At 36.1% G+C, this 72089-nt stretch overlaps 3 protein-coding genes across 3 annotated transcripts in view; 1 reads left to right on the top strand and 2 right to left on the bottom strand.

The window, feature by feature from the left end:
* The window catches only part of LOC108772542 (retinal guanylyl cyclase 2), a 20644-nt gene extending 18138 nt beyond the window's left edge, over window positions 1-2506 (bottom strand). Inside the window, exons 1-2 of the mRNA XM_018538087.1 lie at window positions 2236-2506; window positions 769-932 (exon numbers count right to left, since the gene is read on the bottom strand). Of these exons, the coding sequence (XP_018393589.1) occupies window positions 769-932; window positions 2236-2506 (435 nt within the window). The remainder of the gene's footprint in view (window positions 1-768; window positions 933-2235) is intronic.
* Window positions 2507-30159: 27653 nt separating this feature from the next.
* Window positions 30160-36814, top strand: LOC108772548 (kelch-like protein 10). Its single transcript, XM_018538098.1, has 9 exons — window positions 30160-30449; window positions 30979-31313; window positions 31553-31884; window positions 32334-32515; window positions 33021-33232; window positions 33674-34009; window positions 35114-35236; window positions 35748-35915; window positions 36400-36814. Exons 1-9 carry the CDS (start codon window positions 30160-30162, stop codon window positions 36636-36638), a joined length of 2217 nt encoding a protein of 738 aa, XP_018393600.1. The 3' UTR covers window positions 36639-36814.
* Window positions 36815-41523: 4709 nt separating this feature from the next.
* On the bottom strand, window positions 41524-51991 carry LOC108772592 (uncharacterized). Its single transcript, XM_018538149.1, has 16 exons — window positions 51915-51991; window positions 51705-51781; window positions 51035-51248; window positions 50264-50398; window positions 50110-50139; window positions 49489-49573; window positions 49141-49335; window positions 48941-49075; window positions 48557-48797; window positions 47725-48405; window positions 46637-47592; window positions 45734-46530; window positions 44959-45274; window positions 44062-44311; window positions 43747-43974; window positions 41524-43612 (listed from the first exon to the last, which is right to left on the bottom strand). Exons 1-16 carry the CDS (start codon window positions 51989-51991, stop codon window positions 43407-43409), a joined length of 4623 nt encoding a protein of 1540 aa, XP_018393651.1. The 3' UTR covers window positions 41524-43406.
* Between the last annotated feature and the right edge of the window lie 20098 nt (window positions 51992-72089).

Below are 72089 nucleotides of genomic sequence, written 5' to 3'. Positions count from 1 at the left end.
GTAATTATTTACGAGCACACACATTTTCATTATTTTAACTTTTGCTCGTCGAGAAAAATACAACAAGCTAAATAACGTCGCGTTATATTTTATAGTTTGCTACAAACGTGCCCCGCAATAAACATCGCAAATATTTGTAGATATTTGATATTTTCTTTTGTCTATCGCTTTGTAACATAATGTTTATTATTTTATACTTTTATTATTCCATAGAGCGCGATTTAATTTTTTAAATAGTAATAACATTCGCGGTGAAAGTGACATTCTGTCATATGTTGCAATCTATATATGTATGAAATTATTTGCATTGATTTAATCTAAATACAAAACAAAATACGGATCATAAATATTATTCAGATATGAAAATTAAATAAACTATTGTATTTAAATTTTGAAAATAGTCTTACTGGGTTGTATAAAATAATGGAATATTAAAGTACCTATAAAACATTTTTTTTGCACAAATCAGTGATACAAGTCATTAACAGTCAACTATACACGAGGACGGTTTATAATTATTCTGACGCGATTAAAAATTATATCCTTTTTCTCTCTGCAGTTGCTTTTCCAGAAAAAATGTAATATATCTTTGAAGTCTTGGATCAAGATCAAGAATTGTAATATATATCAGGTTTGTCCTATATTAAATATTTTTGAAAGATTAGTCATTCCTGAAAATAGAAAATATCTTAATTGCCGTTGAACGACTCCGATAACTGTATAAGCTACGAAGACCGTCTGCAAGTAAATAAACGCGATAACACTCACCAGCGGACAAGTCCAAGTTAGCAGCAGTTTATTCCCAAGATGCGCGAGTTTGGCGGCGACCTCGCAGATCGAGCTGTCGAGCGCGGCTATCACCGCCTTCGCGTTGCTCTCGCCAAAAGCGTGCATCAGCGCGCCAAGACCTCCAGTTTCCGTCTCACACGTCACTAAAAGTTAATTAATCATGCCATTTAATTCTTGGTGGCGCGGGTGACGATCGAAGAATTCGAGATTGAGCTAGAGGCGATCTTCTACCGCAAGAACTTGTTATCGGTGACTCGTAAGAGAGACGCATTACAGAACGAAAGAGGGTGTGACGTACATTGATTTAATGGTGCAATTTTCAATAGGTTCGTGGGTCAGCTATCGATTCCGATAAGCTCGCTATCCTCTTTCATCTGGGATAATAACGAGACAACTACTGCTCTCGTATTTCCTCGTTACAGTCGGTACTCAACGCAACATCGAACTCGATGTTTGGCTCGTCGCATTGAAACACGATTCTGTTTAGACGCGAGAGTATGTATCTCTCTGCACGAGATACGTACGCGTGTCTATGCGGCCGTTGGCGATTGTGTAAGATACAACGGTGCAAACAATACGATGGAGATGCTATTAGCGGTGCTTTCTGAATGCGAATCTCTCGCAGGAAGATCGGGTTAGCAACGCCTGGGAATCGCCTGCGAGCCGTTCTCGAGCGCGACTTCATGCCACACAAATCGCGTTATAGTCGCGCCGTCGACGATACTCCAATTTCGCTACGTTTCGCGAGATGTATATTATTCACATGGACAAACGTCGCTCGAAAGTTGGGCGCTTTGCGTTTCACCAACCCGACACTTATTACCAAATATATAGGTACGCATAACTGTAACCGAGTTTCAATTTGAATGCGTAATTGGATTATTGGATATCGTGTGACTCATGCGTGCGTAAATTTTAGGGTCGGCTTGATAACACCTAACAGAACCATGCGAATGATTATATTACGCTCTATATATTATGTGAATATATGCGTAATACCATTACTCTCGGTGAGGAAGGCGTGAACGTTTAATTTAATGTTGCGACTCTGGCATGCAGTAAACATATAAGCGAGTGTAATTAATTATTCGGGTGAGAGAAATAACCCTTGAATTAATTAATCTATTCAAGATTACGATCTTATGTGCTGCATGTGCGATATATGCCTTAGATTTCACTGTATATGAATCCTTCTGTATAATTAATTATCGCGTCGTTAAATGTCATCGCGACTATTGGTATAAAATTTTCAATATTCTTTACACGTTCGGACCATGTTCTATATAGTAGCACGTTTCTCACTGTAATTACATAAAATATCCAAACTGCTTTCCAGCTAAATAGGTACCGCGTATAAAATTTGCAATACTTACGCGGCTCTTTTCCCATCGTTATTGAATAAATAGTATCGTCGGATAAAGTCGAACGTAAGTACAGTATACTCACGGGATCTCGGTAACACGCTGATCGAGAGCTCGCTGGTTAGATCGGGCGCGTGCTCCAAGTGATCCTGTATCTCGGTGATGTTGATCTCCCCATCGCATCTCTCGCCCAGAAAGATTATTACGTCCGTGTCGTACCGTTTGTCACGCGATGTCTCCGCGGGATAGGTGGACGTGCACGAAATACCTGCTTCGACTGCCGGTGGGACGAAGCACCCGGATAGGACCGCGATCGGGAGCCACCACCAGAGCCAGCGAAAACAATTCCCGGCCATGGGCCCGTGGACCCCTGCCGACCACGATGTCACTGCTACCAAGGCGGGGAATGACGAGAGAACACCCTGTTCTGCCGATTCACCCTCGCCTGCGGAATACGTAAACGTGGCTCGCTGACCTATTTAGACGTACATAACAAGTCTAACTCTTTTGCATTCGGGACTCAGAGTGTCCTTTAAAGTTGCTTCGTAATGGCGTTAAGTTCAATGCATAATACGCATAAAATCTACATTTTTAAAATACCATTAGTTCTTAAATCCACAATGCATTTATTCAGATCACATTGTAAAACACCTTACATACTGAAATTTGTTGTTAATAATCTTCTTTTTCATATGCTTTTTGTAATAGATAAATATATTATAATGTAATAATTAATGGTTCATGTTCGATTCAGATATTAAATTTATGGTAACTAATCAATAATACCTTGTTATTTCATTTTCTGAAAATATTTGACCTTAGAGACATACTTTACGAAGCAAACCATCGTATGTGAGAAATTGCGTGAAATGATTTCAAGGCAGATATCGTGTGAGTCTCAATGAAATTGGGACAGGTCTTTGTTTACCAAGGAATACGTGATCGTGTTTTCCTTCTCTTCAATGCTGCAAGAACAAGGAGCTACGGCATAATTAGCTCTTTGAGATGCAGCAAATGAATCCAGCAACGAGGTGAGATTTTTCTAACAAGTCGCGATTGACGTCGCGATTGAGTCTGCTCTCTCCTATTGCTTTGAAAGTCAGAGTTTGGTGATGAGATGAATACTGACGTGAAAAATGCGAGCAAAGTTATATAAACTTCCGTAACTTTAAGAGCAACAGGCAAACAGTATTCCGTAGTCAACGAAATATTATTTCTACGACACAGATTTCCTAGTATTTTTATATGCATAAAATGATGAGAGAAAATAACGAATGAAAATACTGAAACGTATAGGTCATTTTTCTAACTCGCCGCTTCTCCTTTCATCTACGATAGTTGAATTAGCTGAGATTTTTTTTCAAAAAAGTAAAAGGGTTTAGAAGGGTTGTAAAAGCGTATATAAAAGAAAAACTTTAGAACATTCATTTATAATTATATCATTTATCGTACTTCACGGAGTATAAAAGTTGAATGTTATTACTGTTTGATGAATGTGAGAATAATTAATTTAACTCTCGTGTGCTACGCTAAACTCATAATTTAACTGTATTGACTCTATCATTGCGACAAAATTTATGGAGCGACTGGAGAACACAAGTCGCGGAAAATTTTGTAAAAACTCATAAATTGAAAAACAGCTGAAAAAAGTCATTTCCTCTTTGTCATACCTGCTCTTCGATCCATCGGCTTTAAACCTTTTTAATACGCGCGAAGTCGAACAACAGAGATGTGCTCTGGTTTCATCGAAAACACACTGTTATAACGTTATCGTGCCGTAAAAAAAAACTCTTTACACTAGCTATGTACAAATTTTACAATGTTAGTACACGATCCGAACTACACGGTGTACAGTACATGGTTTTTACAATATTACTAGGAGAACAGAAATTGCTTACTAACTCTGTTTGCACAGCTATCTTTTTGATGATAACTGGATAACGATTGGTCTATGACACACGCGAGCACGTTAAAAGCCACGTGTGAACGTACGACGTTTATCGACTTAATTCCATTCACGCGTGATTATCGAATAGTTGATTACCGGTTCGATTCCGCATAGAATTATCTCGATGATGAATGAGACACTTTCAAATGCGCGTCTGCTTTCATGACGTTTTCGAATGTCAGATTCCTTTGCGCGTAATTCGGAACTTGAGTTTTACTTAATTAGTTTTCTTTAACGTTATCACTGCAAAATTGAATACCACATAGGATTCCTCTTTCTCTCTTTCTTTTTTTCTCCATAAATTTTCAGAAAAAAGTTTCAAACTGGAAATATGAATATATCATCGATTTAAAATCCCCATTATAATTCGTTCTTAACATTTGCCAAGTCATTCATGTATGTGTGATGTATAAATTGATTATTTCAACTGGAATAACATAATTTAAAAACATAACATATAATTTAAAAAACAAATATATCTTTTATTTCAGATTGATTGATGTGTGTTAATAAAATAGCATATTTATTGATAAAATTGAAACAAAAAGAGAAATATAACATTAATTATTTAATTAATTTGAATTCATACGATATTAAACACATCATGACATATTATAATATCAATGAGTTGTAATTTAGAATATAAATTATAATGATGTCCTCCAAAATAAATAATAATACATAATATACGTATGTATTATACAACCAATTTACATTGTAACCAATTTCTAAATAAAATTCTTGCGGCATAAAATTCTGTGAAAAATAATGCTTATCACGTTCGTATATATTATTGAATATGATAATTACTATCGTTATTCTGTATTGGAAGAAAAGAAAAGCGTTCTTTATCCACTGCGACGGAATATTAAATTGGTTCTCAAACCGGATATCGATGAAGAACTCGTGGCGAATAAATGCGCGGAAATAAATATATGAATTTTTCTAATAGAAAGAATATTCGAGAATACTATTCTTTCGACTGTATTCTTTCTTTAAGGGGACGCAAGCATTCTCGAGTCGCGGTTCTCACGTATTTGAATGGAGGGGCTTTTATCCCGGACTTTAGGAAATCCGACAAGCTGTAAATCCACTTGGAATCTATTTAAAAGTTTCTCAGCCGCGAACGTTAACTTACGTAGTACTTACGTTGCCGTACAAAAAGATTATTTATTTTTACGTAATCCTCTCCTTAGACATATTGGAACACGATCGAACACGTCCTAAAGTTTCGCCTTTCACGAGGTTGTAACCCGAGACATTCAAGACAATCCGATACTAGTTTGTTGCGGGCAACATCAGGTGTTAGTCTCATTTTACTTGGACATTTACGATCGATTACGAGCTTGTTACGCGCTGAGAAAATTACCGTGATGTAATTACAAGACACGTAATGCCGAGTTATAACCGTTCAAGCGCTTGGTATTGATTAAAGAAAATTGTCGTGCTGCGATGCTTAAGATTCGTATTCTTCCTTTAGCACGGTTTAAATGTCAACAACAGTAATATGCTAATTAACTGGGGAAAATTCACCTTAACATTTACGAGGCACTTCGAGAGGATGATTTTCCTGTTTACGTAGCTTGAATAAGCTTCAAGCACATGTCGAGAACCGCCATTGATGAATGCATTGAATCAAATGCATCGGCCCCTGATGGGTACTCATAACGATTTCCGGCGAGCAGCTCGACGGCACCCGGGAGACATGCGGGATAATCATGATTCTACCTTCTAAATTGGAAACGCGAGCAGAGGTAGTAAAACGTACAGAGAAAAGATAGAAAAATGTAAAAGACGTCGAGTGATTTTAAACGAAAATGACCAACTGAATTTTATAGCCACTCGTCAAAATATCGTTTTGTTACTTTATAGAGAGACGATGCTAAGAATTGAGAAGTAAAGATCTTAAAACATTCTTGAACTATTCCACTGTAGAAATGATTCTCTTCGTTCCAGCAGAAACTCATCGCCAAATACATTTCAACTTTTTTTTATATATAGTCTCTATAGACATTCAAAACATTTTTTTATAGATGTAATTGTGAAACTGTTGGGTTAAATAATATTGCCAATTCTTATTAAATAGTAAAATTATTCTTTATAAAGCAATTATAAAAAAAAAGCATTAAAAACGTATTATCACATCTTAATTTAAAATTTTTTTAATATAATATCTACATCGATGCTTTACGTAATTCGATATGTTACTCATTATTTCATAATGGCGCTAAATTGGAATCACATTATATTATATATCGATATAATCGATTCAATTTTATATATACATATACGTATATATTACATGTATTTAACTCCACTTCTTCATTGTGGATGATTCTTAATATTGCATAAGCTAGAATTCACTAATTGAAAATTCCATTACTTCTTTCTGTGCCTTTTAATATCTTTCCATACAGATCAATATATATCATTTGTGTTTATTATTGAGTTTAAATTATTTCGCTATATGTATGAAGTTTAATTGCGTTATGCCTTATGTACAATTTAGCGTAATTATTTCTTATCGATCGTGCGTATCCATTAATGAAATAAATTTGATAACACATTATTGTAATCTTTAATTAATTTTATATATAAATACAATACAATTTTTTATATAAAGAGGTAACAAATTTCTCTGTAAACAAAAATATGACACATTTTTAATGGATTATATTAATAGAAATTACGCGTATGGAAATAATTCGTTATATTAATAATATAATTAATAACAATTAATTATATAATAATTGATATCAATATTATTATTTTAAATGCAATTTTAATATATTATTTCAGTTTATATTTCACTGCACCCATAATTTTGCTTTTCCATATCTTGTTCTTTCCAACGAGAAGTTTTAATCTTTTAAATTTATTTTTAGAAATATCACCATTGCTTACATACGCGGTCTTTACAAGAGAAATTGTTCAATTTCTCAAAAATATAGCGTACTTTTGATCAAAGCTGTACGATAAATAGCAAAGTTCGCCTAAAGCAACGTTTGCACTACTCGATCATTTAATTTCTGTCAGATCGTAAATTCCGAAGACTGACGATAGGTTGGCACATTACATCCAATTCGCGTCAAATACGAAAGAATGGGATCAACAGGTGATGAATCTGCTGTGGCATAGAGTACGCTAAATTAGCGGACTTGAGAAATATAACATCACTGTCGCGTAGCTTACCGATGATTCAGAAATAAATTATTGAGTCGAGTATGGCTCGTTTACGTCTCGACGCAAAAAAATTTATATTTTCTACGAATAAAATTTCCTGCTCTCTCAATAGAGAAATTTCTCGGGAAATGTCAAAGATGATCGAAGAGTTTTAAAACATTAAAGTTCAATTTAAAACTCACACAATTAATCTGTTTATTTTTTATCGATTTATTTTTTTTTTGCATGATATGGTATTCTTTATTTCAACTATTATTCTTAAATTTTCCCTTGCTTCTAAATCTTCGTCTCAAAGATATTGATGCATTCTATACATTTTCCTTCTTTGTACACAGTATATCCTTTCTGAGAAGAGGCTCTAATCCCATGGAATATTAGTCCCGAATGTTATCAAAGAGGCAAGAACAAACAAGGTTCGACGATAGTCGTGATGGCATCGTACATTATAGTGTGAAAACGGGTCAAGTGTATTATATAGTCCTATGTAACTTTGGACTTATAGTATTGACATATCACTAAAATAACAATAAACGCATAGTAATATCAATATTATATCGGTAGAAAACATTAAAATTTAACGGGTGTAATAAATATAATTTTAACGTAGACTTTTGTAATCAAAGCTTAAAAGACTTTACAAAACGATAGAATCGTTTACTGTTAGGATAGCGATATGTAGAAAAATTAAGAATTGATGTTGATGCCATGCTTGTGTACATTTCGCTACTGTTTCCCGTAACTTGTATTTTCTTCTAAAAGTTTCAGCTTTCTAAGGTGTTTTATGTTCTCTTGGAAAATCCGTGTTCTGAGTTGACGGTGAATTTTATTTCGGGACAAAACGCAAGTTCACGTACCTGTAAAGCATTACACGCGGCAGAATTGTCGATTCTTCGGGTTGACATCTTGCGAACTTCTGCTTTTACATAACGGTGGCATCCGCACGTCACGCCTCTTTCTTAATAAAACGTCTCTTCGCGCAAAGTGGTTAAAACGGTTTCTCTCAAAATGGATATCGTGCAAACAACTTTCGCGCTTACACATTTTCGCACAGCCACCGCGGAGAAAAACACTGTGTCACGTCAGTTTTTAGTCCCGTCGAGTTTAAAGCCACGTTAGCGGAGCTTGCACGCGGAGATTGAACAAGAGATTCTGAAACATTGACCTAATTTATAGTAGCAACAGTTGCACCGCTATTTCCATCCGCGATTTTTGTCCGAGGTTTCGTCGTGACTTTCAATATTGTCAATTTATGATATTAAATATTGTCCTCTATTCTATTTGACGTCCACAGGCCGATTATTCGCGATACATTTTAATTTTTCCTTATTATAGAAATAATCAGACATTTATGGAACTATATTGGTCGAGCGTAATAGATAATTCAAATTCTAAAACGTATCCCCTTCTAGTATTTTAAAGTCTATAGTGAATAGAAATAGTTTTGCGATCACAGTGATCTTTTGTGCTCGTTGAATTTACTCGTTGAATTTGGCAAATTTTAAATTCCAACCGATTACACACACCACTTTCTATACTATATTCACTCATAAATGCGATTCCCTGATACTCTCTTCCATGTAGTTAGTTTCTATTCACAGAACGTTCACATTTACATGACAGACGGTCGACCCTTAAATTATACTTCACAATTTCGTCCACTTATATAAATCGTAAACCAAATTCCATTTCCGTTATCTCCATTCCTTCAGAAAGATTGTTGTCTACACGACGTTCACATTACAGTTGCAATATATCTGCCTCAAGTTTCGAAGAAGAGAGAGTGTGGGAGTTAGAACTAAGGCTCGATCTTGGCTCTTGGTTACTGCCAATCAGAGACAATAGCATACGCTCGCTTTAGCCAGGAGCAACATATACCAGAAGACGATATCGAGCGTGCTATTTCCGACTACGTCTGTCCATGATTCAGATATCGGTCTGGCGGAACGGGATAACCGATTCGACCTTGACTCTGATCGCTCGCGCACTTTAATGCGTTGCTATACATATGCATGGGACCCGCGTTCCGGAAGCGTCTATCTGCGGAATATATCGATCCCGCCGGAACGCTGGTGGCACGAGAGCGAGGATCGAGGTCGTTGTTTTTTGGGATGTCCCTCTTGAAAGGGTGAGTAGCGCTGCCACTTCAAGGGGCGAGTGTCCGCGTTCGATCGTTGGCGCAGCTTATTCGTCCCAATTTGAAAGTCCATCCGGTGCCGGCCGTCCGGCCGCCACCTCATCCCGATGTCGCTGATCGCACAGCGCAACATCCAGCTCGATAACGTGCGTCAAATGTCAGTCCTTGCATTTCGCTGCGGGTTATCAGGCCTGGTTGACGATGCTAAATTGGATGAATTAGGGCGGGTTGGTTCAATGCACTTCTCTGTAGCCCCACGAAATCACTGACACGGCTATATTGCACCTGAAGCGATTACGACGTACGAGGTGCGATGATTGGCAGGCGAAAAGGTCGTGCGTGTTTGCAGCGTCATGATCTGTAACAAGGAATGAAAGCTAGTAATTATTGGCTGCCAATAATTTTGGGTTAATCCTATCCTGTCGTGCCCCGAGATGTTATGCGGCGGTGAACAATAAATTCCTTCGGACATTGTGTCTCGATATCAGACGCGCCTTTATCGAATCTATTGTACATGAATTTATGGAAGTCATTTATTATGAAAGTTTAACCATTGATATCGACATACATACATTTGAAGCATTGCATTTTATAATAAAAACCGATAATTGTTAACTGCTAATAATTTTGCTTTAATTCTGTCGGTAGTACCACATGTCTTGAGATATTACGTGGTGAGTAATAATAAATTAATCATTTATCGAAAATATAAATATTTTCTGGATATTATAGATAAATTCATTAAATCTCTTGGAAACGATTTAATAATTTATGAAAGTTACAAACGATCGAATCGACATGGCACGGTCGTTTTTCAAGTATCACGATTTACAGCAATAGATATAAAAAATCAGTCGAGTAAGGTACTTATAAATTATAGAAACATATCACATATTAATTTTGTTGCATCTCACACATCAAGATATCATGTGATGGATAATATATTGTATTAAATTTATTCATGAGGAACATAATTTTGAATTTAATACTAATTTGTTAGGAAAATCGCAAATACGTATTTATGGAAATTATGACTGAAGATTGATATACACATGTAAATGCATATCATGTACCTGGCAACGATTAATGAAAGCCATTTACGAGCTGTTATTACTCTTGGCTTAATCCTACATCGAGTTCTGTACTCGTGGACTAAGAATGAGATTAATTATCGCTCAAAGACATTTCATTAAATATCAAAAGCGGATCGAGTGCCTCGATTTAATACATCTAAATACAGTTACGACATTTGTGAAAATGATAAAGGACTGATTTCACATTCGAAACAGAATCAATAATGCACAGTTCATATCTCGAGGGGCAATTAATTTTGACTACTACAATCGAATAAATGTGACTATTACGACCGAGCTGTGGGAAACCTATTACGTTTGAACTATGAGAGAACGTGCTGATTATTATCTATGTTGATATTATATTAAAAATACTTTATAATTTAAAAAGGGCTTTCAGTTACATCAAATTGTAAATTACGTTGTCAACATCTATTAACATGATAAAACGATACCGTGTATTAATTTTGTGCGATAATTTATATTATATATGTTTCAAAATTTTTAAAAAATTGTATTAAAAGAGAGAGAGAGATTTTCATACATTACAATATCATGCATATAAAGCATTTGTTGAGGATAGCAGAATGACGTTTGATGTAATCCCTTTTATCTGATATACTCATATATGTATAAGTTATCCATATTTAATATTAATGACAGGTATGCGCAAAAAGGTAGGTTACTGGGTCTGAATAAAGAGAGAAAAAACAAAAGATCGAAAATTTGCAAATAAAAACGATTATGGGATTCCCGGTTCGCGATAACGAATAAAGTTTTTCGATTATAACTGAACGATATGCCCATCAGAATCGAGCAATAATAGCCTATCTTTTGCTCCTTTTATCGTGAAATATGCATATACTCCGCAGGTGTATTGCGTTGCGCAGCTGCCATATCGCAAATAAACATGTAATACGTTTCTTTCTTCCGTTATATCGACCGAAACCGCAGAATCGAATTGATCTTCAAAAGCTCGGATATCTTGCGACGGATATCTCGGCTTCTATCCGTACAAATTTGCTTTTCCGATCCAAATGACTCTGCCGTTATTAAACTTCAGAGATAGCTGCAAGGTATATAATAGTGAAGGTGTATTCGTGAGAATTGTGCAAAAGAATGTGCCTGCACATTACGATTTATATGCCGCAGAGAAAATTCTTTAAAAAGAAGTATGGTCGTCCTAAAATTGCGTCTTAATTAATTCAGCGTTGTGAATATAAATTACGTAAAAGAGGAGCAACGCGTAGTTAATCCGCCTTTTAACATAAATTATACTAATGGTGGTACGCGTTGTCCCCACTTGATCTACCTCTTCATCCCAAAGTCAATTAACCCTCTGAGGGATTAGATGATATTTTATTTTCTCATCCAATGAGAAATCAATTTGATTTTAATTTGAAAATTCTTAACGTAAGTCGCATACGGTAGAAAAATATCTCATGTATATTTCTTCTTTTATAAATAATATACTTCTTATTAAAATTGAAGTATCATTTTGAATCGCTGAAACGAAGTCGTTCGAAGTAGAAGCACCGTCAAGAAAAAACTTGGTAGAATTTAAAACACTCCAGGCTTTAAAACACTTCTCTGAACGTCACTTTACGACTGTTTTTTATGTAAAGTTACGTTGCATTTGTGTTTCATCACTTTTTCCCCATCGCGACTCAAAGCGATGGAAAAGGTTTCTGTAATTTTAATACGAAAGATATTGCGTACATTTTCTGCCACAGATTTGAATCGCATAATTCTATTTAAGGATTGACAGCTACATTATAATTTATAGGATCAAACACTATTTCTGTCTCAGAAAATTTAAAGCGTTATATATTTTCATAAAGACCATTAAACCATATATTGATATTTGCTATATTTATTTGATCGCGCGATTATACCGTATAAATTAAATGTTACGGCAAATATAGTAAACTCAACAAATCGAATTTGTATGTAAGTATAATGTTTACTTGAAATCAAACAAGAAAGCGTTCCTCCTTTGATACATAAATAAATCCCTACAATCGTTAAAATTATAGCGATATTCGCGTACACGTGCATATCGATCCAGATAATGAAAATTAGTCAATCACATGTGTTTGCGGGGGATAATCTCTCCATTACGTGGTACACAAGGTGATGCGCAAATTTATCCCATCGAGGTTTCCTGCCCAATTTCCGTTGCCGCTCGTCCGCCGCCGCCCGGTGGTCGAACTTGTTAGCCTATATAACTTGTTAGTGGTCGAACTACCCGGACTAAATGTGGAAAAAGATTGTACGGCCGACATAAAACCGACCAACATAAATAAAAGAAACCTGTTTACCTCGCACATTTTTATGTCGCGCACACTGCTATTTGTATTCGTCTACATCGTCATGAAGATATTACCTACGAGATTCCCCGCCGTATGCATGCGTCACGACAACATAATCATTTAACGAACGCGTTCAAGAAATTCTCATTGTTTAACGAAAGCTGAACACACTATATTGTTACATTTATAATCTTAAATTATACTCCATTTGAGTTATTTTTAAATATTTCTATTGATTGTCACACTGTTTCTCAACGTGTTATTAATATAACTGAAATAATAATTAAACAAATTAACTCAAGAAAAAACACATTAAATTTAATTAATTATTTACTAAGTGTATACATTAATATTATTTAATTAAAATTGGATTATTATTGCTCCTGTGATATCCAACAGTGAAGTCATCAAGTAAACACAAACGCAAGATTTGTGCATGTATATGAGTGCGTCTGACTAATTGCATTTTATGTACTCTCTTATTATAATTAAGAAATTAATAATAACATATTATTATAATTATATATATATTGAGATGGTAATAATCATATTTTTTTACCTTATTGTGATCTTTCGTTTATAAAGCAGCAATGTTATATAATACATGATTATGTAATTATTTTCTTATAAATGTTATTCGTCATTTAATTCCATTAGAATCAATTTTATTTTACTAATTATCGGAATATATCAGAACATGATATCACCTTTGCAATTTATAAAAGTATAAAACGCAATTGTTTACAATAGGAAAAAGTCTTTTACGTATATAACTTGCGAGTTAAAACAGAAATCAATATTTAGCCCAAGGCACGTTACATATATATGATGCTGCAAACCTCGATAGCAATTCCGTCCTCTCGTACCTTTGTGTCCGAGCAATGTCATACGTTTTTCTTCAATGTTTCCCGCTCCACATTGCCGACAGGAAACTTTGTGCATTGCTAAGAAAAGAGCATCGATCGATACTCGACTCCAAAACGATAAATTTAACGGAACTTTGTTAAGAATGCGGGAGCAAATGTCTTGGAAGAAGGCCGCAAAATCTCTCTTTTAAGACATAATCCTCTCTTAATTGCCATCTATCCCATCACCCGACTATACATCTATCGCTGATCGTCTGAAATTTTGAGATTAACAGTTACGCGTAAAACGACCGATATCGAAGCGTATGATTCTAATGTAACAATGTGAAAATGTCAAGTGGCACAGGTAGGTTTTGCGTGGGTGATACCACCTGAATTTGTGACGTTACGATACGTCTTAACACGTTCGTTGGTGTTCGATATTGTGGGACGTTTTCCCTTAGGGAACAGGTTCATTTCAGGTAACAAGAAATAATTAAATGCCCGATGTGAAATACACGCAGATAAAAACAGCTTGGGAGAGAGAAGTTGCTTTTTTAAATCATATTTTATTTATTACGGATAAGGAAAATGTTCCTTAAGTATTTTATCGATATTTCTAAGAAAAGTGATTTTATGCTTAGCGCATTAAGACGTGTGTGTGTGTGCTTTTTAATAAAGAAACAATATATTCGATGAATTAACAGTGAATAATCGTTATTAGACGTATTTTCCGGCACGGAATTCCCTATAAAAGCGTAACAATCATATCAGAGATTTGCATAGGTAACTATTAAGGTTGTTGTTTTCGGGATATTAAATTTCGAAAATGTAATATATGGTACACAGAAAAGCTTGGCACAATGGGGAATAGCACTCTAAAATTATACCGACAACACAGAGGTGCGGTGTGTGGATGATTATTGATTTCGTTGCGTTATTGTGACCAGTTATTCAACCAGTAACAAGTCAATCATTTTACATAACGTAACCGGCTACCGCGAACGCGCGTCTCTCTTGGTATAAAGCTACCATACAAATGAATAAGTTCTGTGAAATCGAAATACAGGAAAATGGAGTTGAATAAAAAATGTCTATTTTCCCGAGAGGTGATTGAGACTAGCTGTGCATGGCAACAAAAATCGAAACGTTATACAAAGCGATGTACTTTTGCATTCGCAAATGAATTTTACATTTGCTATCTTGTCAATTGCAGAATATAGAATTAACTATTGAATATTAATTAACCTATTTTCCTGAAATATTTGCAATACACGTATATTTGTTTACATATTGCTACATTGTAAACTTGTAAAGCAACGCAAATAGATTTTGCACATTTATCCTCACTTATAAATTAAAATCAATTTTTGGGTATCAATTATTTTAATGAATAATCCCATCTTTTTATAATGAAAATATCCTAATCAGCACTTAATATCTTGGGTGCTGCTCGTCTGGTAGGAAAATTTATCATTAAATATCAAGTTTTCCCTTGTTTTTAGCAATACTCGAATCTTGGTCTTTACTTTGTTAGACTGTCACCTGATATCTCTGTTTATGTCTTAAGACTTACTCATGTATTGGTAAGACAAGAGTCATTTATTTCAATTTACAGAAAATACGTGACATGTAATAACCCGTTAGTAGCATCGTTGAGTCATGATTCCGAAAGACACGCGTCAAAACCATTGAGAGAATCCGTGCGACTGTCTCCTGCATGAAAAATACTGACTATTCTCAGGGGGTTGCAACGATGCAACAAGAACGGATGGACGTTGTATCTCTTATTGAGCAGGCACACTGTATGCCCAAAGGTGAACACGCTGTCGAGAGAGCAAACGGAGAAGAATGTACCGCGGGAAAGCCACCATCCTACGAGCTTGTTCCTACAGTCTGATTCATAAATCATATATTAAACAATCCAACGAGCTCCCGTTTGACATGCAAGTTTGAAAAGATCGTTCATTCGAAGGGAAGAGAGATCTCACTTTCATTACCGCGTTGGGTCATATTTTATGCATAACGTAGTAATGATCGAAGGTCTAAGCTCGTAAATTCAAAATGCTTAGATTACCAAAAAAATCAATGAGATGTTTTCACGTTTTTAATAACGGATGCTTTGAAATATTATACAAGAAGAATTTTATACGTTATTCACTTGTTCCTTTGTGCGTCCTAATTATTTATTGCAAAGTATTCTAGCGAAAATACAGCATTCTTAGATTACCGACTGATGCTTTATACTCGATATTTTAAATTCAAAATTGTACGTGAGAGCAAGACCTTTCCATTTCCGTACGCTGAGTTGAATTTTTTATTAGTCAGGCACAAGACGATTTTATGTTCCTCGCTTTATAATCTTGCCCTAGAGGAAATCACGAAAGTGCTGGCATTTGCTTTTAATTAAAAGCTTCGAGTTTTAACGATCTGAGTATTTAGTGAATTTATTAATAAGCAACTCCTTTTGGCATAGACATTATATACATACCATTAGCGGAGATTAAAATTTAAAATCCGTGTATTGCAGTCAAATATCTTTAATGATAATGGAGAACAAATAGTATTGAGATATTTTAATTATGAATTTTGAGTCAATTAAATTTTGATTAATTGCAATTAATACAAATTATAATTTTAATTAGTCTTTTTAATTAAGCATCAAAAATATCTGTATTCCGAATAATTCACAATATTTCGTTAGCTTTATGTGAAAAATTATTTTTAAATTGAAATTTTAATAAAAGCGTGATTGATCATAAAATATAACTATATCTATTGAAATTGAATCATCAAACCTTTATTGAGTAAATAGACCAAATTTAAATTCAACTATTTTCTAATTAAACTCTAACAGGAAATGATTACTAGTCGAAGGTTTCAAATTTACAATCAACTTTGGCAATTTAGCTCTGAAACTTCTGCCGAGGCAAAGTCAAATAAAATTAACTGATAACAAGATTTTACATACATTTACACTACAACATTATTTCCACTTTTAAAGCTTATTTGCCCTGAAACGCTCTAGTTTTCGTTAAATATTGAAACAATTGCTACTTCACTGTTCCGTCTTCAACGGTTGAATGGAGCACATTCCAGCAGTTACACCGTATAAACACGAGCCCACATTCCCAGTCATGCGATAGTCTCATCACCATCTCTCTTACTAGTTCATAAGATTGTTCCGCAAATGTGGAAACGACTTCGTTGGCTTTCCCAAATATTTGCAGGCAAACCAGACCGCTTAAGTTAAGATGGAACGACGGAAAGTTCGGCTTGACGGTTGTAGCCGGAGCTACAGTTTCATTCTGACGGCGCGTGGCCTAGTTGAAGAAATAAAAAGTAATAAAGAGAGACAGTGATGTTCATCGACAACAAGGCAGGTTTTCCATTTCGGCAGATATTGTCTCCCGTTCACGATATATGCGGCTGTTTGTATTTACACAAAATCGACTTTGTGCCATTCGGTTATACAACGATCGTACACTCTTCAAAGCGATTAGTTTTTGATTGAATGTTGCGTGCAACATTTTGGATAGAAATATTTAGTCACCGAAACATTCGAATCACCTAACCAGTCTGTTCTAACGTGGGTACAGCTTCGATCCAACTTAAAGACCATCTTAGGAATAAACTTGGATACAATTTGGGACAGAGAGACGTTAAGGGACGTTTAGATAACATCCCTTAAACATCAAACCTCAGCCAGCTTGATGCAAAACATTTTAACGATTAAAATTATATACGAGAAAAAAGAATGACGTAATCCTATTATTATTACAAAATACAGACTTTCGCGTTGTTAATTGTTACTGCAAACATTATAATCAGTGTTGAAGTTTCTCTAACTGTGTACGTAATATCATCAAATCCCGGGAATTGATGAAAATTTAATATCGATAAAATGACAGCTGTAACTTTATGGAAGTTTAATATCAATAAAATAACAGCTGTATTATTTAATTTCAATATCGATAAAATAAAACTCGCTGCCTGCGCACTCATGAAAATAGAATTTTTTAATTCTTCATAGGTACGAGATAAAAAAAAAATTAAACGCTGCGACGAATTCTCTTTCCTTACGGAGCCCTTTGCGTTTTATTCTGTTGACACGTTTATCAACTTTGCTCCAAGCAGCTGTAAACCAACCCCTAAAACCGCAAAGAAGAAAGAATAGATAAAAAAAAAAGAATATCGCAGGTCTCTTACTTAAAGGTACTTCGGGCGATCGTATCTGAGACTCGTGAAAATCAGAGAGGGACGAACGAGCAAGCGTTTCCTCCTTGTTAATCACAGTAAGCTGCTGTGCTGTAAATATTTTCCAGCAGACCGGTCGAGAGGGACGTATCGCCGACATTAAAAATACCTATAACCAAGCGCATTCAATATTTCTCCGCCGCAGATAATTGCTGGCTCATTATATAAAATGCCGCGTTGTATTTTCCGATAGTCGCAACGAAAATACGATCCGTCACCGTCACCGGCTGCTTTATCGTTGTCTGCATCGTATCGGCGACGACGGGGCCCGAGACACTCTTTATTTAAAGCGTTTTATTAATCGATACTTGGGTGCTTTAAACGCGGAAATTAACTCCTCGTGGAACATCAAGGCGATCGTTTAGATTTCGAGATAAACTTATTCACGTGATAAATACACGATTATTATTTTGTTATTGAAATGATACAATAGGACGCCTCGATGAGATGTTATTTTTCAATCAATAGGCCAAATAAAATGTGTGCATATTTAAATGCCCATATCGTTTACGCTGCTTATTTTCTCTACCAATTCTATACACTTCACAATGGAATAATCCAGCTCTGACGGATTGTGCACGTACGCAGCTTAATGATTTAAATCTCTTTTCATCAGGCATCAGAATTGTCTATTTTCAATTTTCCGCTATAATCAAGGATTACAGACGATCCGCGAGAATTGCTCCGTGAGCAGTCGAGTGTTTCCAACAAAGTTTAATTTAATCCATATAAAAAATTAATAGAAAAATCGTATGTATTAAGTAAAGTCTAGAAACAAATAAAAGTTGTGTTACGTTACTAAAATTTATTACTTATTAAATACACAAGATAGTGCGTTTAAGCTTATTTAATAAAAAAAACTTCGTAGCATTGAAAAAAATTTACTAAGTCTTAATATATACACCTTTAAAAAGTATTATTTAAGTAATCATTTATTTAAAGTATAAATAAATATTTATTCGATGAAAAATGATAATTAAATCAAATTAACAATAATTTGTATTAAAGATGTATATGTATATACGTTCAGTAAATACTTATTTAGAACTATTTAAACAAAATTTATTAAAATTTAGGTTATTTATATATATCTTCAGTTATTGTGATAAATTAATACATGAGAACACGCAAAAATTTAAATTAATACATTAAAGACATTTATATATGACAAAGAATTCATTTAAATTTATTTTTCAATCCACATAAATTTATGCTGGACAGCGCAATCGCTATGAAATACCTCACGTATGACCTTTTTCACAGACTCCGGAACACTTCGCGAACTCGAAATCACGTCCGCGCACTTTCGCAAGCGCACAAATTTTAAAATATAATTTTGTTAAGGTTCTTATTTTAACGTTGAAACGGAAAGTTGGAATGATTCAAGCATTTGAGTTATTTTGCGCGAACAGTCGAGATATTTTAAGATCAATAGCTGAACAAAAAGTCACAGGGAACGAAGTTTATTTAATCACCGAACTGCACGCCTAGAAGTCACGTCGAGTAATCATAATAATCCCGATATCTCTCCGTCGCGCGATTTCCGCTCTGAAAATCCTGGTCGTCTCTCTGATAATAGAGTTACAAATAAGCGCGAGCACATCGCCATGGCGAGTCACTTTCATTTCGTATTCCGCGCAGGGGCGATAATGGTGGATCAACGCGGCTTCCGGACGTATCCTAATAAAGGGGATCGAAACTTCGAGTCAACCTTAGAGCTTTATATTCAATATTATATTATACAGAATGAAGAAAAAGCTCCTTTTATTTGGGGGTCCGCCTGCTCGTGCGGTTTTCCTCAATATCGTATATACGGTTTAACTTACTTTGTTGTTCTTTTCACTTTTTGTGTTCGCTCAGTTTTACTCCGTTATCACGTATGTCGTTCAAAAATTGAAGATAAATATCGGAGTGTACCATTCTTATTAATGTAATGATAAAAGTTTGGAGATTTATACGTTAAGAAGAACCTCGTTTTCGAGCTCTTTTGTACTATCGTGCAAAAAATTTTAGTGGAACAAGTCGCGTGCAATTTTGACTTTGTATAACCTCGGTTTTATCTTCCGAAACTTTTAAAAGTGGAGAAAGATTTATAACGTGGAAGAGAGGCTTTTCCGGATACATGTCCTTTTCGTACGTATACTTTCATTCATGTTTTAAAAGTGATAAGAGATAAGAGAGAACACTTATCAACAATCTTCGCGAACGCGTACCTATGATCTATAAATATGTACATTGCTTTTTTATAATATTGATTATAATTTCCAAAATATAATATCTTCCTGCTTTTTTCCTCTTTCCCTCCCTTGTTCTTGCACGTTTGACTCTTGTTTCCTAAAAATATGGATATAATTCAATGCTTCCCATTTTATATACGCAGTCTTTTTACTATACCGCGTATGCGAGCGAAAATTCCTCTATTTTCCTTTTACTGCGGCACGCAGAAGAGTGGTCCACTCGCGAATGCAGAACTTTCAGTCCTGGCAAAACGCTGTTACCTCGCTGTCTGTGCACCCCAATTTAGAGTGTCCTGTTTGAAACAAGAACGGGCGAGTCATGCTAGCACGATGCAAAATGAGCCGCGATTATCAAGTATCTAGAAAACCTGCGAGTTTTTTGCTGTATGTACGGTGTATACTTTAATGCAAGAGAAATTCCTTTGAACGCAATATTCTGCTGTAATTTACGAAGAATTACATTTATATATAACATCGAAGTCGAAGAAATAAGGAAAGAAAACGGAGTTGAAGTGTAAGTAATTGCGACTGCGTTCTTCTGTGAATTAATAATATGCATGTTTAAATAAAAAAAAAATTGAATTGCAAAAATTTTGTTAACTTTGAGATAGCAAATTTAATCAAAAGTAATAAAAGACTCTTACAAAGTTGTCTATCCAAGAGCTCTTGTTTTAAAATTGGTTCGACCTCTTTTACAGATTGATGCTTTAAAGTTCATCAGAATCTTTTCAGAAAATAAAGACATGCTATAAATAATATAATTTGGTCTTCTCTCTACGAATCCCGAGCGAAGATCCCGAACGTATCATCTTTTATACAAACAATTATAAATTGTTCTATCAAAGCATTTATTAATTAAAAAATGTAACAGTTTTAGATTTTTGATTCCCTAAAAAGATGAAAAATTCCTGTATTTTAATAAATTTTCTGTAATTAATACTTGAAACAATAAAAAACTAAAATGGAAAGGTTTTGGATACTTTTTAATGTTTAAGTAGAATATATTTAAATTAAAATATTTCTCGCAAATCTACCATTTTTGTACACTCTGCCTAATGATTTTGAATAATGACTCCACTGAAAAAGTTATTATCATTTTGTTATATAACACATATTTAAAATTGGCCTCATGTATTTATGTTATTAAAAAAAAAAAAGCGAATACTTTATGATATAGACATTTTATTTCGCAAATCAAAATGTAACCATGATAATTAAGATTTTCTAGTATTATACGTTTTATTAAAAAACGAGGCAGATCGATTTATGTAAAAAGCATTTAATTTTAGTTTTACAAAATATAGAGAATTGTTCTCTTTTCTTGAAAGATTTGAAAATGGTATTTACTCGATAAGAAGCCGCAACAATTTAAAGATTACATTTACATATTTTTTTAATTTGTAGCATTGAGAATAAATCGATATTATAACTAACACCTGGTGAAAATTTTTACACTCAAGTAGTATTTAAATATTTTTAATATGTAAAAATGTTTTTCAAATATATGTCGTAAACTGATGCATGATTTAACAGATTAAAATACCTAAAAACAAGACTAAAAAATGAATGGAGAATTTTATTTATTTACACGTTTTCTTATGTCGTCAGTAAATTGTTAAAAACGACTGATTCTAAATTACGACTGATATTTTATTTAATCATATTAATCCCTTAACGATAGATACGTGTGCAATCATCTGGACTTAACGCACATCTAACAATCAGTCAATCCTTTCTCCAACATATGTTCGCCAAAGGTATCTGTTCATCCCCGATGACGTTACCATTCCTTACCGAATTGTTTTGATATTCGAAATCACATCGGTTAGCGGTTTAATTAATAGGACGAGAGACGCAAGAAGAGGGTCGATATGCGAAATGCGTGGGTTATGCCCGCTTACTATGAACCATCCCGCCATTTACAGTATACACGGCAGAGCAAACCGCGCATACTCTCGTGTATAGCATATTACCTGCTACACTCTTCCGTGTAAATCGCGCTTCCTCGTGAAATTGATCATTTTCCGCGAATCATCCCGAACGTTTCTTACGCGAACAATTAGGTAAATCGTCCTACCAAGGCGTGCACCAATTAAGAAATTAAACAGCTTTTCCTAAAATCGCGTTCACCATAAGCGGCGTTTTCTAACGAGTTATTAGGATAGTCTTCAGATTATCTTCAGAAACAGCGACGAAAGTTTATATTAATGTTTTGAATAACTGGTCTCAAGTTGCTTATCGCGAGCATGCTTTTCTCAAAGAGAAATTCATGCGGGCGACTAACTTACATTTCGCCATCTCGAGGGAATTCGACTTGAAGTCGCCTTCCCCAAGTCACACAACTATCGCCGTCGGTGTGCAAAAAGAAAAAAGAAACTTCAATAGATAGTGAAACACGCGATAAGTCAAATGTACAGTACTTACAAGGCGATTGCTAAATGGCGTTTAAACTGCATTTTCTTTTATTGATGTTCTCTTATCCCTGCACGAGGACCCATTGTAGAGGATCACTGTCCTTTCCGCGGTCTCATTGCCGCTCGCTTCGACCCGGGAATTCAAAAGCTCATTCACAAAGCGAAACCTCTCGAAGGTGCACATGGTCCAAAGCATTGTCCCACACACCGGTTCGATACGTAAGTATCCCGTTAGTAAAGTAGCAATTTACTCTCGTCGCAAAAAGAAGAACGGGAAAGAGACCTTTCTCGGTCTCAATCGCGAAATGCTACTCTTCAATCTCGCTTATGATCTTTTTCGGTCCCGACATACTTTATAGCGGCTTTTTCAATTCTGCGGAGCGCACATGTTCTATGATTCATTTCCGCGTGTGACAGGCAACCCCACGGCGCGCTCCATACCCCGTCATCCCTCAGTCAAGCGCGGTGATACCCCGGACACAGAGGGGCTCGTTCGGCGTGCGAGTGTTCTCCGAAGCGGCGTGGTAATGAGATAGGAAATGATAATGATAACAATGTACGCCGCAATCGGAGCGAACCGAACGCTTCGGCGCTCGGTATCGAACTGACTGAGCAAGCCAGCAGCTCTGGCTAGCTCACTCCTACTCTTACGATACGTGCGACGCCGCGCTCGCAATCGCGACGAAGAGAGAGCGGCGGCGGGCGAGAGCGCGAGTCCGTCCCGGGGAAGCCGAAAGCACCAGCGCGCACGCCAGCAGCACCAGAGGGTAGGCCAGATCATCCCTACCTACCCCCTTGCACCCAGAGAAAGAGCGAGAAGGAGAGTGTGAGGGAAGAGAGGGAAAGGCTCCTCGTCGCCGCAGACTTTTCCCCCAGCTTCATCGTCCTACATCCGAATTGTTCTCTTTCTGTCTCTTTTTCTCATGCGTGCGCTCTCTCTCTCTCTCTCTCTCTCTCTCGTTCACTGGGACATTCGCGGATCAGAATTGAAACCGGACTGGAGCTTGATTGGGTGCCTTCGCCCGTGCGAAATGGGACGTGCATCTCCCCGGTGCGGTCTGATCGTGCGGTCAGCGTGCGCCTCTTTGGAGTTTTCAACATCGAGTGGTCTTCTATGATATACAATAATTTCTTTTATTTAGTTTCTTACATGTATTCGGATTTCATATAACCCACAGGATTCGCAAACATTTTTTCGCTAAGATAAGAATGCTAAGATATATTGGTATACACAAATTATTATATACGCGTACTTCTCTGATCCATAAAATTAGCAATTTACTTTTCTGCTATATTTGTCTTTCAAACGAACATGTCAGTGATATAAACGCATATTGTGCGGACCGTCACGCAACTATATTGCAAACTTTATATCTTTCTGAAAATAGTAAAAGTCACTTCCTGTTGCCTTATAAACTTTTATATTCTATTTTACATTCCTCTCTAACACCATATTAAAGATTACAACAAAAAATATTACAAATTAACTTATTGTAATGTAACTTTTACAATGTAATAACTTGTTGTTACAATTAAAAAATTGTAAATTTATTATTATGTTATGTGTATCATTAATTATATTAGAATTATTAATGTTACCCTTTTTTATATTTAAAAATTTAATTGTATATTTTAATTTTTAATGCTAAATATATCTAATTCATTTATGTTCCAAAAAATGTTGAAATATAAAAATCTATTTTTATGTATATATTATAATACTGAACAGTTTATACGTATATATCTCCAATGTTATTCATTATTAATTAATTAATACCAAAACTGTAATGTTTTGATAAAATTTTAATATTAATGAAGACATTGATTTTTTTTTATCCAATTGAAAATCTAACGTGTACGTTAATTTCGTTGATGCCACTCTGATGAGAATCGAGATAGGATCTTTTCTTCCATTTATATCTTTATCCACTGCGAAATCCGGAATTTCCTGTAGATTGAAACGCGGATTGAAGCGAAAGTTGCAAATCCAATGAGATGGCCCTCGACCATGTAAAATCAATACACGCTAGAAAGTCAAACTGTTAACGTAAGCATGAAAAGAGTACGAAGAATCGGAATAGTTATTCTTTTCACCAGTAACCTAGATTACCACGGACTAGACGAAGTAAATTCGAACAGAACAGAGTGTGAAGTTTACCAAAGTACGCTAGAATTATGAACGATCTTGGTCAAGAAGTATGGAGCTCTCGCTAAACTGTACTAACGCAAACTTGTTAGCGTTCGCAATTTAAAAGGAGCAGCAAATTCTTGAATTACTTTAATAATAGTTCTCTCTCAATATTCATTTCTTTAGTATTCATAACTTGACCTACAAAGTTCCCTGTAATCCTGAAATGATTTGACTCGTTGCGAATTATGAAACTTTAATTAAAATCAATTGTCAATAAAATCAAAACTATTAATTTTTAATTTTACTGAAAAAAAAGCGCCTTGGCAGCTCAATAATTAATAATTTCGAAACATTTCGATTACTTTAGCGGGATGGTTGTTTCTTTCGATACATAAACATTTGAGAAATAAATTAAGCTTCTACTCTACTTCTTTTCTTTCCGTAGATATCCGACGAATTGGGATTGAACCTAATAATCTGATTGGGCGCCATCGACCGTATGAGGCAAAATTTGTGCGGATTTCGGTGGTGTGTAATATATCAATCTCAAGTGGAATTTAAATCCGCGTATGATAACATTTAAGTAAATCGCGCCTAAGCAATCCGTAAGAATTGAGAAAGAATTGCGAAACTCGTTTTTGTATTAAGAACTTTCGAGTTAATTCACCTTCATGATTTAGCCCGTATATACTGTTGTCAGTTACGCTGTCATTGAGCGAATTAAGATTGATACTTTCATTCTGTATCTACTTTGCATTATCCATTTTGCCAAGTGAGATATGTGTGTTATATAGTTCTCGACGAGAATTATCACGAAGACTATTTTAAGGATTAAAATATTTTTCCGTAAGCTTCACAAATGACTCTCCACGTATAACAGAATTACATATGCATAAATATTCCTTGGCGTTTTTTTTTTTTTACGAAGGTCTTATCGTTTCAAATTTTCCTCCTGCTTTTATCCTGTTTTCGTTTTTCACTGAATTACTACATTAATAAATCACGAACCGTACAACCATTAATTTTGTATACATCGTGTGAATTGTAACTGTAAACATGATGATACATTTCAAAAGTTTCAACTACAATAAACATCATAATATTGTCATTAAAATAGCATGATTTAATTTATCTTGTCAAAACAGTATTATATAATAGATACTGTTATTATTAACAAGTGAAATTCTACTAGCGTCACCACAAAATTGAATAAAACGTTGATTACCTTCGCGTAAATGAGAAACGCTTATTAAATCACAACACTACAATGTGTATTCATTGAAGTAACGTCAAGTTCAAGCTTATAAGTAGCATGACTGGCTAAAAGTATGACGCTTCTCTTCAAGAATCCCGAACGATCCATCTTAGTTCCGCATGACAAATTTTTTGGGTCCGCAAGCATGGTATGCACAAAGACGAATTTTATATATTTCCTTTTTTTCTTATATTTTGTTCACAAGTTCTTTGACAATTCGCTGCCACTCGGAATTTCTCATTTATTGGAACATTTTTCGCAAATTGAAATTGAACCTGATGATAATATTGAGTTCTATCGACCGTACAAAGTAAAATGTATCTATCCAGAGAATGCAGAAAGGAGGGGGTGGAAGATTCACGTGTACGAAATACAGAATTCAGTTCTTGAATAAATTATCAAGCCACATCAAAAATAATCATCGTCTCTCTGTGCAAAATTATCATGAACGTCACACAGATATTATTTTATTTAAGTACAATTGAATGTATAATGAAACATTTATTGAAATAAATTAACATACTTTTTTTTTTTTGACATATCAAATTTAACATTGAAAACTTTCCAAACTTTAAAAATAATTGGAGCTACTATATATTACGCAATATTTAATGAAATATTGAGAACGTTGCGTCCGCGATGTTGAATATTTCACGGCTACTCGTAAAAAAACAATTTGCAACGTTCTACCGTCGACGCGCGAAATTGACAATTTCGTTTTTATTAACTTAGCGCCGAACGATCTCGTCGCTTATTTCCATTCTCACGGGTAAACACGATTTGAAGTTTTGGCCGTTTTCGATCCCTCCATGTTCGTTAGAGAATGTGTTTGCCACACGTTTTGGACAATTGGTATAGTCACTAGTTACGTACATACGTACTCCAGTGGCAGCTTTTGTCAAAGTTTGCAACCATAAAATTGAAAAGTTACCGTCGTTGTGTCACTTCAAAATCAAAGTTATTATTATTATTCAGAATAATTACGTAATTTCTTAAAACAATCTCGATTATGCATTTTCTTTTGAGGCTGTATATTACTGGTTGTTTAAATTTAATTCATATTCAACATTAACTTTTACACTTTAAACATCACTATAAATAATATTTCGAAATGTACATCAAACGAAAATTCATATATATCTAAATATAGCAATCATACACTACGCGAGACATTTCGCTAATTTCATATATTTCTAAATATGCTAAAAGCATATATTACATTTAACGTTCTGTTGCGCGGTTTACGCGTGTTGTCTGTATAAATTGACTTCGTGGCTGATATTTCCGAGACCGCCATAGAGCAAACGCTATCCCTATTTACAATTATCGCAGGCAAAAGCATAACACCTGATAATAGTGCGTCATGCTCAATCGTGGACATGCATATATACGTGTTGGATTACGACTGCATATGCGCGTAATGCAAAATCGTGCGGGGGTGTCCGTTCTGGAATTTGCATACGTATCTCAACTGTAAATTAAGAGTGATGTATATCGGAAACTTTTACGCAAATTTCTTTATAATTGCACAGACCCGAAGTATTTAATGCTTTCGTGTTATTCAATATTCGTGTGTGTGGGAGGTATCACTACTAACCACGCAGGTTAATTTTTATTAGCGAACTCATTCATGCGCTGCGGAGCTTGATTAACGTCGACGTTAGCTCTCATGTGAGAAAGAGTAATTGGAAATACAGGAAATCCAAGCAACTCTCTGTGCGGAGTTTACATTGCCGAGTGGAAATTGTGATGAAACAAACTCACTGAATACTTCAGTTACAAAGCAATCATACACTACGCGAGACATTTTGCTAATTTCTTGCACCTACTATACACGTTATTGTATCTATAGAATCTATGTGTATTCTATGTGTATTCTGCATATAAACGGTGGAAATTTGTACACGTAAACATTTGTGCGATGTAGGAAATAGAATTTATGGACTTGTATGAGCGTAACAGAAGTTCTATGTAAAGAGGTACTCAGGACTGAAGAAGGAAGAAAAACAGAAGAACAATTGCGGAAAAGAAAAAAGAATTTAAGAACAGAGAAGGAAGAAAAGACAACGAGAAAAATGAAACGTCGTATAAAAGAAATTAAGGTTCATCAACTGTACCATTTGCAAGTCGTAAAGGGCATTACGCTTTTATGTATAATCTTTTTAACAAGCAGATTTTGGCAAATTATTACTAAGTTTTAAACGAAGATGAATAAGGAGGAGAGAGAGAGAGAGAGAGAGAGAGAGAGAGAGAGAAAATACAAAATAATTATAATCGATGTTATGTAAAGAGTGAAGGGTAAATTAAAGAAAATTGCGGTCGTAACAGAAAAAGAGAACGGGGAGCTTTCTTAAGTATTCCTGTGAGATTCCATAAATGTGAACTACCCCAGTCGTATATATATTTATTTAATGCCGAGACAATATTCTCCCCGGTGTGTAAATTGTTTTATCAACGAGTGCAACGCTCGCTTAGAGACATACAGAAATTTAACCGTGGAAATAAGAAAGATGAAAAATTGTTAACAGTTCCCGGGATTATTGTATTACCGATTTAATTTGAGGAAAGGTCGTGGGAAAGGACACTTAGAAGTGCGAGTAAAATTATTTTCCGGATGGTATAAAAAATGTGCTTTGCGGAGTTACGTTGAAAAAAGCTTTCTGAAAAGATAAAAAAAGTGACATTGTTATCCTCGGTGAGAGCACGTGGCAATTAATTTTCTGCTCAAAGTCAATTGATAGAAATAATAAATAGATGATTAAATAATATTTCACATAGATAAATATTCTATAATTATAGACTTTATTTTAATGTCTCTCAAATAATTAATATAATAGAAGATAAGCTTTAATTATGTAATGTAAAAAGCTTTTAAGTTTACATAAATACAATTAAAAGCTATTTGGTAAATTATATATAATCTAATTCACACACACACACACACAGCTCTCTCTCTCTCTCTCTCTTTCCCGCAATAGTTCTATATTTAACCATAAATATTTTATTAAACGCATACTTGTACTGTGTGCAGTGAGTAACCACAAATATCTTGTTAAACGCATATGAGGTTGCACGTTTCGTAGTAATATATGTACGAGTATTTTAATCTCAAATTGTGAGCGCTTCCTTTTTAATCGTTTTTTTCGTTTTCGCTTTGTACCTTTATCCTTTATAGAGGCGCATTATCAACCGAGTTGGCGCTCCAAAGAACTTCCTTTTTAGAGTGGCATTGAAAATCTACTTGAAACTTTCTACCTGTAAAACCGATAATTTTTTATTAAATCTTTTTGCCAAACCAAAAATATATATGTTGTATATATTATATCATATCACTGAATACGGCTTTTATATTTCAAGCAGTTCATTTCTAGATTACTAAATTTTTGTATTTTTGCAGCAAGACCGTAAATGGGTTAGAAACGTTTTATCTGCGAGGAAAGATATTACGCGAACTTAAGAGAGAGGCGTGATAAAGCGCTTTATATGCTCCGCAACAAAATTCTAATAAAATAGTTCGGCGAGATGTCTGCACAAACGAAAGACGCCCGCACGTGTCTTATAAAATAAATTCTAGTTGAATTTTTGCATTCTGTTAAACGTAAGCTTGTATATGCAAATAACCTATCGCAGATCGCGATATGATTAATGAGAGAAAAATAGAAAACAATTTTGCATTAAAAAATGCTGTATATAAGCTTACAACGTACGCGATCGTTAAGGATAATTTTATATATTCTCTCATTTTTAAGTGAAGATAAGATAATTACAACAAAATTCTAATAAAATAGTTCGGCGAGATGTCTGCACAAATCGAAAACGCCCGCACGTGTCTTATAAAATAAATTCTAGTTGAATTTTTGCATTCTGTTAAACGTAAGCTTGTATATGCAAATAACCTATCGCAGATCGCGATATGATTAATGAAAGAAAAATAGAAAACAATTTTGCATAAAAAAATGCTGTATAAAAAAAGTTTACAACGTACGCGATCGTTAAGAATAATTTTATTATATTCTCTCATTTTCGAAAAGATAAGACAATTAGATATATTATGCGATTACATTAAAAAATAATTCGCTTATTCGCTAATGATAAATGCGACGAGTATGAATTCAATGCAATTTTCTCGAGAGATCGAGAGCTAGAAGGACACATACAAATAAATTGACACGTACAAACAGATTGGCTCGAAGTTGGCCAATTTTTGGCCTTCGTCTGTCATGGCCGCGCGTCTCGGCGCTATCGGGACTCGCGTCTGCGAAGAGAACGAATACGAGAACTGCTGGCAGCTCAGCGGAAGCGGTGAAGCGGAAGAGGCAATAGGAAGCTCGGGGCCACGCGCATCGACCTACTCGCGACATCGGGCGCACGTGGACTACGCCATCACTGCCGGCATTAGCAGGCTCCTCAAGCAGTCCAGGCGAAAGCAGTCGGCGAGAATTAGGAAATGCATGTGTCTACCGTCCAATTACGCTCTCGTGGAGTTCCCCGTGGTCTGGTCCGAGCTCAGGTCGGTAATCAGGGGCGCCATTGTAATTAAGACACTCCTTCCTCCAACCGCAGCGCGGATTATTAACTTTCTCTCTTGGGACAATGCGTGGTTTCCAGATAGAATCGCAAATTTACGAGATGTTTGCTAGCTTTTAGGAAATTAGCCAATTTTCGCAATTGGTACAACGACTGTCCTACATAAGAAGCGCGATTCCGAGAGTATTTTTCGTACTCTCTCGCAAAAGTATGTATTAAAGAATAAAAATTAATTATCTTATTTCATAAATTAGTTACATGTTATCACAATTTCCTACGACATAAGAAACACTAGGCTGAAATTAGCTTTGGTATGCTAGAAATCCATGATTCGTAGAATAATTTATTCAAGTGATATATATGTATATATTACATAGCTTCAGTTCAATCAAGTACTGTAACTTTTATATCTATTACGCTCATTCATTTGCACGTTTAAACCTTTGTAATAAATGGTTAATTATAAAATACGTGCAACGTTCTCAGAATTGTGACGAGTCTATCGGCTTCAGGGCTAACCAGCAGCTGTGTGACGGCGTCATAAGATGCACGGAGGATCAAGTCTTCCCAGTCCATCGCGCTATATTATCCGCGGTGAGCCCCTATTTCAAGGCCCTTTTCACCAACAGCCTGAAAGGCGGCAAAACCGAAACCACAGAAGTTGTTATTTCCGTCCCCGGTGAAATCTTCAGCCTGATTCTCGACTACGCCTACACGGGCACCTGCAACGTAAACGCCGATAATGTCGAACAATTATTGCCGCTAGCCGATCAGTTCGAGGTACTAGGAATTATCCAGCTCTGTTGTCAATTTTTGTTGCAGGAGCTACGACCGGAAAACTGTTTAGGTACGTATAAAGCAAAAATATATATATATATAAAATATAACAATATATATAAAATATACAAGAATATAATTAATCGCGAGACAACAGTATAACATAACTTTAGTTTGACCCCGTTAGCGAAAGATAACAGTACGAAAGTTAAAATTGCTCGTACCATCAAACTTTGATGTTGATTCTCGATTTTCCAGACGAACAATTCGTGACATTTATGTTAGAAACAACTTCGACTGTTATTACAGGTATTTTCAAATTTGCACGACACTACTTCTGCCACGATCTTGAGAAACAGGGACGAAAGTACATACGTCACCACTTTAAGCGAATATTGCAGGAGAGCGCGGAGTTCAAGGATCTTCTTTCCGACGAATTGGAAGCAATATTGCGCGATGACGAGCTCAATGTTAAAAACGAAGAAATCGTGTTCGACGCTGTCAAGACATGGGTCGAAGCCAGAGTCGAGGAGAGACGGGTTTATTTACCGAGGTTGCTGGAATGTATACGTTATGGTCTCATGAGTCATAAGTATTTCATTAATAACATCGTCAACTGGAAGCTCGTCGAGAAGGATGAAGTAAGTTCATACCTTCATCATTGCTCGTACCTTGTTTTGCTGTATTTTGAATGAAATATAATAGAGCTGGTCGTAGTGTAGATACATAGTTTCTTCGTGTAATTACTTTCTAACAAGATATAGCATTATATATAAAGTAAATTAATTCATTACTCACTCAATTCTCTATGTAACAGGTATTTCTATTTTACTTGAAAAGAGAATATTGGAGTATTAAAATACACACATCACAAATTACTATACGTAATATTTTTATAAAAAATACAATCTTATTTATATTTTAAGTATAATATAGATTTTAATTTTTATCGTAATATAAAAATAAAAATTTAAATTTAAATAATAATTTTTATATTTTTAAGTTTTATATATTACACTTTCCTTTTGGTTTTCAATTTTGTATGCTATACAATCTTTTAGTCACGTTAAATCTGTTCAAATTTTCGAAGGCGTGCCAACAAATACTATTCCCTGTAAACGCGTATCTAACCGAGCAAGAGTTGAAACAAAACGGAGAAATCGATTTAAAAAATCCTATTGCGAGACCTCGTGTTCCATACGAAATTCTCTTCGCGATTGGCGGATGGAGTGCTGGTTCGCCCACCAGCTTTGTAGAAACTTACGACACAAGGTGCGCCAAGCTCTTACAAAGTAATATCGCATAACCGGAATTTCCATAGAAATCGAAATTTGTGAGGTTCCAAAAATAACAACACTGCATACATACTGGATTTCAAATAAAAATAAATATACATTTCCTTTAAACAATGGCATATATGTATATTTTTCTAGCTCACTTGAAGTCGATTCTTCATACAAAAAATATTTGTCTCACTTTTTAAATATTGTAAATTTTTCTGGTGTTTATATAACTTAATTTTTATACTATTTATTTTTAGTCTGTATTAAACTTAGCTATATCTTGAAATTTTACGAGTTAGTAAAAAAATATCATTAAAAAGAAGATTAGCTTCGTTGAGACAGTATATAAGATCCTATAAAAAAGTAACATACTAACGCAATTTTAACATCATAGAAGGAATATTAACCTTTGCGCAAGCATCGTTTTAGAACATCGCGTATGCTAAGTAGAAACGCCTTAACAGTCTTGTAACTTACCCAAATATGACCTTTAGAGCTGACAGATGGTTTCTATCAGTTAACACGGATGTAACGCCGAGGGCTTATCATGGACTATGTGTCCTGAACAATCTTATCTACATGATCGGTGGATTTGATGGTAACGAACACTTTAACACGGTACGATGTTTCGATCCAACAACAAAAACTTGGCGAGAACGAGCCTGCATGTATCATGCTAGGTGTTACGTCAGCGTTTGCACACACGGTAGGTTTTCTACAGGATAAGAGAAGAAGAAAGGCCTTTCTTCAAATATAATTTTCTGATTCTTAACTTTTATTAATATTAAATAGTATATATCTTGATGTTAATTAAATAAAATTCGAAGCTCAAAATTATCTTCACTACCACCTGTTTCGTAATGTTACAAAAATTTATTAAGTACCATTAAATTAGATTTTGCTGTCGCCGGAACAATGATAGGTTTCCTTTAAAATATTGTGAAGAGAGAGCATTGTTCAAATGAATAAATGATAAGATAATAATATGCATTAATGCATGCAAAAAGTAAGATGTTCTTTCCCTTCACACCATTATTAATGTTAAAACAAATCCTTCTATTTTTCAGTAAAGACCATTTGTCTCACCTTTCCTTTATATTATATTTTCATTGTCTACTTATTGTGCATTGTTCTGATATCGCTCAAGGTGGCAAGATTTATGCTCTCGGCGGATACAATGGTCGCACAAGAATGAGCTCTGGCGAACGGTACGAGCCACAGAGGAATCAATGGGAGATGATACCGTCCATGCATCGGCAACGATCGGACGCGAGCGCTGCCGCCCTGAATGATAAGATCTATATTGTTGGCGGTTTCAACGGCCAGGAAGTCCTCGACTCGGCGGAGGTCTTCGACGTAGAGACTAATCAATGGACCAATATCGATTCAATGATCAGCCCACGATCCGGTGTTTCCTTGGTCGCCTTCCGTGATAGCCTTTACGCTCTTGGTGGATTCAGCGGAGTTGCCAGGCTAAGTTCCGGTTAGTTCCGATTGTTACAATTTTGATGCATGAACTTTTAATAGTCTCTCTAAAGTTATGGTCTTGCGTATTAAAATTAAAAAACGTCTAAAGGTAGAGTTAACACACTAAAACGTTGCAATTTCTAGGATTACAGCCTGCAGAGACAAATTTTGAACAGAGTGTGCTATCAATTTTCGATGGCAGGAAAGCAATAAATTTTACACTGAGGCTTTTAATATCTGACAATGTCGGCAAACTGCCGCCAGAAATATAGGACAAAGCTTCCTGACATGCTTTGTCAGCGAATTGGCGACAGAAACCAAGCTGAATTTACAGCTCTTGCTCTGGTTCTGTTACCAGACTGCAATCGGATTTTCCAGGTGCTTAGATTCTACTTGGTTTCTGGCACTAATCTGTTGACATGTCAGTAGACTCTGTCGACAAATCTTGAGCTTAATATGAACATAGATTATTATAGGATCAACAGTGGAAATCTGATCAAATTTGGTGTCTGTCAATAAACTGTTCAGAATTTTGCTATCTATATTTCGGTTATCTCTTGCTATTAAAATTTATTCAACAATTGCAAACCGCGATCAAAAAGTATTTCCATTATTTTAAGATATAATTAAAGAAAGAAATATTTTATTCAAGAAAACAATCAAACCGTAAAAGGCCCTGCAACATTTTAATAAAATACTTATTAAAGGAAGGGGTCCACTAAAAAAACAGTCAATTTTTAATGTCTTTGTATAAATAGATTTTAGATGGTAAACGTCTAATTATTATTCCATACGTAAGGTATGTTGTGACGTCGTGTACGTATAATAATAATAATTAATTAGTCAAAAAAGGTTTTACATACTTCTTTGTTCTGTATGCTTGTCGAATTTAGTTTAATACTGAAATGTTTGCGCAGACAATGACGATTTCGTTCAATTATAACAATAGTTAGTTGCGTAATATTATTCTCGAATTGCATGTCCGCGCGTACATGACGTATAGTCTCTTTGATATCTGCAAATGTATAGCTATGTGTTAAATATTTTCCATACTTTTGATGTGACAGGTTACGTATTAAAGAGTAGCATCATTCTGGAAAAACAAACATTTATTTTTCAGGAGAACGTTACACTCCAAATCACTCGGACCAATGGCACGAAATCTCGGAGATGTTTAGCCCACGCAGCAATTTTGCCACGGTGATTCTCGACGATATGATTTTCGTCATCGGCGGTTACAATGGTATTCTAAAAAAAAAAAACTATTTCAATTCTTTATTCTTTTGATTTATTATAAACTCGGACACATAATTTCGAAAAAAATTTACCTATGTATGTCTTCTCGTAACGTTCTTTTCGCCACAATAAGAGATACAGTTCGGTAAAAATGAGAATGTTAATTTATCCGCTTTTGAGGCGTTTATGGGTATTTCCTTCAAAGATATCAGAAGGTGATATTCATATTTAATCAGTGCGCTCCGCAATCAAGATTGACGAAACGTTAGCAATGAATGAAGACACAGTGAAAACCCGCAAACCTCCTGATATCTTTGTTAATTTATGTATTTAGAAATATTGGGAGAGTCTTTAGTAATTTTATATTCTTGTCATAACTGGAATGTCTGTACAATGACAACGTGTAAAATATAATATTGAAAGGACCAAAAATTACACGTTGTCATAAAGAGCGATTTTCACTTTCTTATAAAATATAAGCGGCTTATGATTATAAAGAAATGACGTTATCATAATAGGATCCAGTACAATCGCGCACGTCGAGTGCTACGATGCGGATTACAATGAATGGTACGACGCATCCCCTATGAATCTTAGTCGCAGTGCACTCAGTGCCTGTGTGATAGCGGGTTTAGCGAACGCGCGAGAGTACTCCTATCTGGGCAAAGCGCGAGATCTCGGCCAAGGTCAGTGTAATATCCGACTCAGCTGCCTTTGTCGCGAACCTTTCAAAAGAGATGATTAAACCTTCAACTACATGCTCTACGCCTCCATGCATATTTACGATACGCGTAAATAGACATGTGTGCACGGCAAGTTTGCATCTCATAATCGATCCTCTCACCGTCAGAAATTCTCTGTATTTTGGTTGTAATAAGAGACGTTACACACACAACTATCGGCGAAATTCACACAATTACTGTAAAAGCGTTATTGGCGAAGAGCCAGCGTTCGAATTCACCGTGGATTACCAAAAGTATTCCACGCGCGTTCAAACAGATTTGAAACAGAATCAAATTCACTCGCTACAATAATATTCGAAACATGCAGAGTATGCGAATTATTTATTCCGAAATTTGTTTGTCGAGAGGCATGTTTATCGCGAACTTTTCACTCTTTCAATCGTAACCAGAATTGTGATGATTAAATATGTCGATGTGACTTTTCCAGGCCAGGCGACATCGAAGAATCAGGAAAAGTCCGATCAATCTGGCGAAGGTTCCACCGGGACTAACGTCATAATTTCAGCACAGGACGACGAGCAGATGGATATAAGCGAGTCGATGCCCGTTGTTGGTCCTACCGACGGTATGGCTGATGGTATCGGAAATTTCTATGAAGAGGAAAACGGCAACGATGAAAAAGAGATGCAAAGCGAGCTGTTGTACGTTGTAAACGAGCTCGACTAAGCATCGTTAAAAATTGAAGCGTCAGTTGGCACGATGTTGTCGTCATACCGTCAAGATATCACAAATTTCTGAACGTCGTTAAAAATAATATTCTATGCAACACGCATGCACGCACGCACGCATTTGATCGAGTAGACATTTTTGCAACTAACAATATAAGATTTGTAATAAATTAATGCCACTATTATTATTCAAATTTTTAAAAAGATACATGAAATTTCATCGATACATTTTTAATCATTGCTGATTATTAAGAATATTAGAAAATAGATAATTGTTTATTCGACAAAATAGACAGAATATTATTTTCTAATAGCATTTACAATTTTTAAAAAGATACTGTATTATGCCAACTGACTTTTCAATTGTCCAAAGTTGCACAAAGAAAAAGTAAAGAGAAGCGTATAGAAAGAAAATATATCCTAGGAAGAACGAATTCTTATAGATACTATTCGTGGAAAAAGGTGAATTTAATTGTTACATCGTTTGAGAATTAGCCTAAATGAGCTTCTTAAATTGTACAATGAAATTCAATTTGCCGAGGAAAAGACAAGCAAACTGGGTTAGCAGAAGGGGGAGCGAAAAAATGAGAAGCTTGAAGTTGAAAGTGTTACCCATTAGCAAGTTTTTGTAAGTCGTTTTCGCGTTTCTTGCAAATTAGCCGTAACACGAAAATTTTAATCGACGCGAATTAACATGTGACTTCACGTGGAAGGGTGATTTTGCGCGTCTCCGAATTTTAATCATTATTTTGTAAAAGATATTTTTTCACGTTGTTTTTTTTATAAATCTACTTTCGATTCATAGGCACGCGTAACAACAATTATACATGTGATCAAACCTAACGCGATATATTCGCATAGAGAGACACTTTTAGTCTTTGTAATAAATTAGTGGAATTTTATTTAACGCGCGATATGTCCTCTGCGAACGAGTATTTACATTCTCTCGGACTACGAGAAATGCCACAGAGCGTGACATTTCGCCACTCGCGGAGCAATGTTGTTATTTTTTATGAATACGTTTTCCGTCTTTACTCGCATTGTATCTCGATATTGCGATTTCCGTTCGAGATTCGCATGTATCGCACAATTTGTTATTTTAAGTCAATTAAATTGATCTCTTTAAGCCAAATAATGTTCCTTTATTGTTGATTTCATAATTGCACATTTTGCGTATATATTAAATATTCCTGACTGAATATTCTGGCAAAATATCCTGTGGGTTATTCTCGATTGAGGATATCGATTACGATTATCAGGTAAGGTAAATACACATTCGTTAATGAATAATAATAATAATATATGATGTGTGGCTTGAGATTTTTTATTAATCTATTTTTCATTTTATATATACGTAGATTTATTCATTTTTTGTATACTCATATGTTATGTATAGTGTATACATTGTTACTTCTTCATTGGTGTTTCTCTTTTAAAGACAATAATGGCTGTGGTCAAAATCTCGTTACAAATGCTTTGAAGCGTTTGATTGACCAATCAGAAGAAAGAATTTTACAATTGATCAATCAAGAAACGCTTTAAAGTATTTGTAGCATGGCGTTGACCGTATTCTATGCCTTCCTGTTGACGCTTTTTTTATTCTCTCTTTTTCACTCTCTCTCTTTCTCTCTTTTTCTCTTACACTTTTTCTTTTTCGCAAATGATTCGATTGAGGATTACATGGTGACGCTTGTTTTTAAACCCAGCTGTACGACATGTTTAATAATTGTGACACAAACAGGATATAGTAGCGAGTTTTCTTTTTTCAATATCGATGAACACTTCGATGCACGCTTCAAAGTGGAAAAAGGGTATCGTTGTCGGACTGGCAATTTCTGCTTTTGGCACTACCTTGGCACTTAATTTTTAAAAATCACTTTGAAATTCGCTCTCTTCTAAAATTTATAGCTCTTCCATTTCTTTTATTTTGCAGAAAATCATAAATATAAGAATAGAAATTTGAAAAGTATGTTTAATCTTTTAATGGTCAAAAAATATAAATATATTTAAATATTTAAATTATAGATATATATATATAATTTATATAATTAATTTTTATTTTAGAAAAATGAAGTTCAAAATGTAAATTTTAAATGCATAATCAATGAAACTAGACGTCGCATAATAACGTTCAAAAGAATTTAAAATGTCTTGTCTAATGAAGCTTTCTGCAGTTAATTTATATTTCTATCTATCTTTAATTGCTTTGTATCTAAATTTTATAATAGTTTATCGTGGACCTCCGAAGAGTGCTTGGCTAGTCCGATAAGAGCAGAATTGTTCAATATTTAAGAGTTTATTTTGAATTGTTCGTTCACTGTTTCCAGAGGCCGTTATAATTTATTAAAGAAATCTCGCTACGCACTTAGCCGTCCAGTTAGAATGGCGCCACGGGATGAAGGAAAGGAATGACACGGAATACACGAATCGTAAATTACGCAAGGACATATCCACCAATAACGCAACAACGATTTTATGTCCTTGAAATAGTTTAGTTCTAGTCTGAAGAAAATCTTTCTAAAATATATCGAGAGACGGAACGCGGAAATTGATCAATCGTGATCCCGATCATCACTGATCCAATTATTATATGTTCCCATCGTTCCCCGATAAATCTCTAGAAAATTGTTGCCTTAGGTAGTAAGATAAAAAAAACTTAAGTTTACATGACGAGAGTACAAAATTGTAATTATCGCAGCTAGAACGTGCTGAATCGATTACAATGTAAAATGACGATATAAATGAGCAAATAATAAGATAACAATGAAAATTTCTTTTTGATCTACGTTCCTCGTGATAGAGCAAATCGAAATCTTTTCAAGATCTCTGAAGCCCCGTTTCCCCATTTTCCGTAGTTCGTAATCTCCTTTTCGCGCACGATTTATAACACGTTATTGATGACAGACAAAGAGGGGAGATAACCTGTCTTTCTCGCAATCGATACATGACGCACGTAAACGTCATCGCTGAGATTTATTCGTAGTTGAGGGAACAACATATATGCGGCGATTTACCTGATAAACGTGTCGCTGCGGAGTAAAAATTTGATTAAAGAGACAGTTACACCATGAATTTTTTACTCATATGCGCATTCGTCACGTTCATTGATGGCACACAAATGTCATAAATCTTTAACAGAGATCGTCAAATGTAAACATAGCTCTCAATTCTAAATTGTAATTAATATTGCACGGTTATTTAATGTCAATTTGAAATTTCCTATGTCAAATAAATTTTCTGCGATAAATTATAGGGAAAACATTTTGATTACACATATGAAGTGCTTTGAAATCGATTTCTCAGAAATGTCTGTCGAAGATAATACATATTTAGAGGATTCTGAAAATTATCATATTTCAAATACTCTGAATAAATTCTCGAAATTTAGAAGATCGTGACTGAAAATAAACTTGATAAAATAATATACAATTATGAAATATAAAGAAATTTGAATTGGCAAGTATAATTTTATAATACATTAAAAAAAATTGTTATTGAGGTACCAATATAGAGTTTTAAAAACCTTTTTCTTAAAAAGTTATCCTGCACTTGTAAGAAATATAGATAATATAGATAATAATTAATTATATTTATATGAATAATGTTTTGTAAATTACTATTATTTTAATCTGATTCCAAATGTTTTTACGGAAATAAAAAAACAGATAATTTTCAAAATCTGTCAAAATTTTCTATCTCAATATTAAAAAAATAAGATTATTGAACGTCCAGAAAAATAATTTATTTAATTTTTATATTAAACAGAGAGAATTGGATGTGACATGTGATGTTTGCACATATGCCATAAACTTTCTTTTAGTCTGATGCAAAGTTGCACCTGTTTGTATAACTTTTCACCATATCTTACGATTACCAGATTAAAACAGTTGCAACAACATATACGATTGTAGTATACATGTTAACGGTAATCGTTTCATGATAATACACGTAAACATAGATACATACGTTTCTTACGTATGTAAATGGCTTACACTGGATGATACGAGTGATACGGATTTACATGCGATACGATATTACTCGCATATTGAGAGCCGATGTATAATCCATATGATTCGATTTTAACACATATGTTACGATAGAATTGTTGTAAAAATTATTATTTTCTACGCGCGCGTCTGCGCGCTTGGGACAGTTTATTATTTATGTGCTCAGAGATTTGTAACGCGAGAAAATTGTGGAGTAGAAAATTATGAAGGGCTATCCGTGTCATGTACATGTTTATTTGCAAACACGTGTCCTACAAAATAAAAACGCAAATCGCACTCATTTATAACCATCAACGAAATAGCTAGAAATACGCGATGATACCGATCGAAGGTAAGTCTCTAATCTCTTATTTTGTAAAATAATTTCTGGAATATAATAGCTCTTATGACTTTCCACTCCATAATTGTTAATGCGCGATAAAATAGGTGCCTCGTATTTCAGCTTTCAGTTTATAATGACTGCAATGCATTGTGGATACATATAGTTTTCTATATACATTCGCGAGTATCGTTTACAGAATATTGGCTTATTAATATTATTTTATACATCGCTTCACAAATGGGGACATATAATGGGTATATCGTGTTCGTTAAAAATGTTAAATGCACATTTGTATAATGCACAATACAAACATCTAACATATACTTATTTGATTTCTCAGAATTCTTATTCTCCCACAAAAAATGTTTCCATGACTGTTGAAATACGAGACGCCATTTTCGCGCTAAAGTGCTATATGATCATACGTCGCAGCTTGATACACACAGAGCATCAGAAACTTATCCTTGAATTTCAATGATAAAATCTTTAACAAATTTAAATTCTATTTCACAAGAGGATCGTTCGTTACATTTGAATATTTAATATTAAACATTTGGATATAATTAGATAAATAAAAATTTTGATATAATAAATGGATAAAATCTGTTTACCTTCTGTAATTACGTGACAGATTTAAGATCTAAAAACAATTCTTTGTATAATTACCGTTAAAAAATTACTGATTACTCTACACACTTACGACCAAAAGTATTTATTTCGAATGAATTTATTATTAAAATTAAGGTCAACTGTTCCAGAACGCCCTGTAGATTTTACGATGACAAAAGTCGAACTCGCATTGTACGATGACCCGATCTTGATAGTAATAACACTCGCGGACGTTTCGCGTTTGTTACTCTTTGATTGCGATTAATATAATTTTCTTTTCATCTTTTTTTTTTTGCTTTTCATTGATAGATTGTTCTGAGCAATTGAGATCTAGCATTGGAGGGATTTCATATACCTGAAACGTTAGTCACTCTTGTCATGTCGCCGTGTCCGTTTCACACCCTGGATGCTCTGCCGCGTTTCAGGGCGCGATCGAGTCCTCATTTCACTGCACTGAAACTACACTGGAGGACCCGTTCGTATGAGACGCTGATGAAATCCGTTATCTCTTTTGAATCCTCTCGTTGACTTTGATAACGCTGATTAACCTACCGACGTTCCTTCATCCTCAATCTTTTTACTCTATTGTTTTTTTTTTCTTGCTTAATCATCTTCTCTTTCAGATATTTTTTTGTCTTTCTCGTTCTATCTCCATTTTTTCTCTCAACATCGTACTCGGCTCTCATCCATCCGCTCTTCGCACTCATCGCATTCAGCATTCACACTTATCTGAGGATAACAATTGACATACGTTTCGTAACTTTCCTATACGACTAGACAATGTGTCGTTGCATTGTCTTATACTTTTATTATTTTATTTTTATTATCTATTAATATTGTTATTTTTGCTGTTCTTAATGCGTGGCTGTACATTATAGCGAATTGATCCGGCAACAGAGCCTTGCTCGTTGAAGTCTCATTTCCTTTCTTTTAAAAGAAAAGTACATTCCCGAATTTAATTGTTGATACGGTTGCGTCGATGAATAATTTTCGTCTCCTTTTCTTTTACGATCGCGATCCGTTTTTTTCACGACGAGATGTTGATGAAGCTGAATGGTGCCTGGCGACCGTATCATGTCCTCTTGTAATTACTTCATTTGTGCTAGGCCAAACGCGATGATCAGGTTTTGTTTCAATTTTTCCTTTCTCGAGTGTGAAAATTTTGAAGTACGTTCGATCATTCATGCACATCGCATCACTCACAGCAATGGCGTGCATGATATGTAATAGGAGTCTTCCAAGCATATATACTTAACTTTCGCACTACGTTATATCTTTTCTGTGTTTTCATATCTTTTTCCATCTTTTTGGTCGATATCACTACCTACTACTACTACCACCGTCATCATCACCATCACTAGAATAGGTCCGTTTCACGGCGAGCTACAGGTCCATTCAATTCGAATGCCCACAGGACGAATTCTCGATGAAGCGTTGCGGGAATGAAACCGAAATTCGACCGTCAATGATAAAGACGCGCGACTTTTTCGCATTCGTGATATATGGTATCAAGATGATAACGAGAACCTAACGAATGTTTCAATTACTAACGACGGCGTGCATCGCGTTTTCGTAAAAAAGATTGGATTGCCTCGCTTCGAAATCCCATTCGTTTCTTTGGAAGAAGACTGCTAAGAGAAGAGAAGAAGCGAGACAACGCTGGACAGGATGTCTATAATATATATACTTTAATCACGGAATGGTCAAAGATGTCGCGGAGAATGCGACGCTTTCCGAGGCCGCGTTCGAGTTCCTGTTCTTTTTTTTGTTTTGTTTTAATTAAACTACAGTTAATTTATTTCTTTGTGTGCGCTAGACTGTTCTTTCCTTATCTGAAATATTTCAGTCCCGCGACCAGCAGGAATTTTTCGATGAAAAGCTCGGAATCGAGGACGGCGATATGCGCGGCTCGGCCTATCAGGGCGTTCGCCGTCGGCGGTAGAGCGTGATGCACGTCGTATCTGACGAGACTGACGCCGGGCGCCGACATCACAGGATACAGAATGTTGTGCACCATCTCACGATATGCGGCACCTGGAAGGGTATAAGTCCAATTTCTAATTAATGTGTCTCGATCATTAATTAATTGAACGATTTTACTCAATTAATTTACTCGTCTTAATAAAAAACAAATCACGAATAAAATAATCCACGCTTAAATTTGATACCTTGATCCGTCGGATCTCGTACGGCAGCCTTGCAGAGCTCGATTCGAGCAGAGTGCAAGGGTACATATCGATCCTGGGCGCTGCCACATAGCAAGACGTGTTTGAACTTCTGCAGATTGCTTTTCTGGCTCAAACGGAACATGAAAGAGCGTCTCACGTCCGGTGAGTCCTTCATGGCTAATTGTAGCAAAGATCCGGACTTTTTCCACTTCTGCATGAACCACATGCCTATGCAAATGGATGACAAAACGAAAATTACCCTCGAGATTGAGGCTCTTCCAATATCAAACGATGCATTGAGGGTATTAGGCTTACCTGCATTCACCAAACCGCTTGTGTTGTAAAGAGTACCCAAGTGTGGTCCGCTTAAGCTGAGGAAGGTATGTAGACGAGGAAGTAGTGGACGCAGCTGCGGTCTTGTCAGGGCACTCCGGATAATTATGGTCCCAAGAGAATGCCCGATAAAACTGACCTTTCTCGGATTCAGGCCCGACGATTCAATATGATAGAGAATTTCGGACACTAATCGGTCGGTCATCGTTTCGAAGTCAGAAAAGGTGTCTCCCTTTCGTACAATACAAACAACATAAAATAATTATTATTAATTTATTCATTAAAAATTTGAGCATTGAGTTGAATTTAAAATGCGTTTGTAATGTAAAAAGAATTGGCACAATTAATTAATTTTATTGAGATTAGTGTTCTGAGTACTAACTAACAAAGTTAATTGGAAACGTTTCCACTTTGAATTGAGTTCACCACAGTGCGAAAGTCAAGTATAAACTACGATCATTGATCTTAACTTCGGCAGTGAGAAAGATTTAAATCCAGAGAATCGAAACGTTTGCAGTTAACTTCGTTGGTAAGTACATTCTAATTGTTTGCGAATTTCTTATCACCTTATAGTTAATATAATTTACGCATTAATAAAAAATAAGAAGAGGCTCATAGACACACTTTATATTCTATTTTTTATTCTTGAAGTTATAATATATAAAACTATTTTTATTTTTCTTTACTGAGAATTATCGATTGCGTTCAGCAGACTTAATAATTGCAAGTAAGGGCTGCTAAATTCTACTAAATCTAATTGAATGATCTAGAAGAATACACTACATATAATAACAGCGAGCGTTCACTTAACTGTTGAGTCTGCTGAATGCAATCGATGTCTTAATAATTTTTCAAGATTATTGGCCAGATGTAATTTACCTGATTTCTTTCGGACATCAAAAAATCCAAGTGCGCCCCAGGTAGACCCAATTCCAAGTACGTCTTAACGAGACGGAGATCGGCGGCATTACCATCAAGACCATGGACACATATGATAAGGTGCACTCCTTCCGGTGAGAAGAGCCGATATTCATCACTGATGTGGAAGTACGGCAGGGTCGAGGCCAGGGTTGGATAATCACTAAGAGGCACATTGGATCTTAATGGTTGAACCGACGGCGAGGAATTCAGAAGGTCACCGTATCCGAGGGAATAGGCACGTTTATGTAAATGCAACTGTGCTTCCTCGTGTTCTCTAGAGGAGGATAAGGTAGACAGAGAAGAGAACTTAACTATGAAAGACAGACGGAACAACGCAAAAGCGAAATGCAAACGGCATTTAGCACTTTTAAGAAGGCGGAAGCGAAATCTCAAGAAGCGTCGTCGCGTTTCTATCGAGAAATAATGTAGTAAGAAAAGAAAGAAAGAATAGAGTGTATGTAACCAATATCCACACAGCTTAATTCAAAGTTGTTGATGGATTAGTTGCCAGATTTTTAGAATGTCTATTATTATATGTTCTATTTCTCAAGCAGATTGTTCAGACTCTCTAGTTTGGTTAATAAAAAAACAACAATAAATTAAATTAAATAATTTAAGCTTCACAGATTATTTGGTTCACAACTTCAAATCTCACTCCATGAATATTAGAGTTAAGGAAGCAGTTCTGATTGGGTGGGCTGTTCGCGTTATTATACGTGAAAATTTGGCACACCTGTAGATTTTGCCGGAGAAGCTCATTTGCCTTTTAAACTCCTCTTTGCATTTCTTAAAGTTGATAAAATCATCCTGCGTAGACTGCAACAACTCCTTTCCTTCCTGATAACAGTCCAAACAAATGTCCCTAGTGCCATAGGCACTTTCCCTGTCTCGATCTCGATTTCGTTGTGGACTGCAAGGTGCTGTTTTGTTCTGTTTTGGGCTCCTGGTTTGTTTTACCGTTTCGTATACGTGGTAGAGTGGATTATCGATCGGTGCCGGTGGATCACGAAACTCTTCAGGAGGCGGCGGCTCATCCTGGAACATTTTTGGCGGCGGTAGTCGCACTTCTTCGTACGAGTGCTCCTCCATACTGTCCTTCGTGACGAGAGGACGATCTTTGCGTGGCACGATCTTCGATAGTTTCTGCCGCAGCTGCTCGCTCGAAAGCTTGGCTTGGTTGCGACGCTGCTCCGAGCTGGAGGTGTCGCCGCTACTGACCCAACCGGAACATTCGGACGTTAGATTGCTCGAGCTCGAGCTCGGCGTGGGGCTGCTAGGTCTGGTGGACGGCGGACTGAGAAGATGCGGTATGATCGGTAAGTTGTTGCTTAGGTTGTCCTTGCTGTCGCGTATCGGCATACAGGGCAGAGAGACTGCGCTGCGTGGCACGACCACTTTGTTTTGAGTCACCGGCACGCTGGCGCATCGCAGTCTTTTTACGTTCGGCGGAGGTACCCCGAAGCTCGACACGTCCGACGGCGTTGTGCCGTTGGTCGTTGGTGCCTCCATGGGTGATTTTATGGGTTCCATCTAAACAGCAAATATTAGAGAATATTAAAATATAAATTAAATTAAACGCGTATAAATAAAAATGTAGTATACATTTTTGTATTATTTTTTGGTGTTGCCGTCTTACCTTCAGGATAATTTTATTGTTGTTCTCCACTTCGAGGACGCTCGCAGTCGTTGAAGAGGAATGACGGTATTTGGGCAAAGGGGCGACAGCAGGATCTTGATACGCCGGAGGTGGCGGTGCCGGTTTTCTATTTTTGTGATTGCACTTTCTCTCACTTTTGTGGTTGCTTTCTTCTATAGGATGATCCGTATCAAGGACGGGTGCTGAGTGCGGTCTTCTGTTATGCTTGTCTTTCTTTCTCTCGCGAGACTCTTTCTTTGATTCCGGTTTTAGGGCTATTACTTCGTAAATCGGTTCCTGAATCGCCTCCGCGTTCTTCTTCTCGGTCTGACCGCGTCGTTGCTTCTCCTCGTTGTAATTCTGCGTTACGCCATTGCGAGGCGACTTAACCGATCGTTCTGCTCTTCTTCGAGTCGGTCGATCTCGCCGGAAGTCACAGCACTCATTGCGCTCCACGTCTTCGAGCAATCGTTCCGTACTCTTCGGCCTCTTCGGCTTGTCATCGTTACGAATTCTTCCGCTGGTGTTGCCGTTTGTGCGATAGAAAAATGAATCCGTGGTCGCATAATAATTGGATTTCTTGCTCGCAGAATCCGCCAGATGCAAATGGCTACTGGTCACCGCGCTGCCATTCATGCACTCTGGTATCTCTGGGCGGCTTCTTTGCGTCATCGATGTCTTGCCGATTGTATGATATCTGCGATTTTCAACGCCATTCGTTTGACTATACTTGCCTGTCTGATGTCCAGATTTTCTAGAGTTTCCTCGATAAGTAACTCTATCCAATGTCGCTGTATGCAACGACTGTGGATCCTGTAGGAAGTCACCGTTTATGCTTGCCTTAGCGGATAGAAAGCTACTTTGGTCGTTTGTGGTCATTGGCAACGGTTGGCGAGTTCCCAGGCGATGACTACGTGGCTCCAGCCGTATTCTTCTGGTATCGAGAGAATGATAATCTATACGAAATAAGAAATATATTAAACCGTTTTTAGGATTTTTTTTTTTTAAATATTCATTCGTCAACGTTATTAATTTTTTTAATACTATTTTGTTTTGAAACTTTGAATATACAATACATTTTATCGTACCTTCTATCGTATTTGCTGACTTGCTGTCCGTCAAGCAATCGGGCAATTGATTAAGATCCAAGGCGCCCATGTACGTTGGCACAGCAAGATTCTGATCGCAGGATTTAGACGAAGGTCGATAACCGGGCAATTGTCCACCGGGCGGCAATTCAGGAAACATCACCGCCAGTAGTGAGCCAATGGAAGAGGATTGATAGTCGGACTGTTGCTGTTGCTGCCGGTTCGGTACCAGCATTTGCGTGGACTTGGCTCGAGGCAGAGGTATCACTGGCGTGGAACCCAGAGATGGGTTCGGCGCGGAACAAGCCTGCTGACCCGAGGGCGGAAAGAGGGTGCTAATGGACGGCACTGTCGACCTGGATTTCCCCCTGGAAGGAACCGTCGCGGGTGGCGTGACGTTTCGACCACCGCCACGCAGCCCCCGTGAGAATAATTGGGTCGACACAGACCTGGGCAAAGTTTTTGGCGATGTTCTAGACTGCAGAGGCGCTACTAACTCGGGACCCAGCTGATCGAGCGACTTGCTGTGCCTTGCTGGAAGCGTGGAAGGCGTCAGTATGAGGCGAGCCTGGATCGATCCGATGTCTTGAGCTGCGCCTTCGCTCCTGGGCGACCAGATACCCATAGAGCGCGACTCAAGGATTGCAGCTATACCGCAACTGCAGTCGTCCATGCTAGGAACTAAGAAAAAAACATTTCGTGTAAAGTTTTCAAAAAATATATACTAATATTCTAGAATTATTATTTACAATTTAGAATTATTTATATTATTTATTTGTATATAAATATAATCTTAAATCAATAAATATCATTGCACATATATTGTGCTTACCGCTGTTTCTATGTCTCTGCTGCATGTCAGCGTACTGATCCTCGAAAATCAAAGGCAACGAATGAAGATCGCCGTCTACTTCCGGACAATGAACAGGTAACGGTGGCAAAGATGCGAGATAACGCGATCTTCGAGCAGCCTCGCTTACCGCTTGATAAGACTGATAATTCGCGTCGTAACAGCCCGCTGCCGATGTTCTCGGGTTCTCTAATACAAAGAAACCCTCCGCAAACCGCTTTACCTACAAATTGATAATTAATTGCGAATAAATAAAACATCATGAAGTGTATAAGTTTGTTTAGTTTAATATTAATATTTAAAAAATTTAGTATTGGATAGTATTATATATTTTTAATCTGAATATAATTTATAAGTGTTGCTTACTCTTAATTGATGATGAATTCGTGCTAAATGCTGATGAACCGCTTCTCGGCCGGAGAACGCTTCGAGGAAATGCTGCCAAAGGACAATATTTTGTGCGCAAAGTTGGGCTATGTCAGCCTCTTCAGTGTTCATCAACTGTAAAAGACAAATTTAAAAAGACATCTGTTAAAAATTAAATGCACATAATGCAAAATGCAAACCTTCGTGATCTCCTTGTGCGTATTTTGTGCGAGCTCGAGCGCCCTTTGTTGCCAAGAAGGTAGAAGCCGTGCCAAGTCGGACAAATCGTTTAGTAAAGATTCCCTTGCGGCTAAGAGCAGTCTCGTGACTTCTTGCTGGACCAGTCTCGCATGCTGTATCCTCGTCGTTGATCCGACGCATCTCGTAGTGGTCTCCTGAAACGATTCACTTGTTACTAAAATTTTATTATTATAAAATTTATTGGATAATAAATGGATTATGAATAATGCATTGGATGATGAGTATAATATTCATTCAATATCTATCTAGCGGTATATCCGTTGTTTAATCGTTTTAAACGAACTCACGATATTTCCGAGGGTTGTCGCATTACTCTCGCCGTTCGCCGCGGATTGTTTAAATTGCAGCCAGGGTTTTCCGCTTCGCGGCGCACTACAATCATAATTCGATACATTCTTTCAAAAACTTTTAGAAAAGAGTATATTCACTTTTAGATTGTCACTCTGAAGAGTGAAATCTCTTTTTAAATCATTCTTTATCAAGATTGGCTTAATTTTCACACTTTAGAGTGAAATTCTACATCAAAAAATTTAGAGAGTAGCAGTGCTTGTTTAGGCAGACACTGTTAATTTTTATGATGAATGTAATTAGCAGCATTTACTAAAGATTTATTTAACTCGCGTCGCAGAGTAGCGAAAAACAGACCGCGCGTGTAAGCTATGTTTTATCTGTTTATTTTTCGGACAAAATACATTGTGATCATGCGTATCGCAATGTTCTTTAACATTAAGCTTTTGAAATTGTGTGGGAGTCAATATTAATCACTGCATCGTAAATTCAAATTCAAGACAAAGTTAGTTAGTTGAGGAATTCAGAAGTCGTGGAAGAAATAATAAATAGTGCTACTATACACTCGCGCGGAAAGTTCAGCCAGTTCTGAGCTTCTTTCCAAAGTGTCAAGAACTTACCAACTCTGCACTACGTGCAGTATGCTCTTCCTGCGTTCATCGGAGATGAAAACAGACGATCATAAAACAAAAAAAAGAGGCTCTCGTGAGAGACAACGTCGATTGTTTGCCGGGCAGTATTTCGAGAATATTACGAAGCGCAAGCGATACTGACTTTATGTAGGGCTGATGAAGTGCCACGAGGCAGGCGTGGATCGTAATGGACACCGCAGCAAGATGAAAGTAATCAAAGAGCACTGGCAGATGATAGTGAAGGCCCTTCGTGGGTGTGAAGTTCAACTGCAACGCCCTGAAAAAGAACGTCCTATCGATCACCAACGACTCTGTAATAGTTGCTTTCAGTCGAAACTATCATCGATCAGTTCGGCCCAATTCCAAACAGTTTGCGAACAAATATCCAACAGATGTCTAATAGATCTGTCTAAAACACGTTTGACAAATTATGTTATCTTTAAGAGGTCTTTTACGATGAGCGTCAGAAATTGCCCGAGAAAATTTTTAACATCGTTTACTAAATTTACGTCACTTTTATCTATTTTCCTGAAGAAAAAACTTAGAAACGCTATTATATATAACGTACCATAGAAATGAATGAGAAAGAGTTTTTCATTTTATTTCGCAAAAATTCTTTCCGTGTTTTGATGCTATCGGATAATTACCCGACATTAATACCAGAAAATAACTGAAGTAAATGCTCTAACTCATTTTACTTTGTGTATTAAATTTCAGATTTATCCATCTTATTGTCATTAATTTATTCCCTTGTAAGTTCTTATGCCCTGTTCGAGAAAGGTCGCAAACAAGAGATAAGAATTGCACGGCCGGCTGATTGCTCAGATTGCTCGCAATCCAACCCTTGCGTATCCCTGCTGTCACTATGGGAAAGGAATACATCGGCGTTCGTGTTAGATGGCAAGACGCTTACCTCGAGGACACGCAAGCCATGTTGCCTGGTTGCGTCGGCTCGCTGAACCATAGCTCGACGCCTAGATTAAAGTGGGTGCGCGACAGGGCCTCCTCAATCTTGTGACTATGCACGAGCACATGCGCTCGGAATAGGACAGAAGTGCCGAGTGTCACCTCCTCGTTCCTGTAGAGGATCTGAAAGCGCTTACTCGTGCCCGGCGCCTCCAGCGAGTCTGCAACACAACGGTGCGTGCCTCTCCATCGAATTCGACGTCGCTCGCCTCGGGGATAGATCGATCGATTGGGGTGAATGGATTCAGCAAGTACATTCGCGTGGCATAACTAAGAACTTCGGATAGTCTGAGATACGATCGCGAGACTTTCACGCGTGATACGCACGTGAAAAATCAAAATGTCGAAACATAAAGGAAGATAGGTATAAAGAGAAATGTTTTAAGATACACATGACTGGAAGGTTTTCATAATAAATTCGACAATATTATTGAGATATATGCCCATCTATCATATTTACTTTAAATAATTGTTTCTATTGATGAGGTGAAGGCGGAAAGGGGTAAAATCTTAATACACTAAATATAGTGACTGTACATGTAAATTTAATATAACATGCAAAGTAAAATGTCTGTATCACAGAAACAATTTTGATTTCTGATTATCGAAATGCTTACGATTTCGTGATTGATTGACTTCCACTTTGACTGGTAACTTTGGCGATACTCTAAGAGCAGTTCGGATCTGATAATATCTGTAAAAAAGAGTACATAAAGAATTTCCCTGATAGACGATCAAACTAGTCTTGGCGACCAATCGGAATCGCAATATTTTACGAAGATACGATACGACATTATATACCGAAAGATACAGAGCGATAATCTCACCCGCGCTGGAAGAGATCGACATTGTAAAACTTGCAGAGCTCGAGGGAAAACTCGAGGGTGGCCTGTAAATCGCTCATCTCGATCCTCGCGATGGAAGGAACCACCCCCGTCCCGTGCTACCCTGGCACAGCCCCTAATCGCACGAAGACTGGCTTTGCCCAATACGATGACTTGCAAGCACAAAATTTTCAGGGCCTTGCCGAACCTCTCGGTTCGCTCCAGCCATCTTGAGAAGAAATCTCAGCGCCAAAAATCCTCTGCAAATAACATACGTGTTCTCGGTTCACAATAGGTTAATCTCCTGTCAAAAAATAAAAGTTTTTAAAAGATAAAAAAAAATATTAAACAAATACTAGAATCTTTTTAGGACCATACAATTGATAAACAATAATAAACAAGAAGAAGGAAGCCAATAACGGTTAAAGCTGGATCACAGTGCTCTTATTATAATTGTGTGAATTTTATATACTGCGTATGTATGCTGAAAAACTATCAGCGTCGCGATTTTTGAAGGGACTATATACGCAGTATATAAAATTCACACAATTATAATAAGCATGATGATCCAGCTTTGACCGTTATTGGCTTCCTTCTTCTTGTTTATTATTGTTTACAAATATTAAACATATAAAAGATATAAATATTAAAGACATGAGATTATAGCATAAAAGAATTTTTATAAAAAAAAAAATGATTTTGCTAAAGTTTATTAAAAAATTTAGGTGGATGCAGATCTAAACATAATTTTGTTGGACCATCTAAATAATTATTATTAGGTAGACAACTCAAGCTCGATTATGAGCAATGTTGTAAAAAAAATTGACATTATAAGGTGATCCTATACACGATCAATAACACTAATCAGTAATATTAAATCAGTAATACTGACAGTACATCAATATTGATTTTTAGTATTTTTACAACTTTACACGATTACTATTATTGATAATGCATTTCACTTTAATTTTACGTATATATCTATTGCACTGTGACATACTGTAACATGAATCCTAATGCAAACGATACTGATGCTTGAAAACCAAAATTCAGACACTGTCAGTATTCTACGTCAGTCCATCAATATTGACCACACACGATCAGTAATATTATCAGTATTTGTTAATATTGACAGTATTATATGCTATAGGTGACCGTGTAGGTTACCTATAACATTCAATTTGTCGTAATTATTTTAGTTCAGATCTATACTTAACTAAACTTTTATATACTTTAACAAAACCGTTCTTTTCGTGTATATAGGCATCATATAGGCATTGGAATATTAGATATAATAAGTGCATAAAACAGAAAAGCGATTATATTATGTAAGTAAAATTATATGCTTTCAACGAGTTGCTGTATTATATTAACGTAATACCGCGAAATGTAAAATCTATTTTGATAGTTCTATCAATATAATAATTTATAGTACCTAATTGCTATAACATTGATCGAAAATGTAACGTCGCAAAATATTTAATAGTTTCTCATTGTTAAGGACATTTAAGGACAAGCCGGAAAGCGCGTTTCATAGACGTACGTCGGGAAGAGCCATATAGCCCATAACCATCTCGTTAAAGTTTCATCGTTACCCGTATGATATTCGTCGTTTCACGGCGATAAAAACTTGAACAGGAGCATGCCTATGTTTGTGTATGTCATAAATAAATCGACGACATCTAACTTAGCCGTGGCCAAATTTAGTCAGGAATAAACTTAGTCTCTTGGCCAATTAATTTCTAAGCGGATTATCACGTTTAGCTATTGTATAAAATCTCGGATTGTAATAAGCGTTGGTTGAAAGAACAACGACCGGACGTTATGTAGACGTGATCCGACAATGCGATGGCGCAGAGAGGGACAGAGCTTCAATAAACTCCTCTTTTTGCGTGTACAAATCGATATACCGAAGGCCGATGTAGTCTATCCGCTTTGATGTATACGTAATGTTTATAGCGTGAAAAGTATTTCCCAGCATTTCATTGCCAAGGACGTTCAAAAGCGTGCACGCGAATGCAATTATCCAAGTCCAGTTTTCTACTTCATTTCTGAAGAAGAAAGAAGAAGAGAAGATCAATGGCTACATAGTTAAATTTTCCTAAGACCCACTTAATAAAGAAGCAAATAAAAGACTTAACTGCGAGAAGAGATTTTCAATGAAAATTAAAGGATTTCTAGCCATTGAGAAGTTATTAAAAAAACGTGCATAGTTTTTTAGATAATTTCAAATTCATATCTTTAACAGAAAAAGCATTTCAGGGATTTGCTGAAATATTTTAAAATGTTTCTGAAAATAGTGGCCCTTTAATACGCTCTTATTAAAATATGAAGTTTAAAAATCCATGAATACCTTTTTAACCGTAGAATATATTTTGCAAAATATTTCATATCATTTCCGCATACATTTGTTATATAGTTTATTTTTAAGAGTATACAATACTGCACCGTAAACTCTTGAAACGTTTATTTCCGTTTATCGTCTACCGTTATTTTGTTTTTTCAGTTCATGTAGGTAAAAATATGCTGCAATTTATTGCTTTGAGTAACATATTGCCGATATGAAATATTACATATAAAAAAACAGCAACGATTGGATTATTTATGTTCAAGAACTACATGCCAATGTATTAATCTCTCTCTCTCTCTCTCTCTCTCTCTCTCTTTTCTACCCTTCTATGACAAGTTAATTTATTATTATGAGAAATACCAATAGCGATATTAAAATATTATTTGCATAAAATTTCGATAAATAAACGAAGTTATCGACGGGATAATTCCCGATAAGCTAATCGACCCCGATAGACTTATATAATCTGAACGTTCCATTATGAATGTCATATATCCTTATGACTTTATCGATACGGATTATACGTGAACGATTGTTTCAACGCGACAATCTCCGACACGGGAAGCCATTCTGAACTGTGCTCAGGGGAAAACTTTCTTAATTTACGCTCATCGATATTCCCAAGGCCGATGTATTTTCTCGGCGTGCACGACGGTGTTCACGATGCCGGAAAGCGCTTCTTGGCGAACGCACTCCATTGCCAAGGTCTGCTCAAAGGCCGCGTGCACTCGATCATCTCTTTCCATCGTTTTTAAAATAAGAAGATAGAGAGGCGACATCCTCTCAGCATGTCGACGCACTGGTAGCTCTTTTTTCCCTACGAATTCTTTTTTATGCAATAAGGAGAAAGGTACAGTGACACACATCGGTGTTTCTCGCATAGATGACATTTTTTTTTGTAATTGAGAGATTTTTGCGTCATAAATAAAAAAATTATAAAAAAGTTTTACATTAGAAGTTAATAGATATAAGAACGATTTTGCAATCTTGATATATGATCATCATTCGCGTCATTGCCACGACCGCTCGAAGGCATCGCTCAGAAGCTGGCTTTTCCGGTACATTTATCCAGCCGGTGCGAAGATCAACGACTCTGATTTTCAGGCTAGAGTGGAACGTGAGAGGCGTCGCTACGATGGTACTTGTCGTCGTTCATCCAAGGAGAGAATTTGTACCTCCGAATTATCGTATAAATTGTACTATAACTCACTCTTGTGTTTAATTCCTAAAGACGATTTCTGGATTTCCTTTTTTTTTGCGCGTGAAAAGAAACAAATAATGAAAAAAATGCGAGCTGTCTCTTCGCCACATCTAAAACTGCACAATCCTCTCGAGACGGAAAAAAAATCCGGTTGGCGATCTATCATCCGCTATGTTAAAATGCAGAAAAGTTCGCTCTTCCTCTTCCCATAAACCGCAAAAGTCCGCGAGGCTGTTCCCAAGCTCTATCGTTGGAGTAAAGTCCGTGCAATAATTTAAAGGGTTGGATTTTCCCTAAGTCGCAACTCGCGGTAAAGGAAGAAGAGAGAAATGAACGCGGGCTGCTGCTCACCGACAGCTGCGCTCTGCCACTTTTAACTTGGTCCACGTAATCCGGTTACGTGTGCATGTATGTAACCGATGAAAAATAGCTGGGCGACATTGCGTGCATTCCTGAAATACCTTCCTGCCTTCAGTGACATCTATTTTTCGGCAATACCAAATGATTAAACAGAGGAAGGAACAATGCATTTTATGGGTGTTTTTGGGCATTCCTTAAAAATTGTATGTATAAATATAAAATTTATAAATTATTTTTATGTATATATAAATGTACCTTTTTTAATTTATTATATTTGTAATTATAACTTTTTAGTTTTTGTACAGTTTATTCATAACATATTACACATCAAAAACAAAATATTGCCTTTTTATATATTCTTCCTATATTTTCATCAAAACATATTTATTATGTAACACGATTTTTGTAAACTTTTAAATCATATTATAGAAAAAGAAAGTTTTTACATATGTTTTTATGGAAAAAATATCCATCTTCCATCCATGTTATTAATGTCATCCTTTGATGCTTTTTGCATTGCTACGTGCTATATTTCGGTCTCTATGCAACGCGAGCTTCAAGTATATGAGTCCATTGCTTTGATATGTTTTATAAGCCATACATGTTTTATTCAATTTATATGCACAATCCTTTACGCAACTGTCACAGACGTTTATCCATCAACTCGTATTACGAGCAGATTGCAAAATTTTTTACGAGAAAAGTAATCTGGAAGAATTTAATTGTTTACTACATATTTAGCTTCTGTTTATTTCAATTCTCATAGAGATAGGTAAAAAATGTGAATTTTTACGAAATGTTACAAAATACACACTCTTGTTTGTTACACGGAAAGGATGCTTTGCTTATGTATTTAAAAATTCAGCTAAATACAAATACCTATGAAAATAATTTTGTTGGATCATCAAATTAATTACGTATAAGAAGCTTAAACTGGATGTATTTTTTCAATTAATTAACTATCAGAATATCAAAATTCTTTGTATTGTTTATCATGCTTGAAATTTCTACGTATTATCCAATAAAAATATTTTTAGAATTCTATCTAGCAAATTTTTGGCACTTTAGCAAAATCGTTTGTTACGTACTTGAAATAGTATTCCAACAATTGCGTTATTAATATGTTAGCATGTTAACATTAAGACAAAAAGAAATACACAATAGATATATTTAGGAATATTAAAAAAATATTTTTTCTTATACATCACACATACATAAAAATAATTTAACACAACACAGATATGAAGTGTGTGTCCGAGTGCATTAGCAAATGAATTTTTAATTAAAGATTCGCGTTACACAGTATTTTTCTGCGAAAAAAAACATTATCGTTGCAAGTTTTTTGCAATAGTTTGCGATGAGATAGTCATGCTCTTGTGTACGTCAAGCGCATTTCAATCGCACGAGGGTTATGATCATGCTCAAGCGCTCTCTTGCCTCGTGTGTGTGTGTGTGTGTGTGTGTGTGTGTGTGTGTGTGTGTGTGTGTGTGTGTGTGTGTGTGGGTGTGTGTGTGTGTGGGTGTGTGTGTGTGTGTGTGTGTGTGTGTGTGTGTGTGTGTGTGTGTGTGTGTGTGTGTGTGTGTGTGTGTGTGTGCTCACACGATATTTCTAGCCCCGAGGCCGACGCACTGTGGCCCAGATTAGCGCCTCTGGGCGATACCGGCCTACATCGACAAACGTGCGTATTTACAGTACGACAGTAGGAGCGCGCTTTTTCCCCCTCTGTGCGTGGAAACGCGAATGAGATAAAAAGAGTGTGCACACGATGCGCAAATTGTGTAACTGAAATGCTGCACGTGAGACAGCAGGGCCGGGGTTATTGCAACGAATTCTCTTTTACTTCCGGCTTATATCGCACTTTTCGTTATTTCCGCGACGGAGTCCAAACGACGCACAACGCGCGATCCATTATTTATTTAGTTTCCATTATTATATTACGTCCTACAGGGCATCTCTCTTTGGCATTGGATTCAACAATTTTGCAGGCATTTTTATGGCTCAGGCAGTGATTTATTGCGCTCGCGTATATCAAATCACGGGAGAAATGAAGAAGTCTTCCTGAAACTTTATTTCAAGGAAGGGAATTCCAACTTTTGTCAAAGAATGTATTATTAAAGTAAATGGACTTTACATTGCATGATCTTATAAAAGTAAAAATCCTTTTCAGAATGATTTCGCAGAGGTAGAAAGTCAAAGACTGTAAATTCGATATTTCACAACTAAAAGCTTAAACTTTTGAGAATTTAATTCCTCATACGTTTATGGCTACTCTCGGATTTATGGAGCGTAACTTATAATTTAATAATAGTCTCGCTTGAATTCATCGCAAAGTTTTACTTTTTACACTTTTTACATGATAGGACGAAAAACGGTGAGACTGCGACTGAAAATAGATGTGGACCCGGGTATGTCCGCGACATACCTACGATAGAATAAAAAGCTTCCTGGTCGGATGTTAACAGAGATTATTGTGTAACATTTTGCCGGAGTAATCTCTTTTCTATAAAAATGATTTTCTTCCCGATAGACTTTGTAGGTTAAATTAAATATACGGAACTATAAATACATACCGGCGAGGATTATTTCTTATATACCAAAGGTTCGTTCCACGATCGCGTAAGAAGCAGAAAATTATAAAACATTCCTTCTTCGGAATAATAAAAGCTGCAAAAATTTGCAAAAGATATTATTTGCAACTTTTAATTTAAGTCATGTAAGTCGGAAAACTTTGTTCTTTTATCGTGTTCTAAAACAGTAATTTAGAAAATTACTCTCTCATAACACGCACATAGTATACAAGTCCATCTATCTAGAGGGACGTCTATATTCTCCTTCATTTCTATTTATTTTTAGAGTGCCATATAGATATCCTGAAATGTTGACTTCGTCAACAACCTTTCTGCAGATGGATACCAAAGCTGCTTTTTCTGCAGTGTGTTATCATTTGAGTTGCCATCGTGCGACCTAGCAAAAAATATGAATAGCGGCGCATAATTGAGCAGTTTATTTTGAAGCCAACGTAAATAAAATTTCGAGACACACGAAATGTGTCATAATTACATTTATTTGCATACATTTCAAAGTACATACAATTTTAATGTATGTACAAACGAAAATTATAATATCAATTAAGATATGAACTTTATTTATTAGAATATACAGAAAGTTTTGGTGTAAATGGCAACGTTTCTATAAATTTTGTTTATCTTACAGAGAGAGATAATTAATTTAATTACATTCACATAAAATACACACTAAGAAAAAATTACTAAATTTTAATACATCAATTTTTTACATCTAATAAATATTTAGTTGCTACTTCAAAACAAACAATAATTTATTAAAATTTAAAATATTTTCTCTTTCAATGCAGAATATTTCGATATCTTAGATTTTATTTTTCGTTAACGTCACATTGAAATTCTGTGTGATCGTTTTTGAAATAATCGCTTTTTGCACTCTGCGAGATGATGAAAAAATCTAAATGGTCTCGCCCCTGAACGACCAAGAGACCTTGAAGTGCCATCAGGGACTTATCAACTTCGCCAGTTATCCCATCGATTATAAAATCGCATGCGCGGTCGCCAAATGAAAGAGACGGAAGCGTCAATCGTTCAGCATCGACCCTCTGAACAGTAACAGAGGAAACAGGGTCTAACAAGGAAAATTGAAATTTCGTATCGATTAGCGCGTCGTTCCGCGACGAATTTCCATATCGCGTCGATCCACCCCAGGTCGTCTACCTATCGGCCGACCGCCGCCCTTTTGGCCAGACACGGCACGTGCATTTCCCACTACTGCATATACTGTATAAAGACGTAAAAATCAAGGAATATGATTAAATTATTGCTAACACAATTATATGAAATTTCAAGGAAACTCGAGAAATTCAGCAAGAATTTCTCTCAATCTCGAAAATATGGTTCGGTAAAATCTTTGACTTGTATTTCTCAATTGTAGATTTACCAACTTCTCTTTCGCAAAAAATGTATGATTTGGCGCAACGTTTCTTCTTGGCTATTTTATCCATTTTATTTATTCAGAGATTACTAAAAAACGTTTTTATCTGTCGTAATCTCGCTGTGCAGCTACATGCAATTGATCGTGAATCGGCTCCCGATTACGAGACTCTCGGGACTCGATCGTAAAAATGTAATCGAGAGATTCACCGAGTTTCGTGACCGCAGAGAAAATGAGAAATTAATCACTTTGTCGCGTAAAAAAAGTGATCGAACGAGAACGTCGGTTTGCGTGCCTTTCCGCGCAACGCTTTCCAATCTCTCGCGTCTTTGACCCTTTCCCTCGGTCGTTTCCCTCGGAGCGTTTAACCCCCGACCTTTTTCGGTTCAACCACTCGTATTTAGTTGGACCTTGTATGCTTTGTAATATTAAATCACGTTTCTCGATAGATTTATGTCTTCCGGGGAAAAAAAAACGTCAGACCTGTAGTCTCCGAAAGTTACTTCTGCTTCTAAAAGTTCAAAACGAAGAGGAAAATGAGTAATCTCAGACCTTTTATTATGCACAAGAATTTCAAGCTTATTTTACAATAAACTTCGTTGGCTTTCCATGTCACTTCACTGCTTTTGTTTGACTTATTTCTCAAGATTACATTCAGATTAAAGCAATCTTGCATGAATATGTTATTATATATGTAAATTAACTTTCACTAAATTATTTTCATTTTAATTTATAATGTACCTTATCCAAGGATTATTTAAAGAACATTGGTGATTTAAATAATTATCCAGTTAATTGCTTTTGTTTTAATAAACTTGCTCGATTCTATAAATATGTTCTCAAGTTGTTATTTAAATAAATAAAATCGTGTATATAAAATTGAAAAGCATGGCGCTTGCATATTTTTATCCAAAAGTCGATATTTATATCTCCCGGTCAAAAGTAACTTCGAAGTTCTGCAAAGATGTGAAAGCACGTCTATACTTGTATACCGGTAAATTTTTTATCATATCCACGCTCTGCCCTTAAAATAGCGCCACTATCGTGCTAGATTTGCTAGACGCGCTTGCTTTTAAGATATTAAATCGTAAGCTGTCGCTCGGTACGACCGGATACCAGGTGATGAACAAATTTCATATAAATCGGAATTTTTTCCGGCGGCGAATATTCAAGCGTTTCCCCTTTGACCCTCATTCTCAAACGCTTTTGAGGGGAGGCCTGATTATTTGATGGAACTTCTTGCCCAAGGCAGACAAGTATTGCAAATTTAAAGATTGACTCGGATTGTATCGACAGACTTAACAGACAAGAGAATATGAACCTGTAAAGACGTCTTTGTTCTCGACATTTTAGAAAGTTATTATGCTTTATTAAAATATCAATCGTAATTCATTGAGTTTCTGATAATTTTTGAAAAGTAAAAAACTTAAATTTGTATGGAAAGCTTACTTGTTATTATCGTTTTTATTAGCTGCTTATAAGAAAAGAGAAAAGAAAATGTAGTAAATTAATTATAGACAAATATTAGAAACAAAGTAACATATTCACGTAAAGCATTATGAGTCTAAATTGTGTTACTCCACGATTTCTAAACAAATCTATTCAAAATTTATCTGAAAATACTATGTAGAAAAATTTTTATTTAAAAAAAAACTAAGAATTCAAGTTTTAAAAGATTATACTGTGAAAATTATTATTTTAATAAAAATGTATATGGTGTAATGTAAACAGAATATTAACCCTTGATCAAAAGATGATTTCTTTTGAACCCTCAGTCTGAATGACATCTATTTTCATTTACAGGAGTTACGTGCGTGTTTGAGCAGACGTCTAGACAGTTTCTATCGGATGAAGCGGTGGCGGCCACACCGCGTAATCAAAAGTATTTCTTATCTTCGAGGCATCGTACAGGGCGTCTCGCGACATCAGATCGAACCCCGAAGTAATTTCGAGGTCTACCTTCCGGCTTCCTCTTGATTCGGCTTATTATCGTAATAAATACCGTGAGGCGCTCGTACTCCTACTGGGAGAGAGAGTAAATTGCAACGATTTATTCGATACTTATGGATTCAATTCATTGAGATTTTTCCAATGTCCTTCTTTAGATACGACAAATATAAGAATATATTGATTGAGTAGTGAATATAATAAGATCAAATATTTTACATTGCTGTATCGCTAAAGATTTTCTTTAATTAAAAATTACTAAAAATATATACAAAAAAGAAATATATAAGAATAATAATCTTGTGTAAGACAGAAACTATAGATTTAATATATAAAAAATTCTGTCTCAAATAAAAGTAACAGCAGAATTGCGATTAATAGTACAATAATTATGTTTATTTTGAATAAAATAAGCAAATTAATATATAGTAAAATTATATCAACAATTATTTTTAGAGTAAAATTTTATAAAATTCGTATTTAGCAGTTTCTGAATTTTGTCTAATATTTAATTATTTGATTAAAATTATCTCAGCTTGATGTGTGTGTATAGCATTGTCTAATAAAATTGATCGTCATAAAAAATAATTGTTGCGCAAAATGTAATAAGATAATAGGAGGAACATATGTGATATCAACACTGGATTTCCTATAAAAAGCATCTTGTTCAAATCCTATTGCAAAAACGTCGTTATTCAATGTAATGTAAATTTAAGATGCAAATTGCTAGCTGTTTCGCCCATGGAACATTGCCGTCGACCGTTTTCGTAGTACGATATCACAAAAACTTTCTAATTTGCATCTTGGATTTACATTAGTGTTCGCTGTAAACGTGACTTTAGCATCTACCATATCCAAGACATGCTGTTGCAAGAAGTCCTTAGTAACAACTGCGTCATCTCTGCCTGTTCACAAAAATTCGAATTGTGCTGATAGTACGATAAATGTTAAATCCATTTACTCGGCGGCGTAGGAAGAGATTTCATCATCGCGTATTTTTCCAGTGAAATACTACCTCGCTCAAAATCTATAGCACTTTAACAAATGACAGCTTAAACTAGTTAGAGCAAAAGCTAAAGTTCATAAGTTAAAAATATTATAATAATAATTATAGGATGTATATATGATTATTAACCAAATAACTTACGATCTCTTGTAATTTGTAAAAGCTATGTGTAAAGTTATAATAGTAAGTTATCATTAAGTATAAGAAGTATAGATTGCTGTGTTTAATATTGTATATACGTTTTTTTATTTTTGCATATAAATGACATAAATAATACAAATCATTTCCTTTTTATTATATTCTTAGCATCGTCGTTCTTTATAATATTTATTCGTTTATATTAAAAAATTGAAAGGACGAATAACGAAATCTTTTTGAATCATCGTCTGCAAATGAAAATGGCACATATAATTTTCAGCAAAAAAGTGCATCTTTTCAAGCAGCTAGTTCGAGGGATTTCTTTTTCCTCATTTCGTCCGAGCCATTCGAAGAATATTCTTTTTGAGCTTCCCTCGTTTCTCAGGACAAGAATTCTTCGTTTCTCTGGAATAAATATGCACAAATTGTCGGCAAAAATCTCCAGTAACTGTTAAAGAAACAATAGTTGGCTTGCTTACCAATGTATTATATAAGTAGTTTCTAATATGTTTTACGTAAATATGTATTATTCGATAAATTTTACTTTATCTGTAAACAATTCTATGATATTAAATAATTGTAATAATATTATTAAATATTTAAACATGTTAAGAAAAGAAAAGAGAGAATATCCAAAATGTGTCTTCACTGACGTAAAAATCGAAAATGAAGATTTAATATAATTGGAAACTTTACTTTTAAAAAATCTATAGATAAACTCTTACGATATAAATGAGATGTCGTAACTTCAGTTATAAAATACGGGAACGGATCTTATAAGATGCATCGTCCAGTTTAGAGTCTGACTGGAGATACATGTAGCATGCGCTCATATATTTGCGCACGTGTTTTCTCCTCGAGCCGATAAACCGGTAGTTCAACAACCACGAGAGCGTGCACGAGAAGTTTCACCCCCTAGGACGATAAAGCGGCCTTTATTGCCACAGAGATACAAACACGCATGCCCACAATCCTTTCTTTTTACCGTCCTGCAAAAGATCTCTGATAATAATCGGGGTGTGTTTTCTGCACACGCGTCACTTTTTTTTCGTATATCTTTACGATGGGGGGGTGTGACGCTAAAGGGAGGTGATAAATTTTCGAGCAACCTTCCGGTTGCGACCAGTCGACTAATCTCGTACAATCCATTTTAATAATCAAGGTCATAATTTCTAAATTTGTATCCGGACTTATATAAATTACGCCGTTACTTGCTACGACGCAAAGTACAAGCGTGTCTCAAACTTTTCCTTGAAAATTTCTGTCCAATCTAGAATTGAGTTTTTCCGATTAAAACACATCAAAACACCAGACATTTTTGAATTAAAATTAAAGCACTTTTTACATTTTAAATTTTTAGAGTGTCATTAAATAATTGGAACTGTAATTAAAGTCATATTCACTTAAATTCAGGTAGATTACGTAATTTTAATATGATGTAAAATTATCGGAAAAAATTAACTTCAAAAAATTTGTGATTAAAATTTGAATTTCTAGTACTGGTACATTTTGTATAAACACAGTGAATATAATTCAAGGAAATTGCAAGTACAAATTGGAGAATAAAATAAATAATCGAGTAGATTCTTCTTTTGTTCCGACCACCAAGCGCACGTCTCGATCTCATTTTGAAGCGGAATTGTTCGTTCCGAGCTGAGCAATTCGTTCGCTAATCACCACGGCGAAACGAGCCAAGAATCTACTATAACGTGGCTCCTAACCGCATTGCCACTCATTATTTCTCAAGCTGCTTCTCGAGCAGATCGTGGATCTGCTGACACATCGCGATCTATCGATATTTGACTTAAATCATCAATAACAAATCCAACTAGCCTTCTAGTTTTCTATAGCCGTAATTATTGTTATTCTGAAAACGAATTCCGCACCAAAATTATTAGGAAAAAGATAATGATAAAAGCTGTTTTGTTTTATCCCTTTTATTATAGGAAAGTTTTTTGATTTATCGATTGATCAATCGTATTATGTGCAAACGCAGCTTTTATGAAGTAAAGTTGCATTTACGTATAACGCGATTGATCAATCGATGAATTAAAAAACTCACCTTTTCTCCATAATGATAAAAAGTATGATATAAAAAAGAGAATTGTAAAAAAAGAATAAATTGCTATTTTTAACGATCGTATTTAAGAATCAAACAGTTTCATCTGTTATTCATTAACAGAATCAAATTGTTTTAATAACTTAGATTTCATTAAACAAAGTGTTTTAATAGATAGCAATTGTGACATTTCTTATGCAATAAAATTATATGTATATTTATTATATGTATATTTACTTAACAGAATCGATTACGAAACTTGATATTACGAAGCTCTGACGTAATGTGAATAAAAAGTACACGATATCGATATTCTCCAACTATTGTACTATTTGTTTTATATATAGCAATAATATAACATGTCCTATACAGTATATATACGGGGATGTATATACTTTTATATTCTGACATTCGAATACGTGTATATATATATATATATATATATACATACACAATGTATATATTAAGTCGGTTCAATGACCATCTTGATCAAAGATTGAAAATGACACAAGCATTCGGCTTTTTCTCTTCACGATAAGGTTTCAGGTCGAATAGAGCACTCCGACTGATTGCTATTAAAGCTGGAAATAGGTCGAAACAATAAGAGACCCACAAGACAATTATAATTCATGAAAGCGAGATTTTAGCAAAGAAAATAGCGAGGATAACAACCGAGAAATATGTTTTTGGCAACAATACAAGAGTACATTGGCATCAGAATACCTAGGTTGGAATACAAAAAGGTAAGATGACTTGTCTCGACGCGCAAAAGCTTATTTTTAAAGCATAGGACTGAGAATAATGTACAATGTGCTAAAAAACTGTTGATTTCAATAAACACACGATTTATTTCAATTAGAAATTAATGTCTTAATTATAATGTTAAAATATATAGTTTTTGAGTTATATATAGATGACCGAAGAAATTTAAAATTCTTAACTTGCAGAATGCAAATAACAAAACTTTATCGCATAAATTAGAAAGATTGAATTTTTTATAATTGTAATTTAAGTGTATATTACAATATTATTTCGTCAGTAAGGTATAAGAGGAGGCCATAGTATGCTTCCGATTCATCACGTAAGAGTTTCATTAGTATACGGTTTAGATGTTCTGCGGTATGCATTATTTTTTTACCGAGAGAAACCGGAGAAGTTTGGGGTGCGCGAAAGGGAATGATTGCTCGCCTTGGGGAATTCGACCAGTTTGTGTACGCGATCCCTCAGCACGAATGCTGTTCTATATCGGTTGACCTTTTCTGAAAATGGTCATGCCTCAGAAATGTCAGGGTACTACTATCTGCGCGGCTATGAACTTTGGGCTATACATCTGTTACGCTATTGAAGTCATCGCACTATGCGGTGAGTCTGCCTCTCGTAGGAGGCAGATGGGATGGAATTTTCCTAGGAATTGGTTCTATGCCCTTTATCTCGTTCGCTTCAACTCATCGAATGCGACTAGTAGTCAGACAGTAGGTATAATCGATAACAGAATAGTGCACGGTACCGGAATATTGCGATCGGGGGCGCAAAATAAAGACGCGTTTGTTTAATAATAGCTAATCGAGCGACCGATTTTAGATTCCATTCATTTCTGCGAGAATTGATTTACTGAATGGCGGGTTTATTAAGTTGTTTATAGCGTCAGTTATACTGCGAACAGTAAAATAAATTGATGAGTTTCTATTTATTTTCAATCTTTTAATTGTAATGAAAAAAATATTGCTACCGACGTGTAATGTTTTATCTCGCTGTTGACATTTCGGTTCATTTTATTTTCAATCGAAAGCTTCTAAATAAGATATAGGTACTATCCTATGCAGGAGGCCACAAAGAGAAAGTAAATTAAGCTTCGTAACTCGACTGTATAGCTTACGCACGTTGAATGTTATACTGTTGTACACGCAATTGCTGACATTACGGAGATTTTACGGGGGCCGAACTTTCGAGCCCGATGAAGTTAACGCTACATTAAAGGGGTGCGCGATGCATATCATGTTACGTAACTAAACAAACACCCACACAATAATAATATTTAAAAACCTAACTACGAGATTGTATTCCACCCAGCCAAGTTACGATCTACCAGCGTAAATCCGCTTGCCCATTAACCTTCATGATTGATCTGCAATTCCGCTGCTATTGTTGCAAATTTGCAGTATTTTTCCCTCACAATTATAAGAAACGTCATGCCTTTTGTAAAACAGATAATAACATGTAACGATAATAAACAAAATTTTATATCATATATGAATATACATATATATTTTAATATATCTTCGATTTTAGATATTAAAAAATTTCATATTCTTCTCCTGTTCCTCACAAAAAAGTAACTTACAGGTATTCAAAGATACGAAATATATAACTTAACTTGAACTTTAATAACTTTTTCAAATTATGTATAGAAAGAACAATCTGATCGCGAAACGGTCGAAATAGAAAGTTTATATCGGAACTATAACATACGGGTTTATATGCGTCGTCATGATTCTACCAACGTTTAAAGAAACTTCCACTTATAAGACACAAGTATGCTATTTACTTGACAGATACTCAGAATAGCGCGACTATGATCCCCTCAAGTGTGATAGCGGCACGCACGCGAAAAAGGGATTGACGAGCGACGGTAGCAAAGTATCGAGAGGGAACATTGATCGATCACTTCTTACGAGCTTTACCGCGACGGTGGTGGTTACCGAGACGATGGTGTCGGCAGCAGCCGTAACCTTGCTAAATTATTGAACGACCATACTAGACGTCGTCCATGCCGCAGTCATAGGCAATTCCACGGGATATACGTTTCCGCCTCGCATAAAATCGACATGCCAGAGATCGCGTCGACGGATGGCGAGACGTCGATGGCAGATTTCAAGCACAGGTACATCATACAGTACGTTTTAGTGAAAAAAAGGAAGTGTGAGAAAGAAAAGCACAGAATGAGAGAAAAAATTGTTCTCGTTCTCTTCCGATTTCTCCAAAATTCCTGTTCTTTCAGGACAGATTTAATACAGCGGGAAATGTGCTTATATTTTTGCCAGAATTTAGATATATAATAATAATTTAATCATCTTTGTCTGTTAAAAAATAAAAGATAGCAACGTCGCGCGGAGTGAAATTAAAGATAACGACACAAACGATCAAATATAAAATAGTCGAGAATTAAGGCACGTCAGAGAGAGAGAGAGAGAGAGAAATTCATTGAATTGCTCGGCGAACGATCGAGGAGTTTGCATTTAAATAAATTGACATTTTCCGATTCACGTGTGCATAGACGAGACAAGATAGTACCCTACTTCCGTATAATAGCAGGAGAGGCTGAACGTGAAAGAGAAAGAGGGGAGAGAATCAATTTAAAAGCCGTGACTCACTGGGACACGATGATGTAGTTAGCGTGCGGCCTCTCCGTCTCTCTGCCGTCTCTCTAAAAGTGATAAAAAGAAGGTGACAGAGAAAGGGAGTAATCCGATAATATCTCTTTTTAGATAATATCTCTCTTTAGCGACGATCAGGAGCAATGAATACGCGATGATAAAAGGAAGAGGAAAATGGTAGGAGAGAGAGAGAGAGAGAGAGAGAGAAGATTCCCTCTTGGGCAGTCGATAAGCTTCGAGTATTATTCCTGATATTTAAGTACGGTATATACTCGAGGCGTACGACGATGAAAGGGTTGCGCGAAGAAGGGCACAGAGAGAGCAAAGGGCGCGTGCACACACATCGTGCACAGTAACCCCCTTTCCTCATTGCTTGTATGGAAGTCGCGAAAGAAATGCTTCACGCACTAACGATTCCGGTTTTACTAAAAACATGAAGGAGAGAGAGAGAGAGAGAGAGAGAGGAAGGAAAAAAAAGGCACGAGGGAGATGCAAAGAGACTGGGTTGCGGACGGCAGAGAATCGAGGGCGGCGCGGGGTGAGGCCGCAAGGGAGAGAAATCGCGAGGGAAACGAGAGACAGCGGTATATCCCTCCGTGCGGCGACCTCCCCTCGTCGCCCGCACCCAGCGCGAAGCGGAGTTCCCTCGCCCCAATTACCGTGCCCGGCGCGCAACGCCTACCATCCACGCTCATAATTTGCATCCGACCTCTATTTCCTCGCGGCAAAGCGCGATGCTACGTTCACTCTTCGTCATCCTGAACACTGACGTTGAGGAAGCGCGAGCGGTTTCGACGAGAGTTTGAAATAATACTCTGTCTCGTGTTTGAGAGATGCAAATTGACGATTGAGCTATTACCCTTACGAGACACGATAATCCTACAGTGTTACGTTAAAAAAAGGGCAAATAATATTCATGTTACGTTCTAGAAATATTGTGCGCTCTTACAGAATGTAAGCTCCTAGATAGAGGCAAAGACAAACCACATAGGCAATAAGTAGCGTAAACCCCGCAGTTTAAGTACTTGACATGATTCATCCTTGTAATAAACTTTGCCTACATTCATTATACATTGATGTGTATGCAGGGTGGAAAAAAAAAACGAAAGAAGATGACTCGCGACATGGTTTACTCACGAAACACAAAAAGGAGGCTAACGATGGGCTGACATCGAGTCCAGGATGACGAATGACGACCAACGAGCATCCTTTCGTTCGTCTCTCCTTTCGCCTGCTTCCTACGTGAAACACTTAGAACTTCTCGGTGATGTCCCACAGGACCCGGGCGGTCCTCCCGTTGTCGTCGTCGCTCAGGCAACACCCACTTTCACCCCTGGCCTCGTAACCTCGGATGTTACCACTTTCCTTTCGTCTCGCCGCCGCTCGCAGGGGCGCAGCGATATCCTTCGTCGTCCTCGTCGTCGTCGTCGTCGTCGACCCACCACCACAACCACTTCCACCATAAACCACCGTCGCCACCGCTGTCGCCGTCGTGGTAGCCGCCACAACAAGTAACTAACAGCAGTAGTAGTGGACGCCTGATGTACTGTCAGACAGTTTCGCACCCTTTGATTATCACGTGAGCTTTCCGTATGTTTTTCTCTTTCTCTCCCCCTCAATCCCACTTCCGCCCTAATATCCCCCTCTTCTGCCTTTCGTCGGGCGCGAGCTATCGACTCACCCCCGTTGATAATTAATCGCAGCTCGTCGCGCCGGGTCTCGCATTATGTCACGATCGTCGGACAGGATCATCCTGCTGTCTCCTCACATTGCGCCGCCGTTTGCGTGCCGTTGCGCGCTAAAACGGTTCGCTGTACGACGAACGTTGCAGAAGGAGTACGGAGGAGCGAGACGCGCTCGTTCCGTCGCGTCCGTCGCAGTGGCCGGTGTGGCTGCGCGATACCCTCAGATACCCTCGCTACTTCGCCAGCGGAGCCAGCCTCCCTCCACTGTCCCCTACCATCCTGCCCTTTTCTCTTTACCTCTCCCTGCCCCTCGCCCTCGATCCGTTGCTGACTGTCCTAGGCGAGCGAGAGTGCACCCGCGACCGTAGCACCACGTAGCACGCGTGTACCTCGGCACGCGCCGTGTGAGCGTGAGCCTCACGGGTCTCGTCGAGCACCCTTGGCGTCATCTGGGGTTGCGCGAACACACTAATCGAGGGTAGCTGCCCTGCATCAATACGATGCAATTGTAAAACTTATCCTTTTTTTTCTTACTCTTTTTCGAAATAGTATATGAGTATACGAAAAGATCGTGTGTGGTGTAGAATTAAAAATCTCAAAAATATTGAAGTTATAAACGTGTCAAAATAGAGGTGTCTTTCTTTAAGTTAACCGACGGTTACGTGAAACGCGCTCCATACAACCATCGAAGAGCTCCAATAGCTTCAAACTCTTTGAAACTGAGAGAATTATTTCAAGTCCTTATTTAAAGCCCTTTCTTCGCGAATAAAAAGTAAGATTTTAGGATAACATAGCAGCTAAATTAAAAGTAATAATACAAACAGCTAAATTTCGTTTATTGTACGATAAAGAAACTTTAATTTAATTCGCAAATATCACCCTCACAATGGATTCGATTCGATTTCACAAACGCTTGATTCGCTTCTACTTTTCTCTGATATGTTCACGGTTTTTTCTGTTTCGTATTTTTTTCTATAAAGAGTCGACAATACGTTCGAAGTTAACATATTAATTATTTTATTTCAGTACTTTTTGTATAAAAAAAATGCGGAAATCCTTTCCATTTTTATGTATTATTGTAGAACCGAGAAAAGTGCTACTGAAATTGTGATTGTTTTCCTTGTAGGTAGGTATTAATAAATGATGCTAAATTCACAGATACTTTAGTATCATTTCCTGCAAAGTTAGCATTTAGCACGATATTGTGTTAATATTTTAGCGTTTATTTTTCTCTCAATCAATAACTGCATTCAGTAGAAAATTTATTTTGCGACTGTTGAAAATTTTCTTCGTGCTGATTGGATTATATTTTTAACTATAAAAGTTATAAAATAAACGTTCTGCTGTACGCGGCCAATAAGTGTTCGTTATAATATTTCAAAGTCCTTGCTCTCTCAATTGGTGTTTTCTAAAAAAGAATTAAAACGTTTTCGTGCGTTACATTTCTTACACGTACCCTCTACTGATAGAAAAGGGATTTTCATAGCAAAAATATTCTCGGTAGTTTGCCATTGTTTCCTGAGAGATGGCGATCAACTAGAATCTAATGTTTATGTATCCTGTAGATTTAAAACCCTGATCGTTGTCACAAAGAGCAGTTATGCAACTTTATTCCACGATCGCCTTAAAATTTACTTGTTCAAAAATTTGATTTACACAAGTAATTATAATTTCACAAGTAAATAATTTCTCTAGATGAAATCATTTTTGTTATTAATATATGTTAGCATCAACGAAAACAGATAATTAACATCTGAGCAGTGTGTTTTGTAATATTTGAATACAATAATATAGGAAGCCGATCCTGAGGCTAAAATCTGTAAACAACATTTTATTAATATAAAAGAAAAATAATTATAGTTTTAATACTATTTTTTACTCAGTTGTATAATTTTTATAAAAATAAAAAATTTTCGCACTTTTTTTACACAAAAAATAAAAGAATAAAAAATGGTGCCCACTTCTATATTTTTTAATTTTCTAAGGCTCGTATTCAGAGCATAATTTTATCGATTAAACTGTGTACTCGCATGTGGTTTTTGATAGGTCGAAATTCTTATTCTTTGTTATTTGCTTTTTTAATCCTTTGATTGTGCG

Source organism: Cyphomyrmex costatus, unplaced genomic scaffold (assembly GCF_001594065.2).
Source record: "Cyphomyrmex costatus isolate MS0001 unplaced genomic scaffold, Ccosl1.0 scaffold192, whole genome shotgun sequence".
NCBI classification, from domain to species: Eukaryota; Metazoa; Arthropoda; class Insecta; order Hymenoptera; family Formicidae; genus Cyphomyrmex; species Cyphomyrmex costatus.
This window is presented reverse-complemented; position numbering and strand designations above follow the sequence as displayed.

What these genes read in the sequence shown, in the direction of transcription:
- LOC108772548 (XM_018538098.1), top strand. Translation starts at nt 30,160, where the DNA reads ATGGCCGCGCGTCTCGGCGCTATCGGGACTCGCGTCTGCGAAGAGAAC. An exon ending in ACGACCGGAAAACTGTTTAG is followed by an intron (nt 31,314 to 31,552) that starts GTACGTATAAAG and finishes CTGTTATTACAG; the next exon opens with GTATTTTCAAATTTGCACGA. An exon ending in AGTTGCCAGGCTAAGTTCCG is followed by an intron (nt 34,010 to 35,113) that starts GTTAGTTCCGAT and finishes TTTATTTTTCAG; the next exon opens with GAGAACGTTACACTCCAAAT.
- LOC108772592 (XM_018538149.1), bottom strand. Translation starts at nt 51,991, where the DNA reads ATGAGCGATTTACAGGCCACCCTCGAGTTTTCCCTCGAGCTCTGCAAG. An exon ending in CGACAACCCTCGGAAATATC is followed by an intron (nt 49,336 to 49,488) that starts GTGAGTTCGTTT and finishes GAATCGTTTCAG; the next exon opens with GAGACCACTACGAGATGCGT. An exon ending in GTCAGCAAATACGATAGAAG is followed by an intron (nt 47,593 to 47,724) that starts GTACGATAAAAT and finishes TATTTCGTATAG; the next exon opens with ATTATCATTCTCTCGATACC.